The sequence below is a fragment of the Vicia villosa genome, linkage group LG4 (assembly GCF_029867415.1).
Source record: "Vicia villosa cultivar HV-30 ecotype Madison, WI linkage group LG4, Vvil1.0, whole genome shotgun sequence".
NCBI lineage: Eukaryota > Viridiplantae > Streptophyta > Magnoliopsida > Fabales > Fabaceae > Vicia > Vicia villosa.
The window spans coordinates 11278627-11339574 of record NC_081183.1 but is presented as its reverse complement, the minus strand read 5'-3'; the positions used below and the strand labels follow the sequence as shown (position 1 = coordinate 11339574).

The 60948-nt window shown below is 32.6% G+C and overlaps 4 protein-coding genes across 5 annotated transcripts; 2 read left to right on the top strand and 2 right to left on the bottom strand.

The window, feature by feature from the left end:
• Positions 1–9176: 9176 nt before the first annotated feature.
• Positions 9177–11339, bottom strand: LOC131598811 (14 kDa zinc-binding protein). The gene is made up of 5 exons (XM_058871371.1): positions 11162–11339; positions 10583–10640; positions 9846–9935; positions 9575–9692; positions 9177–9487 (listed from the first exon to the last, which is right to left on the bottom strand). The coding sequence occupies exons 1-5, from the start codon at positions 11293–11295 to the stop codon at positions 9420–9422; spliced, it is 468 nt and encodes a 155-aa protein (XP_058727354.1). The 5' UTR covers positions 11296–11339; the 3' UTR covers positions 9177–9419.
• Positions 11340–18916: 7577 nt separating this feature from the next.
• On the top strand, positions 18917–21599 carry LOC131594492 (ABSCISIC ACID-INSENSITIVE 5-like protein 2). Of its 2 annotated transcripts, none has more exons than XM_058866640.1 (5): positions 18917–19304; positions 19417–20196; positions 20308–20444; positions 20539–20610; positions 21073–21599. In XM_058866640.1, exons 2-5 carry the CDS (start codon positions 19533–19535, stop codon positions 21151–21153), a joined length of 954 nt encoding a protein of 317 aa, XP_058722623.1. In that variant the 5' UTR covers positions 18917–19304; positions 19417–19532; the 3' UTR covers positions 21154–21599. The 2 variants fall into 2 exon arrangements, with proteins under 2 accessions (XP_058722623.1, XP_058722624.1); XM_058866641.1 differs by having other exon boundaries at positions 18920–19304; positions 20320–20444.
• A 481-nt stretch (positions 21600–22080) lies between these two features.
• Positions 22081–25091, bottom strand: LOC131594491 (L-2-hydroxyglutarate dehydrogenase, mitochondrial). The gene is made up of 4 exons (XM_058866639.1): positions 24722–25091; positions 23362–23643; positions 22760–23193; positions 22081–22643 (listed from the first exon to the last, which is right to left on the bottom strand). Exons 1-4 carry the CDS (start codon positions 25037–25039, stop codon positions 22373–22375), a joined length of 1305 nt encoding a protein of 434 aa, XP_058722622.1. The 5' UTR covers positions 25040–25091; the 3' UTR covers positions 22081–22372.
• An 11566-nt stretch (positions 25092–36657) lies between these two features.
• Positions 36658–39422, top strand: LOC131598810 (3-ketoacyl-CoA synthase 2-like). The gene is made up of 2 exons (XM_058871370.1): positions 36658–37330; positions 38450–39422. Exons 1-2 carry the CDS (start codon positions 36692–36694, stop codon positions 39215–39217), a joined length of 1407 nt encoding a protein of 468 aa, XP_058727353.1. The 5' UTR covers positions 36658–36691; the 3' UTR covers positions 39218–39422.
• Positions 39423–60948: the final 21526 nt, after the last annotated feature.

Here is a 60948-nt window from a genome sequence, read left to right as displayed (position 1 = left end):
ATGCTTTTGATACAGAAGTTCTTATGCATTTCGTAGTGGCTCTGTCGCACATTTATCTTGCAAGTTGGCCGTATATGAAAGTCTTTTAGTATTGGCGCGAATATTTGAAGGGGAGACCTTCTCTGACCTTTTTCTTTTCACCTCTCTAGAGTTCATCGTGGTCCTGTGACTCGTACGTGAGATAGTTGCTTACTTTCTCTATTGCCTAACGTTCGGAGCTCCGGAACCTTTTCTAAAGCTGGCAACATTTTAAAGACCGATTCTTTCTGGTCACCCCTATCCACCCATAAGCTCATGCTACAATTTGTGCAGTTAGAGACAGATTAGAAGGTAAATGTGTTGATTTTTCCTCAAGTATTAGAATGGGAGTCACTTCCTAATGGGAAATAAGGTGTACGTTTACAAAGAGGAAGACATTTATCATGAATAATTATATCAAAAGAAGCGGCTCATGAGTTTTACCAAAGACTTGGGTTATCTCGGGGGCGGTATTCCCCAGCATGAAGCCGAGCAAAAATGCTTGAAACACCTCATTGATACCCGCTTGATTTATTCACTTTCCTTTTACTTGCTTTTGACGTGTTTACCTTGGTAATGAATGTATGAAGATTTAATGACGAATGAGGTAGTGCTTCTACTTTTGAGGTTGGGAATCTGGCTAAGAGGAACTATACCAGGCCCTTCCTCTACTTCAGAGCCTTCTGGGGACATTACCCTTGACATTTTTTGTGTATGTTTTATGCCGTGGGGAATTGATTGCTATAGTCGCACGTGCACGGCGTTTGCAACAACATCCCTAAGTCTTTGTGTTAGGACCTCAATCCCTTATGTCCTACCCTAGAATTACTGTTACCTTACACAACCGCAAATAAATGAACACTTAAGAACTTGCCATATTTCATTTATATTTGAGAAATAATCCTACATGCGATAAAAATAGTTATATACACATATCATATAATGTGAATAATAAAGATAACATAATCAGGTGGATTCCCCGCCCTTACTCTTTTTATTTTTAGTCAACTCGACCACTTTTTCGAAGAAATGTTAACAAATATCTTAAATACACTTTGTAAAGGCTTAAAAGAATAAATATTTATATAAAATTATTATATATTTAATATACTAAAAATTATTTAAAAAAAACTATATTTATAATATTTAATGAATATTTCTAATGCACTATAAGACCCTAAATTATATAGAGATTCATTGAATTTTTTATATAAATTATAAAGAGCTTTAATCATGAACTAGTTATTGGTGATTTTATGAATGGAAACATAGTACTCCCTCCGTCTCAAAATAAAAGTCGTTTAATGTTGTTACATACAGATTAAGAAAAGTAATAATTGAGTCAATAAATATAACATTTTTATAAAATTATCCTGTTGATATACAATGTCATATCTTGAAAAGAGTATAGATAAGGGATAATGTTAATAAAAATTAATCATTGTTGCATTCGAAAAGCAAAGAGACTGTTATTTTGAGATAGTTTTTTAGAGCTAAAAATACAATTATTTTTGAGATAGAGGGAGTAGTATTCTAATGATAAATTGTATTATATTTTTATAAGATAAGTAGTATTATTTTCTCAATTCACACATGCACAAAAACTTAGAAACGACCCCACACATACACAAATATATAGAAGCATAACATGTGTTAACTAATGCATTTGCTTTTAGTTTGAAATCCCTCAAAAAAAAAAAAATAGTTAGAAAAATGGAAAGAGGAATTCAAGAAAACATGATTCCAAAGAAAAGTGCTAAAGAATCTATTAGTGGATGCATGTCTCATGATCATGATTCCAACAGCAACAAGTCATGTTATGTTTCATCATCATCATCATCATCATCATCATCATTACATGCTACAACTTCAAAATCTACTTCTAAATCTCATTTTAACATTTTTGTTGGTCTTTACAAGAAAATCAAAACTTCATTGTCAAAACCTATCTCTCTTTTAAGAAAAAAATGTTTTTGTTTTGATAAAAATTCTTTGCAAGTCAAAGAAAACAACACTTCAACACCAAAACCTCAAGTTCAAACTCTCTCACAAAACCAAGTTACAAGAAAATCAGTGAGTGAGAAAACAACATCAAAAGGCAAGTTGAAAATAGATGATGATGATCATCATAATGATGTACATGAAAAAGAAGATGAAGATGTAGCTAGTGATGCAAGTTCTGATCTTTTTGAGATAGAGTCCACACAATCATGCCCTATAATACCTACCATGGTAGAGTGCCATGAGACTACCACTTCAAATGTTTTGTGTGATACTTAGATTTTGTTTTTCTTATTCAAATGTTATAAACTTGACTTATAATATCATTGTGCATATAATCATGTAATGCATACATATCATGTCAAAACAATTATAAATGTGATTTCTTTTATAAGTATCATATCAAGTGATGATGCATATGTGTGTGGTTATGAACAAAGTTTACAATGATTTTTATAACTTAATTTTTGAAGAACTCTTGGTATAAAGTAATAGTATAGCAATTGAGAATGAGATGATGTTCTTGCATAATAATTGATATAAATCATCTAACACACAAATAGATCAAATGACAACTTTGATAATTCTTAGCCCAAAATTCTAAAATTTGTTGTTAGATTAAAGTTATACTATCGTATTTCATACCGATAAATATTAATTTAAATGTTATATTGTTGTATTTCATACCTATAAAAAATTATATTTATTAACAAATGAGATTCATAAAAGCTAATATTTTATGAAGCTTTATATGTTAACTTTGACGTGTATTATTTACATATCAAATAATTAATGATTAATGTAAAATTTTGTAGACATAATTTATATGATAGTAATTTTCAATTTAACTTTGAATTTTATTATACACATATAATAAAGAATTATTAGAGGCGTCGTATTATTAAGTTTGACATTGTGGCATCAATTGATCTATACAACATAAATATTATTCTACGAGAGAACCAAAAATGTGAGATGGGTCGGTGATTGGAGTTCCGATGTGGTGTGTTGAGCTACCTGATACGGGTGCGTGGTGGTGTGTTGGCAAAGTTAACACTTCAACGACCAGGTCAGTAAAAAATGAGAAATGATAATGGATTTAAACAACCTATAAAATGATGTCTTTCCTCTTTACATGAAAAGAGATTATAATTGCTTCACATGGAATGCGACATATCATGTTAGGACCGTCTGATTTATCTGAATTGTGTGTGATGAGATAGGGGTTGAGACTGTTTATACTTGAGAATATGGAGATATATTGTTATTGCATGCAATCCTCAATATTGTTCGATTTTAGGCCTCTATTATTGGGCCTTCTGGATTGCCCAAAATAGTTTCCCCAAGCCATTTCATTTGTCGTGTAAGGGAAGGGTTTTGTCGTGTGTGCTATGGGTTAACTAGAACTTTCGGCCAAGTGAAGGGTGGTGATGGGTCATCAATAGCATTTGGAGCTTGCACATTTAATGCATTTCTTCTGTCATGTGTATTTCTACTTTCGTATTCTCCCTTGCGTGCCCGAGATGATAATCTTCTAATCCTAGGACACTCGAGTATTTCTGACGAATTCCAAGGAGACTTAGATTATTGGTAGTGCTTGTTTTTCTCCTAGTTGTAAGAGATCACATTTTTCTCGTGTTGGGGGTACCCATAAAAGTCTCTTTTATTATTTTTCCTACTCTTTTGTCGTTTGAAGTTCCCTTCGACGGTTACCCTTAGTTTCATTGTGCTAAAGGTAATGTTAATTACTTTGTCTTCTTCTTACTTAGTTGAGGTTTCTTATCATAGTTTGTCCCCTCTAGTGTGTCCTGTGTGGGATTCCTTATTATAGAAGTTGCACTTGTCATACTCTAGAAAGCAGAGGAGGATATCTCTGCTATCTGGGTGGACCCATAGATTTTGGAGATTATTTCTACTATCACTTACGAAGATGGTCTCGATCGTGTCTTTGGTGACGTGGGACCTTCCTTTGACTTGGGAGTGTTGACTCCAAATAAGAATAAGACAATATAAAATGAATATGATGATTGTGTCATTCCCTTTTATGAATGCTTATTTTCTATCTTAAATTTATGTCTTTTGTTCAATGATTTTGAGTTCGGTGTCTTGAACCAAAACTGATTTTGGCCTTGTGCTAACATGTCTCATTACATAGGACGTGAGGGCCTCAATATTTATACACTTGAAAATATATATAAAATATGTTGTTTAAACATTATTACATGTGATTATAGCAGCCAAGAGGATAATTAGCTCCTAAAAAAATGTGTGTCTAAGGTTTGATTCTAGCTAGATGAAATTTTTTCTAGGGTTAATACCTATTTTTATCCCTGCCATATGGGGTATATTTGAAAAATTCCCCTGCCAAAAAAAAAATTGCAATTATTACCTTAACAAATTTTAAAAGTTTCAACTTGGACCTTTAGCCAGCCACTTTTTTTAATTTATTATTATTGTTTTTAATTGCGTGACAGGCTTATGTGGCATTATTATTATTTTTTATTTAATTTAATTCCCCGTGACATTTTTATTATTTTATTGTTTAGTTCTTACAAGTTACAATGTAAAATATCAAAGTTTAAAAAACTGGTCCCATTGATTGTTGAACTCAGGAACCATAGTATCCATGTAAAACAACATAACTAATGGACTACGCTTCACATTTTGTTATAGAATTGACTTAGCTATATTATAATAATTAGTGTTAACGTTTCATTATTACTTTTTGTTTAATTACTATTTTCATTATTATTTAATATTAATATTATTAGTTAATAATTAAAAGTTAATGTTATTAATTAATATTACTAAATCATAAAATAATAATTAATATTTATTTTACTATTAAAGTTAATTAAATTATAAACTAAATTAAATTAATATAAATTAATATAAATTAATATTAATTAATAACGTTAATAGTAAATTAAATTAAATATAAATATTAATATAAATTGTTTAAATTAAATTAATTACCTTAAATATAACGTTAATAGTAAAATAATATTAAATAAATTAAATAAAAATAAATTAAATTAAATTAAACATAAACGTTAAATTAAATTAAACTAATATTAATTAGAAAATATAAACTAAATTAAATTAATATAAACAAATATTAATTAATAACGTTAATAGTAAAATAAATTAGATATAAACATTTATATAAAATCTTTAAATTAAATTTATTAAGTTAAATATAACGTTAAAGTAAAATAACATTAATTAAATTAAATTACATATAAACATTAATATAAACATTAAATTTAATTAAACTAATATTAATTAGAAAATATAAACTAAATTAAATTAATATAAACAAATACTAATTAATAATGTTAACAGTAAAATATAAACTAAAATAGTATTAATTATAAAATATAAATTAAATTAAACTAAATTAAATTAATATAAACTAATATTGGTTAAAATTAATTAATTTAGTTTATATTTTATAATTTAATTAAGTTAAATAGTAAAATAAGTATTAATTATTATTTATAATTTAACTAATATTATTTAATAACGGTAACATTAACTAATAAATATTAACTAATAACTAAAAATTATTAACTAATAATACTAATATTAATTAATATTGTAAACATTAAATATTAATCTTAATAACGTAAACAATAGTTATTATATATTTGCTAAGGGAACTATAGATAATAAAACAAACCACAGCGCAGTGCTAAGGTGTTTGATATTTTGGCTGGCTAAAGGTCCAAGTTGAAACTTTTAAAATTTGTTAAGGTAATAATTGCAACTTTTTTTTTGGCAGAGGGATTTTTCAAATACACCCCATATGGCAGGGGTGAAAATAGGTATTAACCCTTTTTTCTATCTAGATGACATGACATTTTTACAAATTATTAGTATTTCATTGATTAACCAAATTGTACTCATTTTGACTAATTGGACTAATTTTATCATTTCATTTATATTAGTCAAATATTTATTTCTTCTGAAACTAATTGATATAATTTCATTTTATTAATCATATTTTATTTCCTATTGAAACCAATTTATATAATTTTATGTTAATTATCAAATTTTACATACAAAATGATTTTCCTTAATCCTTATAATTTCATTTTATTTTTTAATTATAAATTTCAGATACTATTTATAGGCCATAATTAAATAATTAAAATTTTATTATATGATCAATTAATTATTAAATTTTTAGGATGAAATATAACATGTTATTATTTGTGACTTGATCTATTGTTTTTTATTTTTATTATAAAAACTATATTGTTTAAAATTATTTTGTAATAATATATTAAAAAATTCGCAAGATTAATATTATTTTTAATTAAGTCATTATAATTAAATAAAATTAAATTAGTAGGTTTAAAAGATTTTTGAACAATCTGATTTGTGTTATTATTTATAAGTTATTATTTATAAGATTTCATAATTTTTCTAATTAATTGAACTTCTATCATGCTACGATATCAATTATAATAAAATTTCAAAACCTTTAACATAATTTTTAAAATTTTGTGGTATCATAATTTTAACAATTTTAAAATATAAACTTTTGAATGTTTATATTCTCTTATCAGTATGAAATGACACGTGGTTATAGTTAATCTGGTTACAAAAATTAAATTTGTATAGGTCGTCAACTTTCTTTTAAAATATTTATAGATATTTTTTTGGAGATCTTCAATGGAAAATGTATTCTTTATATATTAGAGTTGGTTGATTTTGACAAAGTTTTGAATATTTTTAGTGATGTGATTTTAAATTTTTTACCTTAGCAGTTTTACTAGCAAGGAAACTTCGGGACATGAAAATAATGTTTGACATGGTCTTAAGATAGCTAACATTTTAAGAACAACAACTCAAACCAAATTTTTATTTGAAAATTTTATTAAAAATTTCTTTATAAATTTTTTTAAGTAAAATATATGACACTAAAAATTATTTTTTAAAACGGATGCTTGTCATAGAAATCGTTAAATCATTTTAAGAACAAATTGTCATCCATAGAGCTTGCACAATAATATAACTCAATATGAAATTTCTCTTATAAAAAGTAACTTCTTATAAAAAATCTAAAATATTTCATAAAAAGAAAATCTAAAAACTCAAACTCTAAAATCCTTTCCAAAGAAAATGATGAGAATATATTTTATTAGATTTACAAATTTGTTGCAGTTTTTTTGTTTTTAATTTTCTCAAAAATTATCATGAATTTTACCAATTATAATTTGAGAAAAAGGGATATGCACTGACAGTGTAAAATATTTTTACACTGTCAACCAATCACAACCATGCATTTAATTAAAACACAATTTTAATTTAAAAAAATTAATATGACATGGCAATTGTAAGAATTTTGATTGGATGTATGTGTAAAGTTTGTTTACACTGTCAGTGCACTACCTTTAAACTCTTATAATTTTTGGAAATTTGGACGTATTTCTCTGTAATATTAAGAATTATGATGTGATCAAAATTTTGATCTAAAATCTTTTAAAAAGTACACAATTTAGAGAGGCAAAAAATTATCAAAAATAGACAAATATATTTAAAATTAGGGACAAATAGATGTACATCCCACAAAAGACAAAAACTAGAGTTATATAAAACGCACACACTTAAATGTAGAATTAAAATTTTTTCATCCGTAAAAAATAAGGTTAAACCTGCGGATTTTGCATTTTTAAAAATTAAAAATTATAATATAAATTTACTAATATATGTGCATACAAAATCACACAAAAAAAACAGAGCAAACAACAAGCATATCAGAAAATATAAATATAAAACATTTATCAACTTCGAAAATTACACATAAAAAATAAACATGTAGGGTTCCCACCCCTGTCAAGAATATGACACTCATCATTTAATGAATAAATACATTCGAAAACATGTCACTATATAAATCACCAAATATATCAATTTTCTTTATAAATAGTATAGTAAATAACCTAACTATTACAAATGACTTAAAATAAAAATAAAAAACAGTTACAAATAGATAATTATAATAATAAAAAAGCTACTATATTGATAGAGATATGAAAGAAAGAAAGATAGGTAAATAGGTGACATAAAGTAATCACTAGATACATACTATATATAAGACTTTTTACAATAATAAAAATAAAATAAAAACTTATACATTATTCTTTCATAAACCAATAACTCACATTTCTCAAACTTAGCTAAACAAGTTCAATACAAACTCTTGACTCATGTAGAAAACTCACTCCCATATTCTTCTCCAACTCACTTTCATAGTTATGTGACAATCTTGCATTCAAACATGAATCATCTTCATTAGTGTCAAAGGAAGTAGAAGAAACAATAGAATCTTGGTTTTCAAATTTCTTTGTTCTTACTAGAAAAGATAGAAGAAGCACAAGAGAAGCCATAAGCATAAAGAATGAAATTATGGTTTAAGCTTAATTTGAATTTGAAAGTTTAATGTGTATAAATAAGGTTATGGCTATATATGTGTTGAGAAATTAATGATGCATAGAAAAAGACAAGTTGTTGCATTTAGTTTTTCTTGTGGGTTTCATTATTAGTAGAGAAATTTTGGCTATGGTGTTGCCAAAGTAGTTGAGGTTGTTGGGAAACTTAATAACTTATCCTAGTACTATTATTTTTAAGGTAATACTCCTATCTTCTATTTTTTTTTTTTTATTTGTCTTTTAGTAAACTAGTATAAATATTTGTGACATGCCAAGAATGTGTGAAAACTTTATAATTAATAAAATAATTTAAAATAAACTATCAAATTAGTTGTTAAATTTTTTTTCTTAAATTAAAAAGATTAATCACTAACCAGATGCATCTTTTATTTTATTTTTACTATTTCTAAAGGATTGCTCAACAAACACTTACCAAAGAAACAACATCAATTATTACTTCATTCTTTTTAGTAACTTGGTGTGCCTCCTTATTTATTAGGCAACATATTTGAACTATGAGTCATTCACTCACATGAATACACTTAAAGTCCCACCCACAATAGAGTTTGACTCTACTCAACCAAAAGCTTCAATTTTAGAAACTCATACTCACAATAAATATTGAATTTGACTTCACAAAATGCAAAAACTCACAGATTTTCCATGTAAGTTATTTCAAATAAGAAATTGTTTTAATAATCACTTTTTAATAATCCATAACAAATGAGCCATTTAATAACCAACCAACAGCAATCAGAGTCTCTAAAAACAACTTTGAAACTTACTTTAACCTAAATTCAACAACAGTTTAGACACATTCAATAGTAATAATCTTAGTAGCTTCAAATACCATGTATCAAATTATTAGTTACTTAAACCATTGTTGAAACACAGCACAACCACCAGAGTATTATTTGCCCTACGATTCCTGACGGCTGGCCGCAAATCGTTTCCTACATTTTAGCCCGGTGGCCAGTTCAACTGGCGACCTCCAATGACGTGCACATGAATGTGGTAAACCGATTGGCCTGTTAAAATCAAAATCAAGAATCAAAAACTCAAAAAGTGATGTTATTCATCGAAGTTCAAGTTCTTGTATGGATAGTAACACTTACATCCTTGTGGCCCGTCGTTAATTACAACCCGGTAGCCTTCGGCAAGACCCTCTTGCTTCGCAACCAGCTTTGCAGTGTAGAGAAGTCGGCCAAGAATGTCGAAGTGCCTCTCCTCAGCCTGAAGAAACATCGCACATAAAGTGAGCTTGAGAATATAACATTCACATATTCGATACAAATTCCAAAACCGTGTTCATTGAGTATAACTGATTCCAATGCAACTAACTACTCTAATATGTCTATGAACACCGTAAGAGCGGCTGAAATTTACCTTGGAGATACCAGTCAAGCCGTCTCTGACTTTAGGAATGACTAGAATGTGCACGGGAGCTTGAGGATTTATGTCCCTAAAGGCGAGCACCTTAAAAAAGAAGGGAAAGCCAATATAGAGCACATGACTAAAAAACACACAAGAGTAAAAATTATTCTGAAGCCATAAAATAAGCTAAGGTAAGGCTTCTTTAAAGTGAACTTGTTTTTAAAATGAACAAGAGTTTGAATAAATTTAAAGTGAAGCATAATTTCAATATATTACATTCTCAATGTGGCTACACACTTGAAAATCTTTTGAACAGTTTGCATGTTTCTGCGTAAAAAAATCTAGAATCTAGACAGTAAAGAAACAGGCATGTGTGTGCGTGTGTGGACAAGAACTTCCATTGAAACTGAAAAAACGGGAGATTAATAGCATCCATACATAACAATACAAACAATGGAATTTCAACATAATCTATATCTATGAAGCACAGATACATACACAGACACCGAACACGATACCGACATGTCGACACCAGTAATAATTTGAAGAAAAAAATGAATAAATTAAACGTGATCAGAAGTGCCAGTGTCCAACTCTGACACATACACTGACACACATTTTTTCAAAGGTGTCGGTGCTATAGAGATCTATATTTGTAATGTTTTTTTCACAATGGATAGTTAAATTAAGTTCTTCAAGAAAACACCAAACATAACATCCACTATTTGTAATCACACATCATTAAGTACCTTATCATCCTCATAAACAACCGTAGAAGGAATCTCTTTGTTGATGATCTTGTCAAATCTGTGCATCACAAAAATATAATAACATTCAGCATAATAATGATAGCCACTTCAAAAATCTCAAAAAAAAACTAAAATTTCTTCTTCTACATCCAACACAAGGAGGCAAAACCTAGGAATCTAGACAAAGGTATTCAATCTTGGCCACAGCATAGCAGTTTTAGCATTGCCGAAACCGCATTGCAACCGCATTTGACCGCATCAAAAACCCTAATCAAAATCCAATCAAATGTAGATCCAGGTAAAATCAAACAAACAACCATTTTTCAAAAGTGGGTCCTATCAATCAATCACACAATTTCAAAAAAAAAAATAAATAATTTCCCCAAAATTAAGATTAACTCAATTGTAAAAATAAAAAATGCTAAAAAATCTCAGTACCCAATAACCCTAATTGAATAAAAATATAACCTTTTTAGGGTTTCTGTATCTATAAACAAAAAACCCAAATAATCAAAACATGGAAAAATCGGAACTTTATGAGAAATTGAAATACCCTAAAAAGAGAAGATTGGAGCATACATGGTGGGAGAATCGGAATCAGGAGGAATGGTAGCAAGGGCAGCTTCTTTCTCAGAAGCCATTGAAGTTGAATGAGTGAAGTGTGATGTCAAAACAGCAATTCTTTCACCTGTGTTGTTGTTGTTATTCTTCATATAGATCAAAAACGTGCTTATTCAGATCAGCTGTAATGACTTAAATGTCCATGCTTCCAAATGCACCGTACGATTATAGATCGCATTAGTTTGGCTGTATTTTCATTTTCAATTAACTTGACACTGCATATTTATTTTTTAACATAATTAATTTGCCAAAGCATAAGAAATAGGATTTTTTTTTTTAATCTTGTATATGTTAACTTTGCTACAAATAGCGAATAGAATAGTAGGTTGTAGTATATAAGTAACGAGATGGATGACTCGAGTACATTGTCAAAGAGTAAGGGTCAGCGCGTCGTCTGGATGCAATAAAAAATAAGTAAGGGCTTTTACATTTTTCGTAAATTGATATAGGTTAAGGAGTTAGTTAATGAGAGTCAGATTCGTTTTGGATCAAGAAATATAGGCACACTTACTGAAAAATCTATAAGAATAGTGGTCATTATGGTTATGAGGAAGATCAATCGCATGTGCCTCTAAAAAATAAGTGGACAGATGAAAAAGCAGAAGAATTATACAACTCGAATTTAAAGTTTTGGTTCACAGAAAAAATTAGATCGAACCAAAGTCTTGAAGGTTGCGTGACAGTTCCGGTCTGGAGGATTGGAACGACATGGAAGAGGAGCTTGTTGCAGTGGATGAAGTGAAAAATGATGTTGGAACGACAGAAGTTGAATATATTCTTAATTGATCGATTGATAAATTGAAACATGTCTCGAAGCTACAACTGGCAAAGTGATTAAGATCAAAGCATGTACATCTTGGTATTGTAAGATGGTTCTTTTGTAGAGTGATAACTATAGCGGCAATATCTTGAAGCATTTGGAACTTTGATCAAACACCTTAGATGTTACCATTAGATACGATTGTAACACCCCAAATCTACCCGATAAATTATACGGAAAATCAGAGTATAAATTCCAAACAAGTTCATTTGAGGTATCACATATTCGTCATCTCAAAAACATTTACGACTTACTTGCCTTCATATAGATACATAGCACAAGAATTTAAAACGATAATCAAATCATTACAAAAAAATCACTTTGTTTAAATTCAATAATTAACTCGCAGCGGAATCAACAAACTTCATAACTATTCAAATCAAGTCGTAGCATCATTGCACGGTAACTTTAAGTTACAATTTAAACCAAAACCATATAAAAATTCAGCAAAAGAATTAATAAATAAAACAATCGTTTTATCCCCCCGAGTGCTACGTATCAGAGCAAGACACCAACTCGACTAACAGCAACTAAAGACTTCATAAAATCACTTCAAAACTTCCACCGCTATCTTGAGTACCTGTCCGTTTCCCATGGTAGGGAAACATCATTCAGAAAGGGTGAGATATCTACCAATATAAACAAACGCATGATAAACAATATATTAGAATTTAATCATACGAAATTATCACGTTACAGCTTTCAGACTACATTTATAATAACAATTAACCTGAACAGTTATATTAACAAAAATCAATAACAACAACATATTAATAGTTATAACAACTATTTCTCATCTTCCAGACAATACCTGTCACAACACGTCATTAGTATAACAATTTATAATTAAAACTCCATATTATCACAATTTAACAACAACTCAAGTCACATCACATCACAATTAAATCACACTCATGCCACATACAATGAGACTCTACAACTGCACATGCATGTGGTACCCAGGGCTTCAGCCCCCATCACCAATTGCCAGTTAAACAGAGGCATCAAGGCATAAGCCTTCGTCACTAATTTGCCAATCTAGGCCGTCGCCAAAAATGCATATGTATATGAATGCAACAAACACACACAACAAACAACATCATCGTCACAAGGCATAAGCCTATATCGTCGCTATACTAATAAATAGAGGTATACATCGTCACTGAAACATCCTTCAACTTCGCATAAAACAACAACAATTATCACCACAACAACTAATTTCATCGAATCAACACGACAGAATCACAACAAATAATCAGGAATAATTTCCTACAAATTTAACCCCCACATATCATTCATCATGAGTCCGGTTATAGAGTTAGAACCCCACCCCTTACCTTGTATTCGGAGTCCATTCTACAATTCTACCGATCGAAGCCATCTAGCCTTAGCTCCCAAACATTGCCTCTTTTAATCTGAATAAAAAGCTGAAAATTTTCCTTAATTTGCAGCTACAGTGCGATGATGATATCTCACAACTCAGACCTTATTTTGAAGATCCCAACGGTCAAAAGTTAGATATAGGTGTTGCGAACCTACCCACAAAATTTGGTGATGAACCAACGGTTAATGAATCGGGGATCTTCGATTTAGTGAGACTGCTGCAAGAAAAACGGGGATGAGTTTCTCTCCTCTTTTCTCTCTTCTCTACAACTTCCCATGACCAATTCCCCAAGACTTTTTCTCTTCTAATTAGCCTAATCCTTATCTTAACCTAATTTCATTAAACCTATTGGGCCTAACATTCACACTCCACCTTTTACTACCACCATCACTTAATTAGGTCCATATAATAAATCTAGTATTTCTTCAATACTATTTCTACAACTTAATCAATTAATTAATAGACTAATTAATCATAAAAACCCATGTCAACAATTCTCAACACTCCACAAATTCAATAATTAAATTCGAAATAATTTGAAAGTATTTAATTAAATAATTAATTAAATACCGGGTGTTACAACGATAACTTAAAATAGTTGCAATATGGTTAACATTGATCAAAATTGGTAACATAAACTGTTATGATGATCAGAGTGGTTAACATAAGCGGTTGTGGCAATGCAACTGTGTAAATTTGAGAAAATAGATGAATAATTTGTGAGAATTATAAGACGGTTCCTATAAACGGTGTCATTATTCCATACTGGAACAGGAAAATAATGGTAGGTTAAAGGTAACCACCATGGAAAGACTTTCGGTAGGGTGGTAAATTTCTACAGTGACTTGGAGGGAAAGTGTATTTGTAAGGTTAGCATTCCAACACTCAAAATATATGAGTGTAACTCAGAGTCACGCTTATATAGGGGAGACGGTTAGGACCGTTTCTGATTGGCCCAATGTGAGTTGTGAAGGACTGTTGAATGTAGATCAACGACAGAGATGAAGACGAAATTGTACTATTATGTGATGTCTCCGAGAAAAAGTACACATATTCATTGTATGGTGGGTACTTCAGTCAGATTAAGTTTCTAGATTTCAATGATATTTTTGGGCCTTTGACTAGTTCGGACCAAAATTTAAACAAATAACATTATAACAACAAAAGTTGTTCTTTAAATATTAAAAATTATAATCAAGCACTATAGACTGTAGTGGTGTAACTGGAAGAAAACATGGGATCGGGTGAAGGCATGCGCTTCACTCATCGTTCTTTCCAAGACGCCCTTTTATTGGTTCGAGCGCCCCTCTTTTAGATAAGACGCCTCTTCTCTGAATACGTCACCCTGATCCTTAGTTTCTTCTACCATAACGCGCAATCGTGTGTTGAACGTGTATTGGGTCAACAAATGTGACATACAGGGTTGTGGGATTTAACTACATTCCCTGGAAATATACACTATGAAGACATGGGTTCCCGTCCAGGGGATTCTAAATTCCTCAATATCGTGATAAATTATACTAACGACAACACAACGCGGAAATATATAGAAACAAGAGCTTCTCACACCATGTTAGCTAGCTCTCAACCTTACAACAACCGTAAAGCCTCTAACAACCCTTAATCATAATGGATTGTTACTCATTTATATAGCAAGTATAATTGACGCCCACGGTGGGGCCCTAGTAAAACAAAATTGGGCCACACTCATCATTTACCCATTTTTGCTTCCAATATCTTTTCACAAGAATGTTCGAGGGAAGTTCAAAGAAGACCGTTAACACCATCGTTGGAGGTTTCATCGGGGGGTGAATCTAGCTCCTCATGGAGAAAGTACGCCTGACAGGTTTTAACATCAATCATCGCACTCGTTAAAGCTCTCAAAATCTCGGGCGGGGGACAATATCTCATTATCACATTTTTAAGAGGAGACACATTTAGCGTAATTCCCCACAATAATAACCTTATGGTTATCACAATTCAGTATGCCTATGATGCATGTGGTCTTGGTGAGATATGCATCAAACAAGTGGCGTATGTGTGTTGATTTCACCAACCTCAATGATGCATGTCCTATAGATCCATATCATTTTTCCAACATAGATCGTCTGATTAACAGATCTTTGAGTTACAAAATATTGAGTTTCATGGATGCATATTCAGGGTATAACTAGATTAAGATCGACTCCATAGATGCATCTAAGATGACATTCTACCAGAGGCTCATGGAAACAGTGTTCTCCAAGCAAATAGGGCACAACTTAAATGTTTACATTAATGACATGATAGTAAAGACGTCAATAAGTGAAAGCCATGCAACAAACTTGAATCCTAGGAACACTTGGGTCCAGACCCGAGGATTATAAATACCTCCATTTCGTGATAAACTAACCTAACGACAACATAACACATAAATATACATATACAAGAGCTTCTCACCCCACGTGAGGTAGCTCTCAACCCTACGACAATCTTAAAGCCTCTGACATTCTTTAATCATTAAGGGTAGTCACGTATTTAAACATTTAACAAGTATAAACACCATAAACACATTCTATATGATTTCTCGATTAATATTTAACATGAACATTTGCTAAAGTTATCTATCATAAATGGGTCTACTTTTATCCATTAGATCATGTAAAACTATTGATGTTATCGTAGTTATTTTATAAATTTTTTTAATCTTCTTTAAAATTTTGAAATAATATAGTATGGGAAAATATTAAGTGTAAATAAACCCCCCAAAAAATATAGTTTTATTTGATCTAATGGTCAAGAGTGGACTAGTATATTATAGACAAATTTAATCTTGTTCATGTTAAAATCCATTATTGTCAAAATTCATCTTTTTTATTGTATATGAATGGTTTTACAATTGCAACACTTAGAGTTTATTTTGAAAATATATAATTAATTGGACATGTTTGGTTCCTTAAATAGAATTAATTTTCTTTTTTTAGAACTAATTTTATTTATAATTAGAATTTTGTAACCTTTAAATTTAAATATAATTTTTATATTAAAATTTAATGATCAACTCATTTTTACAATAATTTATCTAAATATAAATTATTTTATTTTAAAAATCAATTTCTTTCGTAACTAAGAGTAGGGGTGGTAAACGAGCATGTCAGTCCCGCAAAAGCCCGCAAAAAACAGAGCGGGGCGAGCATATTTGAGAGTGCGAGTCTAAATCTTGCCCCGCCCTGAAAAAAATGAGGGCGGGGTGGATAAAGTCCGCGGGCATTGAACCTTCTACGCCTTAAAATAGTAAAATTGTATGAAAAAACTCATGCCTGCAAAAAAACGGGGCGGGCACATTAAAGAGAGTGGGTCTAAAACCTTGTCCCGTAATGCAAAAAAGTTTGGGCAAAACCGGCTTTCCCCGCGGGTCAAGCCCGTTTTGCCACCCCTAACTGAGAGGGAGTTCGATATTCTGACTCGAAACAGTTCGGCGGCTGCTACTGCAATGCAACGTCTGAGACTATTTTTGCGCCACTTTCAGCCTGTTGTTTCGGGCAGCGACAACGTCGTGTTGTTGGCGGAAGCAGACAATGTGTATTCGATTAGAAGTTGTTATTCCCTTTCAAATGTTTTCCATGTTTCTTTTGGCCCGGAGAAGGAGTTTGTCGAAGCTTTTAATCTTATTTGGAAATTGGATGTGTCTTACAAGATTAAGGCTTTTGGTTGGAGATGTTTTATCAATAGAATACCCACAAGGGATCTTCTTCTTATTAGAGGTATTTCTTTTCCTTCTTCTACTGTTTGTGTGTTATGCAGAACGGAGAGGTAAACGTTGAATCATATATTATTCTCTTGTGGAACTTCCGCTTTAATTTGGAAGGAGGTGGCTAGTTGGATCAACATTATTGATTTTGAGTCCGATTGCATCATGAGTAGTTTTTTGAGATGGAATAGTTTTTGCAAATCCAAAAAGGTGAAATCTGGTAGAGAAGAGAGTATTTGGTTGGCTACTTGTTGGACTATTTGGAAGCTTAGGAATGAGATCATCTTCCGGAATGATTCTTGAAATATTTTCGATATTGTTTGGAGCATTAAGGCGCTTATTTGACGGCGGTCGTTCATAGAAAAAATTATTCATACCAATTGCAACTTTTATGAGTTTAGCAAATCTCATTTGTTCTATCTTTATTAGGTTGTATTTGAAGTGTAATATTTTTTCGGTTCGAGTTTTGTCTCGACCTTTTGTAATCTCGTTATAAGACTTTTGGTTTTTTCATTAATATATCTTGATTTTAAAAAAAAAAACACATGAACCATATAATGTTAAATTTTTGTGTTAAGAAATCCTTACTGTGGAACAAATATAATTGGATGCACTATACCTAGTGTATAATAGAAAAAGACTAGAGAGAGTAAGTGGTGTCTCTTTCGTGTGTACTATATTAGATAACATTATGTACTATATTAGATAACATTATTTTCCATGTTTTGTTACTATTTGCATCTTGATCTGTGTGAATTTTTGTTCTCATTCCCAAAGCTAAAACAAAAGGACCATTTTTGTTAAGATATTCAACGGCAAATAATACTAGTACTTGACATGCAAGCAGGTGTTACACTCAAAGTTTATTTTCTTTTCCAGTTTTTGTTTTTATCTTAGAATTGTCCATTCTTTCGATTTAACTCTTATCATTTTCTTATTCATCAATCAATGCTTCTAATTCATGTAATCTAGTCTATATAAAGGTCTCACAAATAATATATCACAATGATTAATTAGTTAAGTAAAAGATTTTAATGGTAAATTTAACGAATAATTTTTTATTTTTTTTTTAAGTTAGAAATTAGATAAAAAATGATTAACATGCTATTTTTTTTTAAGATTTAAATGATTAACATGCTATTTTTTAAGTTAGTAATTAGATAAAAAATGATTAACATCCCGGTGTTCTGAATTTTTTTATTATTGCGCTCTAGAAAGCCTTATGAGCAACTGTTCCATATCGGCCGTAGGTTTAGTAACGTGTATGTCCAATTATTCGTCCAAAGACATATCCAATAAAGGGTCGAGGGTCCAATACACCTGCGGCTATTAGACCCATACTCAATCCACTCCGCTGGCAGCGACTACCAATCGTTAGACGTGATCTAACAGACCTCACGTTCCATGCTAGAAAACGTGGGGGTGGTTCTAACCGTTTTCCATATATAATGTATCCACGACAATTTAGCACATATATTTTTATCCACAACTTACCTCATTACTTGGACTCGTGAATTAAAAATGTTAAAATATTAATTTTGCAGGTCTTTTTCATTCCACCGCATCGGAAATATTCTACATGGCTAAAATTGATTTCAAGAGCTTAAATCCATCATTTATGATTATTACATCTGCGAACTAAATTATTAATTTTTTATAAATTTTTTTTATTATTTTAAAAAAAAAAATCAACTTTTATCATCATGGGCCCAAACCACACATTTTTTTTTTTTTATGTTTTCTTTTGTATGACTCAACCCAAACACTTTAGTTTCCATTTTTAGGTTATTGTAAGCAATGTTCTCTCCTAAGGAATGTTCCACTTTCTCACAAGTGTTTTGTTTGTGCTAAGGTTTTTGCAGCATCCATGTCTGTTTTTTTTAATTCCTTAGTGCATAGTATGATGATGATAGCTTTAGAAAAATAACATGCATAATTAGTTTGTGACTCTCTCTTTCTCTCTCTAAAACACTATCATCCTATGTTTGTGGAGCATCTGTTCTGTAGCATTTGATTCCTTTTTAACCTGATCTTGCTCTTTTTTTCCCTTCTTCTTTTGGAACCAGTTATTAACCACACTTTAAACCCCTTTTCAAAATTGCATGCTTTGTGTTTGTGAAATTGTCTCTGTTACCAAACTTCAAAGAAAATTGATTTCATTTTCCAGGTATGTTCTCTTCTCTTCTCTCCCTTTTTCTTTTTCTTTCAATTTTGGTTTCAAGTTTATGCCTTTAGATTAATAAAGTTGCTTCTTAGAAACTTTATCTTTGGCTTTTCAGTTCATTTTGTTGCTAATAGAGATTGAAGTGGATTCTGAGTAAAGGGTTGAATTAGGTTTAGAAATGGAAGCTATATAGAGTTATATGTTTTTGAGGTGAGTGTTGGTGAAAAAAAAATGGTGTCTCAAAGTGGAACAGTTCAAGAGTCAAAGACTACTACACCTTTATCTAGGTCAGGATCTTTGTATAATCTAACCCTTGATGAAGTTCAAAACCATCTTGGTAATTTAGGGAAACCACTTGGAAGTATGAACCTTGATGAGCTTCTCAAGAGTGTGTGGAGTGTTGAAGCTGGCGAGGTTTCTGACTTCGGTACTGCTAACATGCAGCAGAATCAACTTAGCGAAATGAATCGACAGGGGAGTTTATCGTTATCGGGAGATATTAGTAAGAAAACTGTTGATGAAGTATGGAAAGATATGCAAGAAAAGAAGAGGGGTGTTGATAGGGATAGGGAAGCGCGTGAAAGACAGCAAACACTTGGTGAAATGACTTTGGAGGATTTCTTGATGAAAGCTGGTGTTGTTGGTGAATCTTTTCATAATAAGGAAGGTGGTGATTTGTTAAGGGTTGATTCGAATGAGGATTCTCGGCAAAATGTTTCACAGCATGGTCATCATTGGATGCAATTTCAGCTTCCTTCGACGCAGCAGCCTCCACAGCATCAGCATGAAAAGCATTTGATGCCTTCTTTTATGGCTGTTCATGCCATTCAACAACCTTTTCAAGTTGCAAGGAATCCGGTTTTGGATGCAGCAATGTCACCGTCTTCTCTAATGGGTACTGTTAGAAAATAAAATAATATCTCTTAGTATTTCGATATTATGCTAGAATGTTCGATGTTCTTGTATTTTTTTCCTCCTTTTTTCCAAAGCCTCACACCTTTATCAGGTGCTTTTTCAGATACACAAACGCTAGGTCGAAAAAGGGTTGCTTCTGGTATAGTGGTAGAGAAAACCGTGGAGAGGAGGCAAAAGAGGATGATTAAAAATCGGGAATCTGCTGCTCGGTCACGAGCTAGAAGACAGGTTATTCTCTTTCTTCTGTGTGCATGATGTTATATCTTTGAAGTCTATTTTATTTTTTGATACAACGAAATATCTGTGCCAATGGAATGGACAGGCTTATACACAAGAACTGGAACTTAAAGTTTCGCGTTTAGAAGAGGAAAATGAAAGGCTTAGAAGACAGAATGTATGTTTCTATGCCTTCTAGTTTATCATTGTATGCTGATATTTGTTAATACGGTATCTTCTCTTGGCATACCTTCTATTAAGGAAATCAATGGTTGAAATAGTTGGACGTTTTGAATTGAACCAACCTGGTAGTTTCTAGTTATTTGCACCATCGAGGTGATTTTGGAAACTCTTGTTTATGTGTATTCCCTTGGCAGTCACGTACTTTAATATTTATCGCTGTGCCTATTTTCTTCGAAAGTAATAGCGCTAGAAGATGATAAAGATGGTTCCATAAACAGGAATGGCCTCTGGTTTAGTAACGATTTCTTGGTCCATGTTATTTAATAGACAGATTGATCGGATTTCAATGAGCGAGGGTTGGAACTGTGGCATAGAAAGCTATACGATGCACGCATACATGTTATACATCTACTGAGACAATTCATATCTACTCACGGTAATATTTTTGTTGTTACAGGAGATAGAGAAGGAGGTGCCATGTGCGCCGCCACCCGAGCCGAAGAATCAGCTTCGCAGAACTAATTCAGCATCCTTCTGATGTCAATCTATCACAGCTCTCATGTGTATTATGCATTTGACTCTCAAACAAGTTTCTATGCCATTTGGAAGTGCATTTACCACTAAAGTTTTGTTGTACCTATATTTTTACCAAGTCTGAATTATGATATATATTTGAGTCTAATTCTGGACCTACTTGTGGATTAACTACCATTTTCTCTTTATATATGAGCTTTTTTGTAACTTATAGTCATTGCCAGAGTAGTCGATCTCAGATAGCGGCGCAGAGCAGATAGCTATTGTGGGATAACGCCGTAGTTGGCCGCAATTGATTATTTTGGTCATTGTTCCCTTGTATTTGCTTAGACTAGTTGAAGTTTTAACTATTTCATTTCAAGTAGAAAGTACTTGCTGTTAGTGTGAAGAAGTTTGTAGACGAGTGGAATTTGGTTACATATATCTGAATGATTATTGCTTGCTAGTAAATGATTAACTCTTAATTATTACATATAAGTGAATGTACTTTTTTGACCTTGTTTGTTTCATGAGAATATGATGTAAACAAATAATGATTTTTTTGTTCCATTGACGAAGAGGTAGTAACCACTAAAATTTACACACAATCGCGAATACCAGGAACTCACACACAACCGTGAATAACTTTGGTGATGTCCGATATTGTAATATTGATTTCTACTTGTTGAGTTGGGATTTTTCAAATTGCAATTTTCCAATTGACTGATGTGACTCTGATTGGAATAGTGAGAGCATAAAAGTTCTTTTGACTTGTGTGAATGGACTTTAGTGGAGCAGCATCTCAATATTTTTGTAGGCCAATTTGAACTAGAAGAGTATAATAATCTTATAATCTTTATTAGTTGTTAATCACATTGTTTGCAAGTGTTAGTTAACTTAAGTGTAATACACATAGGAAGGATTAACTTTGAGATAGAATTAGAATAAAATAATATATGTTATTGTATTGAAAATATAAAATGTTAGTACTTGTTTAAGAATATCTTTATTTGACTAGTTTAGTAGCAAATATTCTTATCTCAATGTGTTCAAGGGAGAGCACATCAATGTTAGTGGAGGAAACCACTACATGAAAAAATGTCCCCCATTTGGTGTATACAAAAGAAATGCTAAGTTAAAGAATGTAAAGTCAAAGACTCTAAATCCTTTCTCATGTACAATAACAATGTGTCTTTTGGTGATGTCAAGCATCTTCAAGTTCCACACTGCATAGCTTTGTGTCATCACAAAAATTTAGTAGAAACAAAATCTGCAATTGCCAAGCTTGATGTTAAACCAGGCGACTCAATTCCAAAAAGATTAATAAGTCCAGGTATTCCATGAATGTCCTCTCCCTGTAAAACAAAATCAATAGGTGACTGATAGGGTCCCGAAAGTTTAGGTCGGATCCCCGAGTATCCTGGTTCCAAAGATCCATCCTTTAGATTTGGATAGTATTTTCTTATCTCTGGATAAAACTTCTCGGCGCGGTTTGCATGTACTGAGTAGTCGAACCTATGATCAATGGTTACATAAGTTAGTGATCCAAACTGATGATTCAATGGTTACTTAAAAAATTGAGATACTAAAGAAATTCAAAAGCATGGAGATGAAAGGTTATTAGAAAGTACTTATTTTGAAAGCTTGAGATATCATCAACACCGTCGATCCATTCGACATCCGGACCAAACTTGACCTGACCGTTCAAGTCTAAAGTAACATGCACTCCAAGTCCACCGTCCTCCGGTATAGGATATATCAAATGTTTGAAAGGAGCTTTCGTATTCGACAACGTGAAGTAGCAACCACGCGCATAATAGGCAGGAGGAATAACTCGGTTTTGTAGACCGGTAAATCTTTTTGCAAGGGCAGGGGCACTAAGGCCTGCAGAGTTTACTACAAGTTTAGGAAAAAGTAATAATTCTGGTTGCAAAATTGATGTATCATTCCATTCTTTAAGATTCTTTGTTTCTGATATATGGAGACAAATCTCATTTCCTTCTATATGTCCGCCGATGACGGTTGAATTGTAGGTGAAGGTTGTTCCGTGATTTTCAGCTTCCCCCTGAACCAATGACGGTACAGTATTTAATACAAACTGTTGTCAAATAGCAGCTGCAGCGGCGCTATAGCATGGTAGCATAGTGGAATATGAACAAACTGTTATTTTACGAGATACGCGATATAAAACTGTTATCTTTACAACATGGTAAAAGAAGCTAGAAAAGCATACCACTAAAGAGAGCATTAAAGAATGAGAATCGACAATCCCTGAGAGAGGTGATAGTATCGCTTTCACGCATTGCAATTCTGGTTCCATTTTCATGGCATCAACACCGTCTATCACCTTCAAACCATCAACACCGTTCCGAATACCATGATTTAAAATTTCATTTAACTTTGGAATCTCGGAGGATCGAGTAGCCACTATAAGCTTACCAGTTTGTTCATGTGGAATATCATGCTTTGAGCAATACTCGTATAACATTTCTCTTCCTTTTACACAAAAAATCGCCTGCAAAAGAAGATTGAATTAAATTCTAAACAAAAAAGAGGGGAAAAACTAGTCATGTTTTGGTTAATTGCACGGAAAAAGACTAAGAAAAGAATACTCAAGAATGTTATAAGATGTAAAAAACTACTAGCTACTTTCATTTTGCAAGCTGAAAGAATATCTCAGGGTTTTAAATGGTTGTCCACACACAACCATAACTACAGCGGTAACATCAAGGATTATGATATACTAGTAGCGCCTGCATCGACATCACAACTGTTGGTGCATCAGTAACAATTTTAAACGATATCACCAATCGCAAAACATAACCGCCATGACCGCCTTTGAGGGTGTGCAAGACGGACTACCACACCAGACCTAACATTTAACACAGTTAAATAATGGCCAAATAGGCCCTCATAAAATATGACCATCCTACACAGCACCTCCGAAAACTTAAGACGACCTTGATAAATGCGTCTACAAGAGAAAGTTTAAACTTTGGAATGGTCCTAAACCTATGTAATTTACTCCAGCAGTTCATTTCTGACATCTTAAGCAAACATGGAATATAGCCATTCTTGCTACAATACAACTTAAATGGATCAAACTACACCAATTGCATAAATGTTCAATGGTGCATTCAACTCAACTTCCAATGCATATCCTCTTTAGCCTAATTAATTTAACAGTCTCTTACACTTTAGGTTGAGTCTAACTCACTAAGGTTAAAAAAAGTTCTTTACCGCAAAAATGACTGCAACAAAACGGTATCAGAAAGTGCGATACTTATACCGTTATTCACGTTTTTATGATAAAGAACAAACTGCAATTAATTCTCACCACTACGGCCGCAATCAGCGTCGTAGTTAGTGTCGTAACATCTATACCGATCGAAATCACAAAATCCTTTACGCAATCCTACTAACACACTCATTTGGGGTTCCAGCTTTTTGGCTAAAACTCACCAACCCAATTTGATTTTCTCATCAACTAACACAATATCAAAATTCAACAACAATCAAGAACAAAAAAAACAGAACTTTCTTGATGGGTTCACATAAAAATGAAAACTTTAACAACAAAAAGACACACCAACCTTCAAAGAATCACGAGGGTAATAAATTCCAGCATGAACAACTTCACTGTTTCGAGAACTAGTCCCAGTCCCAAAACTAGGTGCTGATTCAATGACAATCACCTCTCTACCCTTGAGTGCCATTGCCCTTGCAACTGCTATTCCAACCACACCAGCTCCTATCACGACACAATCTACTTTCTCCCTTGGAACAGAGTACGAGGTTGTTCTATCATTTTGAGAAGTGCTGTTAATGTTTCTAACACAATTGCCAAACAAGTGATTTCGTTTCATATGAACATCACATCGTACCAATGTTTGAATTGTTTTCTTCAGCATTGTAGTAACTCACTTGGATGCAGATTTTGTTGTTATTCTTTTCAATTTGTTTGTTGGTTGATATAGAAGAATGATCAAGGAAGTAATGGATCATGGACTTGGATTTTAAACTTATTCTTTTTTTTTTTGGGATTTTCTTTCTACACACCCTTAATCTTCTTAGGAGTCTTATGCGAAATTTCAGTTTTATTCCCTGAATTCGGAGATGCAAATTTGAACGCACTACATTTTATTTTTTATGAGTGTTTTCGGAGATCCATATCCAAAACACTTTTTTGTCAAGATCAGGGGAGTTTCAAAGATGCACCTCCAAAAAAATTCATTTTTTTAAGTTTTGGGACTTTTCGGAAATACATCTCCGAATTAGGGTATATACATCTGTTTGTACAAATTTCTGACAAACAATCTCTAGCCACTTATGGAAGTTTACTTGCAGAATCGGCTATAGAATCTTAGAATTAGTGTTAGGTTTGGAAAAGTTTTCGTGTTTGAATTTGGTATTGAGACTGGGTAAAAACCAAAGAAATGCAAATAAACGGAATATAGTAAAACAATTTGACAAAGTAAAATGAACACTTGAAAATAAAAACTGGAAAATAAACTATTTTGAATTGAAAGTTGGACGCATGCATACATTTTAGAAGTTGCTTGTTTCTCTCTGATTGCAGATACTTTGAGCTTTTCTTACAATGTTACAAATGCGACCTCTAAAACTGAAAATGACATCTACTTATATATACAAACAAAAAATAACTATTATTCCTGGTCGACAAATCTCAACCAGCTATGTAACTATCCATGCGAAACTTCTCTTGGCCACTTTCCCACATTTGTTACAACTCTTTGCCCAACCATCCTTCGACTAGCTAGGCTAGTTTTTGGAGTCGATTTCCATTCACTATGCTCTCTGGAAGTTGATTCTTATTCGACATCCTTCCCGTCGGCCAACCACTTCTATCTCTCAGCACTTCTGCTTACACACTCTTGAGCTTTTACTCAAACTATTCAAGCTTTTATGCTTTGGTCGAAATTTTTGGGCTAACAAATTGCCCTCTAAAAGGTCAGTTTTGATTTAGAATACGTTTGACTAAGAAACTTGAGCCTTTTTTTCTTTGATGAATTTTTTACTACTAATTTATTTGCTGATGTCATTTGACATGATTACTACTTTCTGCGCTGCAATTTTTGAGGCTCTCCCATCACTTTTCATGATCACTCCTACTCCCTAAATCGTGGGTTTTCAAGTTACTACCACTGACTCTCCCATTTCTTGGAAACGGAAGCGCCTTTTCACCTACACGTAGCCACCATGTGTTCAATTCTACAACACTCATTTCTTCTATAAATATCACCTTTTATAAATACCACACTCGGGCAACATTAACTATGAACTTATGATGCCTATATGATGCTTCCTCCGCTTCCATCCATAATATATTGGAAAATATGGACGTCTCTCTTCAGTCTATGATTTGTAGGGTTTGCACTCGGCTTTCACGAAAATTGTCTCCAGAGACCGGCACAATCCTAGTTCTGGACTTGGAACTATATTTCTCGCTGATATTCAGGATTTTGGAGAGAGTCGTAGACCTTAATAATGAAACCAAGACTAAGGTCGGTGACCAACCGAATTCGAAATAGAGAACCTCTGTGCTCGCTCCCAAACACCGTTGCTTTTGAGAATGGGAGAGACGTGAATAAAGAAACCAAACATAAAACACAGATTTACAGGGATAATTTGGATCATAAGGTTGAGTATGATTCAATTTGACGTCATGAGGACGTTACGAGTCAATATCAAAATTTGGATTTGAAACTCTGGAAATCATAGGAATTTAAAGTCGTTTCCTACAGACGGCGCCATTGTTCCATTTCGGAACCATAAATGGAAAAGATTACAGATACTACGGCAAAGCCAAAATTCCTGGTCAATTCACTGATGTGGCACCATGGATTGAAGGTCATGATCATAGTGTTTCTTGAACTAGTGACATTGATTTTGAATCAATATCGTTAATCGATGTCGATCTCGAATCGATCTTGAATGGTTAGAACTTCAACACCCAAGTTAGGTTATGGCTCAAGTAATCCTAGTGAAAATGGAGATTAGAGATTGTCTACTTGGAAATCTTTTATGAATGTATTTATACCCTGAGGAAAATAGAGCGGGTTCAAAAATGCGTCCAAAGTATTTAGGACAATATATTAATGTATGGTACCGACTATATATGTTTTCTTATCTTTTAAAAGCTTTTAAACAATTGATTTTAGGCCAACCAATGTATTGGTGCATAATGCCAATCGATTGGCTCATTAATTCTGACCCCAAAAATTTTTCTTTTTGGTGCCAACCTCTAGCCTATAAACAGAGGCCCCTTCCATAATATGTTTACATCTATAATTGTGAGCTCTTATATGTCACTCCTCACTCTCTCTAAAAATATTTTCTCACTTAGAAATTTGGTCGTAGTGCTATCGAGAAATGTCATTTCCAAGTGAGGCATTTATGTAGTTTTGGAAGTGTGGTATTGTAAATTCATCAAGAAACATTTTTTTTTACTTTGGTTGAATAATTCATCCAATTAAGGATTGTTTATTTGGATCCGAAGCTAAACTCTTTAAAAGCTTTGGTTTGAGGATTTAGTTACTAACTCATCGATTGTATTCGAAGGCTCAGCCTGTTCAAAAGCTTCATTGGTTCAAGATCATCCACTACAACTAATAACACTTTTTATGACGAAGCTTTTACCACGTACGATAAAAAACCGCGGATACATGTGATCGGAGCGCCTTGTTTTATTTAAAAATAATAATAAATCAGTTACCTCGGATTTAAATAAAATCGACATAAATATATGCTCATGGTTTGAGGTTTGATTCCCAAATCCTTTTGTTTAATGTTTTATATGGAACCAAAAAGACGCCTTTATTTTTTTAGATTTTACGACGGATATGTTACCTCGATTTTTTGTAAAACTGACATAAATATATGTTGTTGTTCTCCATTAATGTTGTTCTTGTTGTTCTCCATTACTGTTGTTGTTGTTGTTCGCCATTACTGTTTTTCTTGTTGTTGTTCTTATTCATTACGGTTGTTTTTGCATATTGTTGGTTTTGAGAAGCATTACTTTGAGTTATTTTAGGTTTTGGTGTTTTGGATGGTTAACATACAAACTGCCTCAAGAGTCAATGAATATGGAAAAGGCTTTGAGCTCTCTGAGATAATTTACTGTAAGTTATAATTTTTATAGATGAAGCATTTCCTTTATTTTTGTTTTAGTTTTATTCAGATTTAGTATAGGATGAAAGCTGATAGATTAGTGTGTATGAAACAATTAAATAAAACCCTAAATTACTTGTAACCCTAAGCTCACAAATAAGAAACCATAGAATAAAACTTTCATTAAGTAGTATTACAAAAAGTTCATTTTTAATTAATCATATCTAAATCCTCTGGCAGACAGAAAGTTTGACCAAGTATAATCTGTTTCATCATCATAATTGATGATGACTGGTCTTTTCACCTTTCTTCTTCTTGATCTTCTCTTCCTGAGAGCTCTACTGGGTCTTAAAGGTTCGGTAGCATGGTCTCTTTCAACAACTTGGACCTCTACATCCATATAAGCTTCTGTCCTCTCAGCATTGGATGAAGTACTCAGTTTCTGTTTTGGTTCTTTCATGACTTGGACATCTTCTTTGATTTCTTTGGATAAAGTTTCAACAGAAGTACTCATTTTGATTCTCCCTCTTCTATGATTTCTCTGGATGAAGTTATTTTGCTTTTATAGTGATTCTTCTGATTTTTCCTCTTCTCTGATCTTTGGAAGTCTTAAAGCCAAAAGATTTCACGCATGTTAAGTACTAGTAATTCCTTCTAACTATTGCTTCTTTAATTCTCCACATTTTCTTATCTTAGAAGTTGGAAAGATCTTCTGGTAGACTAGCTACCTTGAGCTATTGAATAATTACATCTCTCTGCCTTTACAAATGTCTTTTTCCCTTCTTTGATATTCCTTTTCCTCATTCTTACGCATAATTTGATGAAATTATGTGTATATTATAGGTTCCTAATGAATTGTGTCATTGATGTTATTCTTGTTCTTGTTAATTTTGTTTTTGTTGTTGTTCTCCATTATTGTTCGTGTTGTTGTGGTTCTTCATCCAATTCTAAAAATAATAAAAGTGATGATGTTGGGAATCGAACCCACGTGCAATTATCATTACCCCTCAGCGTTTTAATAACCGATGTGATAAAGGGTAGCTTTTCATGATGAACTACGTTACCTCGCTTTCTCATCCGACGCCAAATGCACTTTGCGTCCGACATTATATGTGTTTTTTGTAGTAGTGATCCCTGTATATAAATCTCAAGTTGGTTCATGGTTATTCTATGTAAAACCCCGGTTCGGTTTGAGATCAAACTAGTATTAAAATCTCAAGATGGTCCATGGTTATCCTGTATAAAATCGTGGATTGGTTCGTAAGCTTAGCACAGTTAAAAGCTTCTTAAGGTTGGAGATAAGCCTGGTATAAAATCTCATAGGTTCGTGATCAGCCCTTGAAAACCCCGATTTGATTCATGAGCTCATCTTAGATTAAAAGCTAACCTATGTTTGAGAAAAACCCGTATAAAATCTCGATTTAGCTTAGGGAAAATTCGCTTCAAGTTGTTGTTTGGAAGGAAGACTAACCATTTCAATTCGACGTTTGGAAGAAAGACTAATCGTTTCTCTCATTTGTTTGTTGTTTGGTTGGATGTTAGCCAGAAACTCATTTTTCTTGTAAAAATAGGTTCGAGAGTTCAATCTACTAAAAGCTCTTAAGTTTTATTGAAAATTATCAAGATCAAATCTTAGGGATAGGAGGATAAGTCTTCTTGAATGATTCTACATAATTCCTTGTGCATTCTCTTTTCTCTTAAATTTTACTTTCCGCAAGTTATATATATATGCTGCTTAATTATAAAATGTTTTTAAACTCTAAAAAATGATCCAATTTTTTTTCTTCAAATTACCGTTTTATTGAAACACGTATTCACCCCCTCTTGTGCGTTTAGTCATATGCCCAATAGACACCACTAGTACACCAACACTCTCATAACCATACAATATGACCAAATTTCTCTTGACCTCTCTCTATTAGAACAATCCTTCTTTAAGTGAACGATTTTATAACAAATAAAACATTTTGACCTTGACTTATCAAACCCCTAGGATTTGAACTTTAACATGGATCTCTTCTCATCTTGGTACCCTGTAATCTCACTCTTTTCTCTTAATACACTCAAGCCTTCACCACGATCGTCAATATTCAAATATTTCATCTTTGATAGCCCTTTGGATCTTCAAGCCATCTGGACTTCATCTAAGGTAATAATATTTTCTTTATCATAAAGAAGGGCATCCTTGAAATGCTCAAAGGATTCAGATAATGAGATTAAATTAGGATAGCCTTGTCTTCATTATTAATCTTCACCTCAATATATTACAAATTACTAATGATCTTATGAAATATGTCAATTGTTCCATAATGGATTTGTTATCCATCATACTGAAAGAATATAGTTGTCATTTCATACATAATCTGTGAGTCAATCACTTGATCATATACAAATCATGACCCACATCTTAGCCACAATATTCTCTCTTAATATTTACCATAGAACTTTGTTCTCGAGGCACAAGATAATGACACTCTTAACCTTGTCCATCATCTTGTTCTTCTATGTGTGTATTAGGTTTGCAAGCATCAATATATCACACCCTTTAACGGTTCTGCACACTTTTGTTGAGTTAAGATTGCTTGCATATTCACTTTTCACTAGAGGTGAAAAAATGAGCCTGGCCCGCTGAGCATGCCTGTTTTGCCAATAATTTTTACGGGGCGGGTCAGGATTTTAGACCCACATCTTATAATATACCCACCCACCTTTTTTTTACAGGCACTGACATTAATATAGAATTTTGCAATTTTTAGGCTTTAGAGGTGAATCTTCTGCGGGCCCGCCCTGCCCTTATTATTTTACCTGAGTGACCAATATTTTATGCTCGCACCCTCAACAATGCTCGTCGTGTCCGCACTGTTTTTTTTGTGCGAGATTATGTAGGACTAGCCTAAACATGACAGATATATCTGTTTACCACCCTTACTTTCCATAATCTGAAAGCATTATCCCTAGAAAACTTCTCGGCATCCCATACAAAACTCATGCACCTCACTTGTAAATGTAACCCTTTACTCCATGGTAAACGCAACTTATTATGAATAAATTGATATAATAAATGACCTAAAATAACAACAATTAAAATAAATGACCTAAAATAAAATTAATCAATCATAAATTGAGAAAAAAACACAAGAAGAATAAGAAAATAAATTACCTCTGTTAGGAGAGATGCAATGCAACACGTTTCCTTGTAACACCCGGCATATGAGAAGAGATACATGAATGTACTAAGTTCTCCCAAAGTGCACTATATTTGTCAAATGCGATATTTTTTTCTTTTCAAAATTTTAAATTGATATTTAAACCAATCACCCCATAACATATAAAATAAGTAGTGAAATCTAAATTTAAATTAAACTAATAAATATTATTAAAAAATGAAAAACAAAAAATAATAAATTAATATATTAAATTATAATAAAAAATATTAAAAGTATATATAAACCTTATTTTGATTTGATTCAATTAAATATATATTTTTAAATATAAAATCTACACTAATCTAATTGATTTTCTATTTTGATATAAAAACCCCTATTTCAATAAGATAAAAGTAATGAGTAGTGGAGGATCTTTTAATTTTGGGAACATGCAATAGTACTGATAGAATATGGGTTAGATGATGGGTCGTATTTTGCGGCCTTTGTGGGATCAGATCAGAGTAAGGGAATCATGTATATTTATTTTAGGTGAATTCTATGTGCTCCACATACCTAAGTGGTATAAATATCTAAGGTTCAACAATTTTGAAAAAAAAGGCAAGATTCAGTGTCTTATGAGTTATGATTTTCCGACATTATTTTACTTAGTGTGCATGTTACATTGTTGCATAATTTTCGTAGATTTTTTTCATAGATTTTGAGATAGCTACAACTCTTGCACATCCTTATATATTTGAACTTTTATTTTGGGAATATTTTTGACAGTGCCTAAATCTTTCATGCGAATGATTAGCAGCGATAATCAAATTATACATATAATAACATGAAAATAAAAAAAAATTATCGGTAAAACTCATAACAGAAACACAATGTCATATTTAGTCCCTATAAATATGCGACCCTATATTTTTAATTTCTATAAAAAAATTCTTTAATAAATGATCTTTCTAAAAATTTTATACATCCAATTTCAGTTTCTGCTATTTTCTAAAATTTTAAAAACTGATTAATTATCCTTTAATTTTTAAATTTTTAAATAATTTTTTTTATATATTTTTAGAATACTGTAAAATATTTATTTACCAAGTTTTAGAATTTTTTAAAACGAGAAAATTAAATACGAAAATTTCAAATTTAAAAAATAATAATAAAAGTAATGAAAATCTAAACTTAGAAATTAAATTTCGAGTTTTTTTTCAGGAACTATTTAAAACATTATGAACATGTCTGCAAAATAATAATTCTAAAATACACATTGGTTTGACAGCAGAAATTGAAATTACATGCATAAAAATTTTAGAATGACCATTCATTGAAGAAAAATTTTATAGAAACTAAAAATGCAAGGTCACATATTTATAGGGACTAAAAACGTATTTAACCCTATATTATTTATAGTCAATCTAAAACATGTATGAATGGTGTGTTTCTCCTATTATTTTTGAGTTTGTTTTAAACCACATACATATTTAGGAATTACAGAAAAACTCATATATGTGAATATATGCGAGGAAAAATCCGTCACAGACACGAATTGAACAGTTTAATGGATATCCACGTATAAAATATACAAATATTAATTACTTATTTCTTTACGGATAAGGATACATATTTAATAATACTCGCACCTGTGAATATCCGTATTCGCTAATAATTAACAAAAATACTTAAATATAAATTTATTTAATTTAAAATTATTATTATTATTATTATTATTATTATGTTAAATATAAAACTATAATAATAATAATAATAATAATAATAATAATAATAAAAATTATAACATTATAATTAGTATTTTGTTGAATTAGTATAATTATTTGATAAAAGAAAAAATGAAATGAATGTGAATTATTTTTTATTTATTATTATTATTATGTGTTAAATTTAAAATTATTTTTTTCATCTTTAAAAGAAAAAAACGTTAATTATAGTATTTTAAAAAAATATTTAAATAATAATATTTATGGATATTCGTAAATACCCGTAAATATCTCAAAATCTACGAGCATAAGTATCATATTTATTAAATGAGGCGAGTGGCGGGTGACTAGTACCCTGTTCAGTAGTCATTTTCATCCTTACACATACCTCTTCGATATAAAAACCAATCTACTTTGATCAATATCATTAAAACTCTTTGGTTGCTCTATGTAAATATGATCATTTAAAGGCATTTTTCGACTTGCTAGCAGAGTTAACACTTTTTTGATAGAAGTATGTCTAATGATTAGAGAAAAAATATCATTATACTCAATTTTTGTTGTTGTGAGAACTCCTTTACTACAAGTCAAATTTTGAAAGTTTCTCTTTTTTTAATGCTAGTTTTCTCTTGCACACTCACTTACAACCAATAACTTTTTTCCCCTTAGAAATATGAAGAAAATAACTCTTAATTAAGTTTGATTTTTCTTCAATGACTCCATCTTCTCAACCGCACACATTCAATTATCTTTATCCTAGTTAGATATAATCTCTCAAAAGGTTGATGAATTTATATAATTAGAAAGAAGTGCATAAACTGTCAAGTTTTCATACTCATATCTTTTTGGTGACTTGATCTAACTGCGCTCTCTATGAGTACAAGAGAACATTCATGTTCTCCATATGAATATTTAGAGCCATGATAGATTTTATTATCAAAGTCTAGTTTGACTTGTGGTTCAGGTATTACTCGCATGTTTCTCATTAGTATTGGATCAATATAGACCTGAATCATATCATTGCTGAATGTTTTCCATTCAGATAGTAACACATTTGTAGCAACTGATTGCTTCAACATGAAACACTCATCAATGACAACATCTCTATTAATGACCATCTTATTTTAAACTGGATCCTATAATAACTTGAACCCGTTCACACCTTTTACATAAGAGACTAAGACAAATTTCTTCATTATCAACCATCACCCCAAGCCTAATCAAAAAGGTGATTAAGATGTTAAAAGTATTGATAAGTTGTTGCAGATTGGATCATTCACTCATCTTTAGACTATATAGTTGCTACTTCTATAATCGTTTGTTCATCAGTGTCTTGGAGATATATCAACTCTCTATTTTATTCTAACCAACCTCTAGAGACGTTAAGTTCATGATATGATACATCACTTCGTCTAAAACATATAAATGTATAAATCTCGAGATATTTTCCCCCAACTCTAACCAATTGGTGTCCACCATATTTGCTAGTTACGCTTCACATAATGTCTTTTGTAAATCTTATTGAGACAACAAATCTTTAATCTTCTTTTTCTATGATCTAGAATTTTTCATTCTGTCAAACCTTGCAACATTGAATTTCACTCCAGACACAATCATCATCAAATACCAATTGTTAGAACATAAATTAGTAACAAAAGAGAAAATTAAAACACGAATCACAATAATAAACACGATATTTGTTTATGTAGTTTAGCTAAATGTGCCTAAACATGTGACTAAAAAACAACTAAAGTTTTATCTTAATAATTAAATGAATCCAAATTTCAATATTACAAATCAATACGATTCATTCTAAGGTCTTTGCGCTAGCACGCTTCATGTCCTTTTTTTATAACTATGAGTCATACTTTAAAAACAAGTCTAATCAAAATCTCATAACACCAAACCGATCACCAACAACTACAAATAAAACCTAAAGAACAAATAGAATTAACATCAAATCTCCAAAGATTTGCAATAAAACAAAAATGATAGAAAACCAGGAAGAGCAACTAGGAAAAGAAGAGCAGACTGAGCAAAATTCCAATGTCAAAGAACTTACAGAACAAGCATAAAAAAGGTCCCACTATCCACACTAGTAGAAGGACCCATATATTTTGCCCATAAAATGATCCGCACCTTGATATATGTTTCATTTTAAGTCTATTCTTCATTTAGTACTTTTTTTTTAGGTCATGTGAGTTATTTTTGCAATAAATATTTTGGGTGATGTACCTGCACCTTAGCAGAGATGGGGTACAAGAGAAAAAACATGTTATTAAATGTCAAAAACTATGAAGACCTATATGCTCAGTGAGAAATTAAAAATATTAATAATCTGGTCCTTATAATATTTAAAGAAAGTTTAAATTAGTATAATGTTTTTAATAGATTTTTTATTTTTGTTGAGGAGCAATTAATTTGGGTAGTTAGTATTCATTAAAATTGTGTAACATATACGTAAAGAGCATGTGCAGTTCTACTCAATATAAAGCACTTTATATGTGAAAACAATGTCATGCAGGAAAAAGCACAAGTATGGCTTATTTGTAGTATTATTAAAATCAACATTTAATATGAAATTGTTAGAGCAATTTTTTTTTTATTTCAAGTCCAAAGTTAGTTTAACGATCTTTTATATTTTTGTTTAATTTCAAGTCTAATATTTTAGTTTTTTTTTTAATGATCTTTTATATTTTTGTTTTGAATATTAGAAAAAAATTTAAAATTTAAAATTTTATAGTTTAGCAAGGATCCATCGTTATTTCTCTTGTAATTTTAATTGAATTGTAATTATTCTTTTTTTTCGGATCTTCTCGCCTCTTCGTGTAATCGAGTTGGATAACTCTTAGTTCTCCCTTATATAATATTTTACTTACAACAAAAAATAGTATGAGCTAAATTAAAGATTAGTTTTTGATTAAATAGGTATGTCGTCCTATAAATATTCTAAAATTCGATTTTAATCTCTACAAAAATTTCTTTTAATTAATGGTCTTCATAAAAAAATTTATCTCGGCCGCTCATTTGCTTTAACAAAAGCTGGTGCGACACACCATGTCACTCAAGATCAACATCATACTTGACTACAAAAACGTGTTAGATTGTAGGAGTTACAAGCCTTAGTTGCGTTGAAATTGAAAATGAGGTCCATGCTTTCAGATTTAGTGAGGTTTGTAATTTCTATAATCTAACATATTTTTTTAATCAAGCATGATGTTGATTTTAAGTGACCGTGGCGTGTAACATGAAGTGTCACGTCAGTTTTCGTTAGAGAAAGTAGACAACATGAATAAAAAAGGTGAACAATTTTTTTTAAAAGAACCATTATTCAAAAGAAAAGTTTATAATTAAAATCAAATTTGAAATATTTATATAGACAAAAATACATTTAACCTTTAATTTTTTAAACCTAAATATTCAAAAGAAAAAAACAATTGGATTTAAAAAAGTAATAAATAATGTTAAACCCTAAATTAAATATCTCCTTGTTCATATTACATTTTTCTATAAATAGGAAAGCTCCTATACACAAGAACCATGAGCATATATCCAAAACATCATGAGTATCTTTTCAATCTCATTCCTTTTCTTATCTCAATCCAAGAGTTCTTTCTTCTCTATCATTGAAGAGTTTCTAAATATCCAAACACTATTAAAGTCTTGCAACATTTTCTCACTCCTACTATGGTTTTTATTAATAACATCTATCTTAACCTTTTACCTAAAGAAATGCTCAAAAAATATATATCTAGTAGATTTTGCATGTTACAAACCTCTTCCTAAAACCACTTGTAGTAAGGATTTGTTTATAGAAAAATCAAAATGTGGAGGGCATTTCAAAGATGAGAGCATAGATTTTCAAAGGAAAATCATGAGTAGATCTGGATTTGGTGATAAAACTTATGTGCCAGAATCTTTGTTGATAATTCCTCCAAATATTTGTCTTATGGAAGCAAGAAAAGAGACTGAGGCAGTGATTTTTGGTGCTATTGATGAGCTTTTGTTGAAGACAAAAATGAAGGTTGAAGATATTGATATTCTTATAACAAATTGTTGTATTTTCAATCCTTCACCTTCATTAAGTGCTATGGTTGTTAACCATTATAAACTAAAGGATCGAATTTTGTGCTATAATTTAAGTGGTATGGGTTGTAGTGCTGGACTCATAGCTATTGACCTTGCCAAACAGCTCCTACAGGTTAGACAAATAATTTTTATTTTATTTTATTTTTATTTTATTTTTATTTTATTAGCATTATTTTTTGGGGGTCATAGTGTTATATTTCATCCTTATAGCCAGCTGAAATAATTTAATATTTGTGATTTTACTGAATAATATTGGAAAAAAGTACTGTTTTTATGTTGCAAACAAATTAAAATTTATTGTTATAATTTTAAATAAATTGAAGACGGGTCATTTGAAGCAAAATATCCATTATTCTGTATTATAAATATTGGATCTTAGGAAATGAAGTACAAAAATAAAAAAATACTAGTAATGTTAAATTATAATTGATAATATTTTATAAAATATATTTTTGAAAGAGAATTAATATTTATAATTAAATAGAAATAATTAATATGAAGAAAAGTTAATGTTAGTCTTATTATATGAATAATTTTTTTAAAATGTATTTTATTTAAAGATAGAGATAATATATAGTTTAGTAGGGCGGTTTCACATGCCTCTGTAAAATAATTATACATAAAAAAATATTTGTATAGGTAAAAATCACCTCTTTTATAAATTTAAAATTTTATTTAATCATAGACCTTATAAGACTTAATCATACTCTCACACACACTTGAATCTTACATCAATTAATAAAAATAATTATATATTAAAAAAAATTTACTAAAATATTTTTATCATATATTTTAGAATATTCACTGATAATAGACTATACATAAAACACAAACTAATAATAGTACATCATTAAAACACATGATAGTGTGATACTGTGATGCCTTTATTTCGTATAGGTAAACATTGTCAATTGCTTTAAATGTAAATCCAAACTATAACTCATCAAACATTAAACATACAAACTACTCTATCTTAACCAATCAATGCTCCATAAATAATTTCTCATTATCAACACTACTACTACTAGTACTAGTATTTTCCTATCATAATGTAAGATTGAACATGATTATTAGGGTTTGAGTCCCGATACTTACGATTATGTGTGTGAGTTTGTAGTACTGGTTTTTACCGCTTTGTTTATCGATAACAAAATATATATAATTTTATAATTTTATAATTTTCAACTTTATTTTAATATATTTATTTTTTATTTCATATTCATATTCATAGGTTCATCCAAACTCATATGCTTTGGTAGTGAGCACAGAAAACATCAACAGCGGATGGTACTTAGGAAACAACAGATCAATGCTTGTATCGAATTGTCTATTTCGGGTAGGTGGTGCCGCGATCTTACTCTCGAACATTTCATCGGATTCTCACCGATCGAAGTATCACCTTAAACACACCGTTCGCACACACAAAGGTTCACAAGACTCATGTTACAATTCAATCCTTCAAAGAGAAGATGAGACAAACAACATCACAGGAATATCACTTTCAAAAGAGCTAATGGGTGCAGCAGGTTTTGCACTCAAAGCAAACATCATAACACTTGGAAAATCTGTGTTACCTTTGTTAGAGCAACTAAAATATGCTTTATCATTTGTTGCTAAAAAGTGCTTTAACAAGAATATGAAGGTTTATACGCCCGATTTTAAGCTGTGTTTTGAGCACTTTTGTATTCATACTGGTGGAAAAGCTGTTCAAGATGAGATACAGAAAGTTCTTGGATTAAGTGATTGGCAAATTGAGCCTTCAAGGATGACACTTTATAGATATGGAAATACTTCAAGTAGTTCTGTTTGGTATGTTTTGGCTTATTGTGAAGCTAAGGGGAGAATAAGAAAAGGTGATAGGGTTTGGCAAATTGCATTTGGTTCTGGATTTAAGTGTAATACTGCGGTTTGGCGTGCATTAAGGAATGTTGATCCGGTTAAGGAGATTAATCCTTGGAATGATGAGGTTCATGATTTTCCTTGTGATGTTTCAATTTGAAGTGGGGGTTTTGTATTAAATGAGAAAGTAATTAATGAATAATGTGTTTGTAGTATGTATTCTAAGTTAAACTTTTGGTTGATTTTTTAGTAATCTTATAGAGTCCTATGATGTTTTGATTAGGTTAGGAGATAGTGAGATCTTAAGTATGTAATGAGAGGTTTGATTACAAACTTGTGTTTATGAAGAAAATATATTGTGTCCATGGATCATCAACTTGCAAATGTTATCGTATTGAATTAATTTTCTTATAAGCAAGTTGAATAAAAAGAAACACAAGAAGTTCTAAGCCTAAAGAACAAAAGGCTAAAGGACCACAAGAACCCAACAACTAAATCGCAATTTGGAAATGTAATAGAAAGGGTTAGAGCTTCAATCCTCCGACTCTAAGTTACCCTTCTCCTTAAAAGAAATAGTCAACTGGTCCTAGGATATGGTTTTTGACTAAACCTAAGATGTCCTCCACATCCCTTTATTCACCTTTGAAGACAACATCATTCATAGATTGAAATAAAGCTCGATCAGAGTAAGTTTTCAATTTTTAGAAAAATGTGGAGTCTTGAACTATCAGAGTCTATCTGAATAATATTTATTCAATAGACGACTTGATGCTTTGTAGAAGCATATTTTTTATTATAAACACTTTTTTCTTCAATAGTTTAGAGTGCATTTTGATTGCCCAGAGTTCAGAGTTGCTTGTTCTGAATCTAGAACTCCACTTGTCCAGAGTCCACAATTTACATACTTAGAGTCAAGAATCTATAAGTAAAATCTGCAACTTTAAACAAACAGTTAGAGCACAAAATTATTATTCATACAAATGTACTTGTTATCATCAAAACTTCAAGGATTAGTTGACGAATTAAACTTATTCTAACATAAAGAAGCAAAAATTTCAATTATGTCGAACCAAACTTGGGTAAAGGATCAAGGCCCATTAGATGCAAGTGAGTGTTTAGAAAGAAGTATTATATTTATGATACACTAAACACCTATAAGGCTATATTAGTAGCAAAAGACTTTATACTAAAGGAAGGTGTTGATTATTTCGACACATATGCACCATTAGCAAGATTGAAATTAATTAGAGTATCATCCGCCTTAGCCTTTTGAATGATCTTATAGTTCATCAAATGAATGTTAAAACAACATTTAAAAAAAAAATTCATAGTGTAACGCCCCGAATTTAATTAAATTGGTTAATTAAATTATCGAAGGATTTAAAGATTGGATATGGTCGAATTTGGATGTTATTTTAAGAAGCGTATTTGAATTTATTAAGTTAAAAGTCAGATTTTAGTCGAATGGTAGAAGAATAATATTAGGAATAATATTATTTACAAGTCGGAATTTATTATATTATTGGAATATTTAATAAAAGTGATATTTTGATTTAATTGGATTTATTCATCTTATTGAGCCTAAATTGGTTTGTGGAGAATAATAAAGAAGACTTGTTATATGTTAAGCTCAATTGGAATATTAAATAGGGTTTTAGAGATTGAGAAGAGGAGTGTTCTCATTTGGGGGAAAACAAGAGTAGAAGAGAAGGAGGCTATGTCTTGAAGGGGAGAGTAGAAGCTTGGAGATGCAATTGGAGATCCATTGAGTTGCTTCAATTGATAAGGTAAGGGTGGGGTTCTCTTCCTACAATGGGGCTCATGAACAATTGTATGTGGGGAAATTGGGTGTGTAGATTTATTGCATTTGCTTGTGTTAATTGTTGCTGGAAATTAGATATTTAGGTTTTGTGGTTGTTGTGTTAAATTGTCCGAAATCTGGAATTCTGTGTTTTGTCTTTGCCGTTTGTTACTGTTCATGTAAATTGGAAATGCTAAATTGTGTTATCAAACGTGAGTATGAAATTGAATTCATGTGAGTAATGGAAATGAAATTAGTAAAACAAATTTAGTAAGGGAACAGACGGCCGACAAGCACGGTGGTGACCGACAAAAATGAAAAGGTCCAATGACGGGCGGCAAGCTACTTTCACTTTTGTAACTTGTCTCTATTCTATTCCATTAAGTTACTTCACCATTTATTTTTTTTATTATTTATTTTGATACAATTCTCACGTGTGTTCCATATGTTACCGTCTTGGCAGACGTGATCCTTTCACATAAGTACCTAACTACATGATTTTCCTTTTATTTAGTGGAAGGTATATATATGAAGTAGTAAATGTCTAATAGGATTAATATGGGTTATAGTAGCAAGCATTAGTAATATATAATGAACCAGTAGATAATGTAATTGTATGTAATTATGAAACAGTAGGAATTATGGAACCAATGTATTTTAAACTGTTCCGTTTGATCGAAATAGTCGAATTAAACGGTATAATTAGTTGTCCGAAATTTGATGAAAATTGACATGGTAGCTAAGTTTAATTAGTACATTAACGTGGTGGTGTTATTTTGTGGAAACTGTGATATTAATCGGTCGATTAAATTAGTGGTTGAATTACTTTTCAATAAGCCTATTTAATTGGAATAAACTTGCATTTAGATAAATCATTCGGTTTATCGGTAAATAATGGTATCTTAAGAATTTGACCGTAATCATGCTTTGGAATTTAGTAAATAACATAGAAATTTTGGTATGACGGTAAATAGTGAATTTAACTGAATGAATCGGATAATCGGTGAAGTAATTGAATTATGTTCGATTAACCGGTATCGAATTGTGATCATACCTTAAGAATTGTTGTGGATATCTTGGTGATTATTTTGCTAATGATATCGACCGTTGGTTTGGTGAATTGTCGGAATTATTCTGTTGTCATATGAAGTTGTTGTATTATGTGTGAAGTGTTAATATCTTTTATGAATTGATGATTGTGATATGGGCGTGTGCCTTGTGACGAATATTTTGTGAAGTAAATGATAAATGATGATTGTTGTGATGATTTAGTTAATATGTGAAGTTATATGTTTGCCGTGATATGCCGAAACATGATGATGATGTCGTGATGAGTTTATTTCTATGTGAAGATGAATGATTAATTGTGACGTTGAATTACCTCTAATAATTGGTAATTATAAGTAACGTGGGCGTATGCCTAGTGAAGATGTGTGATTGTGATGAGTATGTCTTGTTTGTCGAGTCACATTTCATATGCATACTCTGTGACGGCCTGGATTGGAAAATTAGTGACGGCCTGGATTGACAAATTGGTGACGAAGGCTTATGCCTTATGCACTGAATTGGCAATTGGTGATGGGGGCTGAAGCTCCGATTGGTACCACATGTGTAACGACCGTTTTTCTTTAATTCCTTATTTATGTGAATTAATTGTGATCTATGTGTTAATTATATGCTTGGTTGATTTTATGTTGTTTTATTTGGGAATTGTTAGTAAATAATATAAGTTAATAAATTAGGAGAGTTATTGGGCCTAATTCGGTATTAGTAAGTGAGGGGTGTTAGTTAGAGCCCATTGGTAATTTAAGATAGTAAGGGTTTAACTAAAACAAGGGTTTTAGAGGAAATAGAAGTTAGAAGTCATTTTGGGGTTTTTGGTGAAAGAAGAAAAGAGTAGAGTGAAGAGAAAGAGGAGAATCTCAAGGTTGAAGATAGAGTTGGCTTCAATTCAAAACCTAAGGTAAGGGTGGGATTCTTTCATGCTAAAGGGATGTATGATGATGTTTTGGGTGGGGTTTTGATTATATGTTGTTATCCATGATTGTGTAGAAATTGAATAGAGATTGTTAGAGTTTACAATTGACTTCTATGAAATTGTGAATCTAAGCATGATTGAAGATGTTATGATGTTAGAAGACCCATAATAGGTGTTATAATTGTGTCTATAACATGTATTATACTGATATTCGTGATGCTTGGTGTTTTCCAACTTGATTGGGTTGAGTTTAGGGGTTTTTGAATGGGTTTCGTATGCTGTTTCTGTGTTTTGGGGGTTTCTGAAATCGCCAGTTCGCGCCGCGAACCCTTGTGCGCGCCGCGAACCTCTTGGCAGAAACTTGGGAAAAACTGGATCTGCTCAGTTCGCGCCGCGACCCCTTGTGCGCGCCGCGAACTGCTTGGCAGAAAGTTGGGGATTTTTGGTTTTGCTCAGTTCGCGCCGCGAACCTTGTTGGCACCGCGAACCCTGTTTTACAGAATTTTTCCTATACTTTGAAATGACGTAACTTTTGAACCGTAACTCCTTTTTAAGTGCCGTTTGAACCTATGCGAAGCTATAATTGAGACCTTTCTAATGAATATGATTTAGGAATGCTTATAAACCTTTTTGAATCCTTCTTTAAATGTATTTGTGTGATGTTATGACTTGTGTGGTGAAGTGGTGTGTTGTTGTATGATGATGCAACGTAGCGACGTGATTGAGAAGTGGTGAATTACTATAAAAGTAATGATATTTAGTCGGTATTTGTGATGTATTTGTGAATGTCGTGTTTGTATGGATGTTGCATTTAGTGAGTCACATCCATTGCATAAAGAGACGGTGGCCTTAATGGTAAAAAGTGACGGTGGCCTTATTGGCAATTAGCGACAGTGTGCCCAATGGCAAATCTTGAGACGTGGGAGTTTTACTCCAAATGGTACCACGTGCATTTGCATGAGTCGAGTCACATATGAATTGCATTCGAGTCTTGTTTGATTATGATGTGGTGACTTGATGATGAGATGCTTGTTGCGATTGTGTGGAATCTTACTTGCGAATTGTATATGTAGTCATAGTTGAATTGATGATATTGTTATCGTTCCTTAAGTTGATTATGTGTTGTGAAATCATTGTATTGAGTATGGGGATGAGAAGTGGTGACCAATGTATGATCTTTTCTCTTGCTTAGAATATTATCATACGTTTCTTTATAATGAATGATATCTCACCCCTTATGTTTGAATGTTACCCTCCGTTGGTAACGTGCAGGTAACGACGTGGAGTAGCCGTGTACCTTATAGCTCGAGTCGGTGTGTCAATGCTCTGATACGTAACACTCGGGGGGGAATGTTTGCGATACTTGCTTATGTCTTGTTTTATGTTGATTATCTTTTCTTGAACCTTGATGTTGTGTATTGTGGAGACGTTTTTGGACATCTTGTGCCATGTTGGCAAGGACATATGTTGATTTAGATATTATGTTGTTATTTGAATTCCGCTGCAATATGATGATGTTTGTTTGGATTTAAATGTTCAATGAATTATGAGTTTCCTCCGATATAAGTGTTATGTATCCATGTACCTTGAGCATGAATTGTAGTTTTGTTTAAGTCGAATATGTGATGCCTCAAATTTGTTGCTTGTTTCGATGTTTTATACTCTGATTTCTCTTATTATTTGAGGGGTAGATTTGGGGTGTTACAACATGCATATACATGAGTCATGTCTCATGTGTCATATGTGATTTATAGTTGTGACGTTTTGTGACTATATCGTGATTGTATTTTGTGACTTGTTAAATGATGGAAGTATGTGAAAATGTGAATTGATGATTTTATGAATAGTATGATGATATCAATACTTGTGAATGCAATTAACTGAACATGTCTTGTGTGACTTATATTCGATATTTGGTGAATAGATGTGTGACTTATATGTGATGTTTTATGACTAGATGTGTGACTTATATGTAATGTTTCGTGACTAAATGTATGACTTATATGCGGTGATGTTTTGGGGACTATAATTGTGACTTATACTTGTGATGTAGCGTGAATTAGCTTGCAAGGTAAATGACTTATATATATATATATATATATATATATATATATATATATATATATATATATATATATATATATATATATATATATAATTGATGTGAATATGAAGTGCTGTGACTTGTGGTGAGATGAAAAGTATGTGAGATTTGTGAGTTAGAGAAAGCATGAAGTGTATAGCAATGTTAATACTTGCGATGTAATATCTATATATGCCTGAATCCTAATATACAATTTATCATGCGCTCACTTATACGATTTGATATCTCACCCTTTTCTCTTGTTCGCCGTTGCCTTTATATTGGTAACGTGCAGGTGTTCGAGTATGAAGATTTAGTTTCCGTTAATCGAGTCGCCTGTCGCTCTGATACGTAGCACTCGGGGGGACCATTTTATGATATACCTATGATGTTTATGATGTTGTTGTTTATTGTTTTATCTTAGTTGACTCAAAGATTGAGAACTATGATTCCACCATGTTTTCATAAAAGAAATTATTCTGTTTGAAAGTATTATATGTTAAGCAATTGTTTGAATGAATTAAAGAAGTGCTATGTATCCGCTAAATGCGATGAAGTGATTTATTGTTAAATGAATATGTGACGCCTCATTTGTTTGTCGAGAAATTTTGAAACTCTGATTCTTGAATATTTGCCGGGTAGAAATGGGGTGTTACACATAGCATGTTTGAATTGGCTTTTGGAAGACCCTGAATCAATTCTAGAGGTATAGAACTGATTCTGAGTGATTTTGAAGTGTTTGTTTTATTAAAAATAAAATTGATTCTGCCTCTAGAATTGATTTTACTTGAAGCTAAAATTTGTAGCTTCTACCTCCAGAATGGATTGAGGATAATTTTTACACTGAAATTTATACTTCAAATCACTTTTACATAAATGTATCTCAAACATAAATCAATTCTGCTAAACTCAATTATGTTAAAATCAATTCTACCAAACTCAATTATGTTCACCGCCAATCCAAACACAGCCTCAATCGAGCCTCATTCACTTGCTATTTGTTCCCACTACTTCACAGCTGACAAATATCTTCACTAAGTAAATTCTCCTATTTTTTATTCTATTCTTTTCAAATAAGACCTATGTAACATACATAGTCTAATTTAAAGGGAGCTACCGACATTGTTAATCATTTTAGCTAGTTAGAATTACCTTTACGGTTAGTTGGTTTGTCAACTTTCTATTAGAAGTTGTAACTAACATTGTTAAAACCTACTATTGTATATATTGGCTCAATTCCTCTTATTAGATTTATGAAAGAAAAATTATATTTTTATATTAGATTTTTATACCACACCGTAGACGTAAATAGTATTTTTTATTTTTATAATTTTTTTTACTAAAACTATTTTCGTCAATGAAATGTTAAAATTTAGTACATACAGTTCAAAGTTTAGTTAATATATATTTTAACATGAAAAATTAATATATATATATATATATATATATATATATATATAAAACTTTGATTAATCGTATTTATAAAATTGATTAATACTGTTAATAATTTGGTTAATAAGTCCTCAAATATAAAAAAACTTAAATAGTAAAATAAAATTGGTTAATGAAGTGTAAATGTTGGTTAATGAAGTGTAAATGTTGGTTAATACTTTCAATAATTTAGCGTCAAAGATAGTTAATTGTATGTATTTGATTGGTTAATGAAATAGTGAAAGTGGTTAATGAATTATAAGTAAAATAATTGTGTAATAACTTATATTTTTGTGATTAATACAATTGTGAAGTTGGTTAATGACAACACAATCTTATATTTGTGTTATAAAATAAATTTTAATTTTTTTTTTAAAAATACTATTATTTAATTAAAGTACTGTTCACCGTATAAATACGGTAAACGGTATATAGTGTAGATATTGGTGTATACGGTATAAGTATTGGTGTAAAAAAGCATACTTATGAAATATAGCTATGCTATACTTACAACTTTTTTCTACACCACGTATTTTACACCGTACTAAGAGAGAAAAATATTCTGACACAAAAATCAAGACAGGATAATATATTAAAAAAATAAAACTTATATGCCGAATGTACAAATCTACGGTGTTGGTGTTGGTGTTGGTGTTGAATCTAGATGTAAGCATATCATTTTCCTATGAAATAAAGTACTTTTCTTCTTCTTTTGCTTGCATGTTCAATACCATACACTAATATCAGTTGAAAGAAAAATGTTATTCTTAGACTCATTCTTACTCTTACATTGTGTTTTAGTGTTCACCAATATAGTGAACAGTGAAATATTATAATAATATATATATTTTTTAAAATATTTTTTTTTATCAATGAACTTTATAACTACTAATAAACTGGACATTCTATTAACCAATTTCATAACTTTATTAACTAACTTCATAAATATTATTAACCAGCTTCATAACAACTAAATATTTGGGTAATCTATTAACCAACTTCATAATTTCATTAGCCAGTTTTTTATATTTCATTAACAAACTTTATTTTACTACTATAAATTATTTTTAATATTTGTGTGTTTATTAAACTACTTCATCATTTTATTAACTAAATTTTTACTTTGCATTAACCAATTTTATTTTGTTATTAAAAGTCATTGTTCATAAATATTGTTCATGGACACTGTTCACTGACATTATTCTCATACTGTTCATAAAATATCTATTTTTTAATAAAAAAATATTGTTTACCATATAAATACGGTGAATAGTATTTAGTATAAGTATTTGAGTATAGATATGAGTGTAAGCACCGTATCAACCAACATATTTGATTTGACACATGCACATATGCACTTATTGATTAATAATAACTTTAGTATTCTCCCCATAACTAGGTGTGTTGGTTTGAACTTGAGTTTATATGAATTTAGATTCAACGCAATATATGTGAAACGTATTTATTGATGTTGGTAGACTATCCTAAAATGAACATCATCGTATTTTCATTTTTAAAGGATCTAGATCGTGGTTCTATTTATTGATATTTGTTGTATTTATTGATCTTGGTCGTCTATCCGCAATGTATGGGTTTGGATTCAACGCTATGTATATTTAAATATTCCCTCCGTTTTTTATTATAAGTCATTTTGGAAAAAAAATTGTATTTAAATATAAGTCGCTTTACAATTCCAATGAATAATTAATACTACTTTTCTTATTATATCTTTAAATATTTATTATTCTCTCTCATTTCAATTATATAAATTTATCTTCCATATGTCATTAATGAAGGATAATTTTGTAAAAACCTTCATAATTTTTCATTTTCATACAACAATTATTATTTTTCTTAAACTGTGTGAAAAGTCTAAAACGACTTATAATAAAAAACAGAGGGAGTATGATTTGACAAAAGTGTAATGAGTGAACGATTGTTTTTTAATTAGGGCGGCAATATATAAGATGAAAATTTCTTTGCCAACCTCCCAACTCTCTAGCCCACCTCTGGTGAAAAACCCAAACTACCCCTGACTTCGGAAATGTATTTCTGAAATGTAAGAAAAAGGTGTTTTCGGAGATGCATCTCCGAAAGCGCCTTTTTTTTTGAAAAATTTAACTTATTTCGGAAATGCATTTCCGAAAACACCATTTCGGAAGTTCATTTCCGAAATACTGCGCGTTTTGCAGATTAAGCAAAACAGCCCCCTCCCCCAAATCATTTACCCTAATCTTCTTCAAACTCAACCCCAAAGAGATTTTTGTGCAAACCAGTTCCAAGGCAACATCAAAGGCTCCAACAAGCTTCCTATACTACATTAAAAAGCACTCCAACCTCTTCAATCGGTAAGCATTTTGAGTTTTAGATCTATGCTTAAAATTGATATTAGGGTGTTTACAAATAGGAAAATATGTATTAGGTTAGGTTTGTACTGGTATTTAGGATGTTTAGAATGTGTAGACATAGGTTTAAAGTTTGATTTTGGGGTCTGCCATTGTAGGTTGCAGAAAAGCTCTGCGCAGGGGTGTTTCGGAAGTTCATTTCCGAAAACACCTTCATCCCAGTTTCGGAAATGAACTTCCGAACTGTATCAGAAGTGCATTTTTTTTCCATTTGTCTCGCGTATTAATCGATTTCGATTGTTTACAGGAACATGTCAGGCAACCAGCCAGCACGCATCAGACAGGGCAGGGAGTCCCAGACTGCGTCGGCTAGACGCGAGCGGGCGGCGGCGCAGCTGGCGTCGACACGCGGGCGGGGCCGGGGACGCCGTGTGCACGTTCCACAGGACTTGGTGGATAGTTCATCTGCTTCAGGCTCTAGGAGTAGGCTGGCTCGGGTATCTTCTTCCCGCCAGCGAGAGGAGGAGGATGAGGATGAGGAGGAGGTGATACCGGATGTTGACCCTCCAGTCGGGGAGGAGGAGGAGCAGGAGGTGGATAGCTATCCGGGAGGGCCTTTTGACACTTCCCTGCTGATTCACTACCAGGATCACGTCGCTCGGCGGATCTGGGAGGGAGAGGTATTTTTTTTAACTTAGCCGTTTATTTGTCACCATTTTTTATAATTTTACCGTTTATTTCTCGCTTATTTGTTTTTTTTTGTAACAGGAGAGAGAGCCATTGAAAATGGTGAACCACTCCAGGAAGATTTTCGGTCTGTTTAAACCATCAGCTCAGTGGTTTAACGACCATGTGCGAGGTTCAGGGCTTAGCGGGCTCTGCATGACCGGGTACACCACCATCAGCACCGGCATGCAGGGGGCATTTGTGGAGCGCTGGCACAAGGAGACGTCTTCTTTCCACTTGTCGGTGGGGGAGTTGACGATCACCTTGCATGACGTCCAGTGTCTTCTCCACCTGCCCATCAGGGGGTGGCTGTTGGACCACTCCAGGATCCAGAGGGTCGAGGCCATTGAGTGGATGATGCACTATTTGGGCATGCCACACGAGGTTGCTCACCTGGAGTGCGTCTCGACTTCTGGGTGTCATGTCCGGTTCAACACACTGAGCCTCTATTTTGAGTTCCACCTGGACGCGGCGGCCGAGGCCGAGCAGGAGGGTAACGACCTATTCAGGGAGTACCACCGCGGCTGCGCTCTCCGGTGCTGGTACATGCATGTGGTAGGCGCTGCATGCTTTGTGGACAAGAGTGCCAGGTACGTCGACGTGGCCTACCTCCGCTATTTCATGGACCTGGATACCGTTCACCAGTGGAACTGGGGGTCAGCTACTCTGGCATATCTCTACCAGAAGCTGAATGAGGCCTCCAACTGGAGGACGAGGCAGTTGGTCGGATCCTGCACACTGCTTACGGTACGTTTTATTTTAATACATTATCGTATTTATTTATTTATATATGTTTCGTATTTAATTTTAATACATTATCTTGTTTCTGTTTCAGAGCTGGATCATCTCCTACTTCTCCCGCATCCACGGCTACCACCTCGATCCTGCGTACGTGGACGTCTTGCCTAGGGCCGCCAAATACGATCTCCAGAGGGGGAACGATGCGGTGGGACCATACCGTGGATACCTGGACCGCACTCTGCACGACGACGTCACCTGGAGGCCGTTCATCGACTACGCTCAGATTGTCCCCTTTGACGGCATTGCACTTTATTCTGGCTGGTTGGCTTGCGGGACCGGCATCATGGTTCGATATCTCCATGAGGGGTGCATGCGTCAGTTCGGATTCGTGCAGCGGATACCCAAGTCACCCTTTGAGGATGCTCCCGACACTATGACCCGAGTGCAGCTCACTGCCATATGGGAGCATTGGGAGGATCATGTGGTACCGCTGGAGTACCGTCTCACTCGGGTCACCCAGGACTGGCACAGTGAGGAGGGATACGTCACATGGTTCTACCGGGTGTCACATCCTCTTCTGAGACCCGACATTCCCGGCGCTCCTAGGCCAGCACACGAGGAGATCCTGGAGAACCAGCAGGCCGAGGATGATCGCGCCATTAATCTCATGCCGATCTGCCAGCGGATATCGATGCTTGGGCGGGACGCGTTGGGTCGAGGTATCGTGGAGCGGGGCGGTCCAGAGGCAGTCGCCGTGATGGAGATGATCGTCACTGATGCGGACCGTGCGGCGACATACAGGCGGCAGAGGAGGTCTCAGGGCGAGAGGTTTAGGCACACCCAGTAGTGGTCGGGTATATATATTTTTTGTTATCGGATTGTATCTTTAGCACACTATTTTTATTTTTTTCGGTTTGTATATATTATTTTCATCGGATTAGTATTTTTTTTTGTTTATTTATCATATTAGTATTTTCAGTTTATCTATTGCTTATTTTATTTGGCGTTTACGTTTAATTAAAATGCGAGACTGTTTTAGAAAAAACATAAAAAAAACACAGTTTCTGCATAATTCGGAAATGAACTTCCGAAACCCCCCAAAATCTGAACAAAGGTGTTTTCGGAAGTTCATCTCCGCAGACACCCCCCATGAGGTGTTTTCGGAGATGCACTTCCGAATTAAGGAAATTTTTTTAAAAAAAAAGCGCTTCGGAAGTTCATTTCCGAAGCAGGGGTATTTTGGGATTTTCGCTGGGGTCACCCCCATAGGGAGGTGGCCAAAGAAAAATTCATATAAGATATATCTAATAATTTTTCCTATGCACATGACAAAATTAATGGTTTTGGATAGAAAACTACTATTATAATATATAATTTATATATATATATATATATATATATATATATATATATATATATATATATATATATATATATATATATATATGATGCATGTAAAAAATAATATTGTTGGATATAACACTAGTATTATCTCTCATCTATAAAATTTTATACAACCATCATAAATAACTTATATGCGAATGAAATATATCAAGATTAATCAATTTAGTAAAAATTCATAAAACATTTATTATTCATATATTTTATTGATATATTAAATAATTTTGGATTAATTTTATATTTTATAAACATGATTTAAATATTATAACTGACTATTGAACGATAAATTTTATAATACATATGTATTTAAAAAACCTTACATGGGTTGTAGTTTTGTTAGTTTTATGCATGACTACGGATGATTCTTAGTTATCAGATTGGGTTTGCATTTTGTCTATAACTTATCAGATCATGAGATTGGGCGACCTTATTTAAGAGGAATGACTCAATGAATTCAAACTCATACATGGCCCTTAGCTTAAGCTAATCACGAGATCGAGCTAGCTCTCCACCTATGGGAATTATTGTGGTTCTCTTGACTCTTTTTCATAGAGCTCTATCCTTGGAGTGCAGAGGTCGGTATGTGTTTTGACTTATAAGGAAACAAGGCATATAGAGGTTGATATAGACATAATAGTACGTAGTCCCCCTCCCCATGTACAAGACCTATACGGGTGAAATGTTTTGACTTATAAGGAAACTAGGAATATAGAGGTCGGCAAGCATACTAGTACATAGTCCCCCAAACATGAGGCTTGTAAGGGGCGAAATGCTTTGGATTATAAAGAAATCAGGCTTACGAAGGTCTATATAGGCATATTGGTACATGGTCCCCAAAGCACGATACATGTAGGGATAAACTATTTTACCTTTTTCTTCTAATCAGTTTCAACCATTATTGTGTTATTATGTTGGGTTATTGTGAATGTTATATATTCTACTTTAAACTAGCGTAATGATTACGACCTTGCGACCTATACAACTATGGTTTCAGTCTTTAGTATCAATAGCCTATAATGAAATTTTACTCTTTTGACCATATTTTTTAGAGCCTCAATTTATAAAGCTTTATATTCTCTGCTTTCTTTTCACTACATTGATTTTCCTCCTTCAATCTCAGTGAAGAAAAAAACACTTTTTTAAATCTTTTTTTCCTCTTTCGCTCTGGAGTTTTTCTTTTTATCATCTTTTTCCTTTTTATTTATCCAGACATGATATTTATTAGGGATTGTGATTCTTTAGGGGAAAGTGGTTCAACCAAAAATGAATTCAGAGATGTGTGAGTTACGAATTTAATGTGTGAACAATTTAAAATAGGGCGATAGAAAGGTAGACTTGAGGGATATGAGAGTTTATCTAGTTATATTGAAGATGCTTCTTAATATGTGGTAAATGTATGTATCTTCTTGCTTGTTTTCTATATCATTTCTTGTGTGTATTTAATGTTAAAGTTCATTTTTATGTGTTTTTGTTTTGTTTTCATGTTCTCAGTCAATAAGAAGTTCATACAGCGAATCAGGACGATAAAGAGTCAAAGACCGCACAAAGGACCATTTTTAATACAAGTCATAGACAAATACGACCAGCCCGCGTCCCATGACACAGATCGTGTTCTCCCCAAAAACTCATCACCATATGAAGCACCAGAGGCTGACATGGTCATCCCGTGTCACCTGACACTGACCGTGTCAGTAGTCTGGACAGTTACGAAGTTTGAGCTTTGGATCCCTTTTATGATTTTGTAACTCTTGTAACTCCTATTTTGAGATACAATATTGTTAAGGACTTATTAAGCACACAATTAATGCATGTAATTAGTGTCCAAAACCTTGATGTAAAATCCTTTTAAAACTTAGTTTCGAAAAGATCATGACTATAGAAGAACTCATACATATTACCTTTGGTGAACTAACACCTAATAGGTAGAAGTAGAGGTTGTTAACCTCAACAAATTCATGTACCACCTTAGTGATGTCTCCTCAAGAGTTCCTTCTAAGAGCTTACATTTTAGAGAATTTTCCACACCTATTATAGTCATTTGGATATTGAGGGCAATAATGTGTTATTGAGGATCACTTTTATTATTAAAAGGTGTTAATGGAGGTAGTTTTAAACCTTCATGGACATACACATCTAAGACTTTAACTGAAAGAGATTGAGGATCAAGAAACTCCTCATATTCCTTAAGAACGGTTGGTTGATGTTGTGTTTGCTGCAAGTTTTGCACATCACCCTACAAAACTTCATTTTTGCGCAACAATTTTTTCAAGGCGGCCAACATTTTTGTTACAAAACACTGATCATCGTTGTTATTGCTTGTGGTATTTCTCACCATTGAGAAAAAATAATTTTGTAATGGATTTTTTTGAAGATGAGGAAAATTTTATCGAACTCTACGGTGAGTGCCAATGCACTGGAAAAATGTACATTGTTTATAGCTTTATTGATCGTATATCCAACAAAGTCTCCGTTTTTTGTATTGCTTATGATTCGATCATTTTTCCCTGCCTTCTATACCTTTTCATACCCTAGTTTCCTCTTTCTCCCTATGATTATTACTATATTTATGTTGGTTAATAATACTTTTACCTCATCTAGGTGTAACGCGCATAACGACCGTTAACTGATGTTCTCTTGTCTAAGCTTAACGGTGACAACATTACTAATATTGTTTCCTTATGCCATCGGAATTTTCAAATCTGTGGGTGATACCAGAAATTTGGCGAAAACAAGTAAGTTTTCGATAGATTTTATGAAATTTCCGGTAGTTTGTATCGGAAATTGTGAAATTTCCGGTATTTTCTATCGGAAATTTTAAAATATCTGGTATTTTATACCGGAAATTTCACAATTTCCGGTATCTTTATAAAATTATAAAAATACCAAATATTTTGAAATTTCCGGTACAATTTCTGATATTTCTATTTTTTTTAAATGTTATTTTTCTTATATTTTTAATTTTTTTTCTGCGCGGACTAGAGGTAGAGATGGTAATGTTGCGGGTCGGACCATTGATAGAGCCGATGCTCGGGCTCAGGCGGCTGCTGATAAGATTGGTACCGATCAGTGTTACGTGCTGGACGCGTTCCTCCGACTAATTCTAATTGGAAACAGAGGACTGGGCAGGCGAGGAGAGAGTTCCGCGCACCTCATGACTGCGAATGGTTTATTGATACCATGCTTGCATTCCGCCCTTAACTTATTCGACTACGAAATTAGGCGAACTTATTAACCGGTATGATTCTTAGACGCCGAATTGGTATCTAACACCTAACTTAATTTGATCACAAAATCGTGTGAGTTCGCCACCTCTTCCAAAAGGAGAGCTCTTTTGATTCTCTCGACTCTTTTTCTTTGAATCCTCTATAAAATCTATACTTAGAGTCTTATTTCTAAATTATAAGATTATGAATGATCAAAAATAGTATATGTAATTGCAAATATATCCAAATGAAATAAAATATATTATCAAAATTTAATTGTAACAAAATTTTAGAATAGGCCACTTTACATTCCTTAGTAGATATCCATTGTAAGTTGATTGATCTTTAATACATATAGCCAACAACTTTATGTTTCTTAAATGCAAAGAACGTGGGTGTTATTTCTGTACAGCAATCAACACCTGCATAGTAGTAACTCATTAATTATGCCCCATTAGAGACTCAACCAAATTCACTATAATATTCGCTTTTTTCATATTAGTAAAGTTTCAGAAGAATTACCCAAGAGCACTTGGGTGAGATGGCAAGGATCTCTTCCAGCTTAACCAGAGGTCCTGGGTTCGATCCCGGCCCTGGGCATGCAGCAGTGTTAAATCTCTTGAGGGAGAGCTTTACCGCCTATATGGTCCTACCCGGCTCGAGGGATTAGTCTCTGCAGTTGCGCGCAGAGGATACCCCGGTTTATACCAAAAAAAAAGTTTCAGAAGAATTTATAGATGAATAGATAAAGGATAATAATTATCTATTCCCTTCATTTCAATAAAAAAAGTATTTAATATTTATAAAACAAAACAGTTAAAATAAATTTATTTTTGTTTTTAATATGAGATTAATTATATTTTTCAATTAAACTAATATGACTTAGATCGTGGTAGACCAAAAACTTGTTAAAACTTGAATAAACTTCTATAAAAGTCATCCATAAAATTTTAAAGTACTAGGCGTGCAAAGTGGGTTAAATAAGGTTTCTTTAATTTGTTATCTTTATTAAAAAAAAAAGTTTTGTTCTACAATAAAAAATAGAGTGAGATGCGGAAGTCGAGTAATGCTTCTGGTGCAGCGGAGTGAGAGTGTACCTATAATGTTAATATTTTAACGCTCAAGTTAGTATGTGAATGAGTAAAGAGTGTTCAAATTGTGTTTGAAATTTGTTATTTGAAGTGGAGTCATTCCTTATATATGTGAGAGGAGTAATGACCTTGCTATCTTTCAGGCACGAAATGCGAAGGACAGTTAGATGCGTCTCAGGTTTAGATCTTCTGCAGTGAGGTATAGAATAGTCTCCTGGTCAAGAGAAGCTTTTGGAAACTCGTCAGTGCATTCGGTTGGTAAGTTTCAGTATGGGGTAATTTATCTCATGGTGGTCATCTCGAGAGAGATATGTTCGTCCTAGAAGTAGAAGAGTTGCCCCCAAAACTTGTCGGGTGTCTCGGATACCAAGAATACTTTAGTGGATGCAACCAGATTTATGGAAGACTTGTCTCGGCCGCTTTCTTAAAATAGAAATGTTTTGAGTATATCGCAGAAGCAATAAGGGACAAGCGCATTTAATATTTTCTTGTCACTGAACCATTGTCACTTTTAAGCGCTAACATGTCACCCTAGGCATGCGGGTTAGAAATCGATTACCCTACCTAGGATACTCAAGTGTTTTCTTACTTTGTACAAATTAATGGGACAAGATGTCGGTTACCCTCGGATTTTTCCCTCATTATTTGATCTGAACCGTTAATCTTCGTTTTCCCCTTTTTCTTACAAGAGTTTAGGTGTTATTCTTCAATTTCTCCTTTCCCGTTGTTACCACATACTCGTTTATTCTCTTCGTATCGCTATGCTCCGTTTAGTGAACCTTGTTCTTCGCTTGACTAATTAGCTTGATGGCGACAATCGCAGCGGTTGGGTCGAACCAGAGTATTTAGCCGATAAATCTGCTTTTGTTCAAGGGAAATAAAGGTCGTATAGTTATTTAGAATTAGGGGCTCCCTTCAATTGGGGCATTTTATCGGCTCCAGGCGAGAAAATAATATTTCTCAAGTTTGAAAGGCGCTCTATCCCTTTTTACTCCTGCATTTTTTTAGAATAGGGCGTTCTTCTTTTGCTAACCTCTTTCGAGTATGAGGTTTTTGAACATCTATCTATTCCCCCTTTGCGACTCCATCCTGGTGCTTGGGGTTTCGTTTGAGTATTCCAATACTAATATGAATACCAGGGAAGGCGAGTTTCAATTTATTGAGATCTCTTTTTAAACCTTTTTGAAGTATGTCCCATTTTGAAGGGTGTTGTTGGTTACATGCTTATTTCTCATTATCATGCCAAAAACCTAGTCTTCAAGGTCTATATCAAAAGATGGAAGTTGTTTAAATCCAATTACTTCTTGGTTAAGCATATTTTTCTCTTTCCTGTGAAGAATTTTGGGTTGTTTCTACTACCGCCGTCGATCAAACTGAGTGCACGGACCAGCAACGATGATTATGTTCTTTGGATCATTTCTCTAAAGGCGCCAAAAATTAGTGGGTCCCTTCTGAAGCCCTTAATGAAGTTAATAAGGATATGAACTTCCAAACTTCCAAATTTTTTTCGAATCCATCATATCATCATTTTCCTAAGTACACTTAAAAATAAAATTAATTAATTTAATGTTCCAAAGCACTATGAATATTGATTTCAAATATGAATATTAACTTTACAAAGCAATTATGCAACTAGTAAATAAAATAGTACACCTTCCATCACTTGCTAGTGGTGCATTACATTAAGTAAATATGTATCATTGAAATTTGAATATAATTTGCATGTATTTCAATCTATACACGAATGTCAAGAACAAAAACATCATAGGTTAAATATGATTAATAGGAAACTTTGTGGCAAATAGCAAGCAAGGTATCAACAGAAACGAAGTTTCTGCATAATAAAGAGTATCAGGAACAATACCCTCTTGGAATTCAATCTGAATATAAAGATTCATGACACTTTACTTGTCACCAGAATCTTCTATATGAACCACTTTGCATCACAAACATTGAAAAAAACCTTAAAATACACAAAAACATCATTTTACATTGGAAACAATAACTCGTAGATAAAGAAACACTCGGCACCTCCTTGACAATAACATCACCAAGTTTAACATTATCTTGAATGAAAAAACCAGATATTCTTCCAAATCCATGTTGTTCAATGCGATGAAATTTATTTAACTTGTGGAAGAAAATACAACTCATCTAAGTTAGACAGAATTAAGAGGATCTTAACAGAAAAGGAAGTATTAAATTATTTTACCAATCAAGTAGTCCATGCCAACTTTCAACAATCTCTAAAAACGTAACCACTTTCATTATGCAAATTCAACTTAAATTGGTGTTTTATGGTCTTATAAAAAACAACAGAAGAATGAAGAAACTATAAAAATTAAGATTAATGCAACAGTTGGCAGTAGCATAGCATTGCAAGCCTAACTTGACTATTTTTAAATCATGAGATAAAGTAAAAGAATGATATAGAATTAGATACCGATATACCAAATATACCAAAGCTAGTGATTTATGTAATGATTTAAATGCTACATAGAACAACATGAGCTCTTTGACATTATAAGGAAACCAAATTTATTTAGAATGTATCACACACAAGTATAGCCTTTATCCAAGTAAAAATACTCTTCACAACGGGAAAAGTCGATACTTCAAGATCTCATCCACTCATCTGCAACAAAAAAAAAGTAACATATTTTATAATCAAATCAACCCTTATTCAGTTTTGAAAGAATTCAAATGACAATGATGATGACGATTAAAGAAAAGAGAGACATACCGTGAGAGCCATTAACTCCTTATGTAATATGCAATTACATGGGAAAAGAATGAACAAATAAAACCAAACAAAACAAACATTGAAGTTAGTCAACATCAAAAGCGCTTATCATATAAGTGCTAATGTATAAACTAATACATATATGTAACAGAGAAAACTTTAATTTCTGTTCTTCTGCTTTATTGCTCCCTCAACTAATTCAAGTAGCATAGCTACCTCAAATGAATCATCGTCGTTCAAGATTCCACGGGCTCCTGTTAATGAAGATCCTAGTAGTGGCTATATTTTGTCCTCTCATCTGCGGGCATTAGAATACCGTTGTTAACATACCCTTTACATATCAGAATTCAAAACCAAAAGACGAATTAGAAAATAAACAAAAACATGTTTATTGGAATCATTAATTACAACTGCATCAGGCAATTTATCAAACAGATGGAAGACATCAAAATATTTTTTTTAATATCATTCATATATCTTACCTCAAACAATCAAAAAATAATTCACTTAACATAAATATAACTCACATATCTTTCTTTCAACTAGTGAAATCCTAAGAGTATCTTAAAATTTTAGTTTTTTTAAAATTCAAATTTATCAATCAAAATCAACAACAATAATATTCAATAAATATTAATTAAACATTAGATGTAGGGTGTTGATTGATGATACCTTCATTGGTCCAAGCAAACCATTTAAACCTCCAAGAGCAAAACTTATCATAACAGCCATCCAAAACCTTCATTTGAAATCAACTCTTTAATGGCTTTGAAGTTGTCGTGATTATAAATTGCAATAGTTTGGAACTTGTTAAAATGAATTTCATTTATAGAAAATACAATCATAAATGGAAAATTTAAATGAAATCAATCCTCGATCATGCAAAATGACCATCCAACATGACCACACAAGCTATGTAGAAGTTCAGGATATAACGCGACAATTAGCGAGAACCAAATGCATTGAAGGGAATCAATCAAATCACACAAAATGACATGAAAATACAGAAACTTAGATGAAAAAGTAAAAGAATCGTTACCACAGGTCCATGAATAGGATCAGAAGCGATGAATTCCTCAACATCAGAGTCAGACCAGGAGGTAAGTGGTTTATCACGCTAACCGAAATTTGAATAATTGCTCATAAGTGATCCTCTCGCCCCCAAAACTCTATGTAGCCTTCCCAAAAAGACTGAAGTGACGAATCTTGAGTGTTACCTGCCATCACCACCGATCTTCCCCTTCAATTGTTTCACTTTGTAGTGAAAAATCAAATTCAATTCAGTAAAAAAGATTGATGATTGAATCTAATGTAAAAATCTACAAACTAAACAAAAACGATGGATTTTACTCCATAGAAATCATCAGGGCCGTCTTTGAGGGCGTGCAAGACGGGCTACCTCACAGGGCCTCCAATTAAACTCTAAGTAAATAGGGCCTCATAAATATTTGCCACTATTAAAATAGGGTTAAATAAGGCCTCTAATTATTTTTTCATAGTTGAATCATGACTAATCTACACAGGGCCTCCAAAAAATTGAGACGGCCCTGGAAATCATCGACAACTTTGCAGGAGTGATCTCATTAATATAGTTTACTCCTACGTAAGCCATGGCAATACCTAACACAAAAAGAAGGATGACAAACCGTGAATAACAACTATCAAAATAAAATCCAAACCTGTTTGAAATCTGAGACGATTTTGACCTATTTATACACTGATATTCCTATGAATTTTTCACAAATAAAAAAAACTACACATCTAAATCATTATATTACCTGGGAAACAGAAACCATTGATGAGAAGATTTGCAAATTGAATGATAGAGTAAAGCCCTGAACCTCTGGTCAACAGTCAAGAATCTGCGGAAATTGGAACATGAAGGTTGATAAGTGAGGGGAAAGGTGTGTAGTGGAGGTAACAGAAACATACATATTGTGGAGTTGTTGGAATTAGGGTGGATGATTCAGCGACAGACATTGATTCCAGTGCTTCTGCAGCTGCCGCTTCTTCTGCCATTTCCAATTCTTCTGCGGTTGCCGCTTCTTCTTCCATTTGGGAAGATCAGACGGTGGAGATGGAGTAGGATTAGCATTAGGTTTGGATTGGGATCGGTGGAAAGAGATTGAGAATCAAAGTGAACGAATAAGATGAAGAAAAATAGTGAACGAAGAAGATGAAGAAAAATAGTTTTGGATTGTTGTGTTGTTGTGTTTGAGGAAAATGAGTTCAAACAAAAATGAAAAGTTTGAGGATACTGAAACATTGCGTTGGGGTTGGAAAATAGAATTGATGAGAAACCGATGTTGGAATGTGAAGCGGTGTGTGCCAGTTGAAACTTCCCACTA

Coding starts and splice junctions, on each gene's coding strand:
- LOC131598811 (XM_058871371.1), bottom strand. CDS start 11,295: ATGAAGAATAACAACAACAACACAGGTGAAAGAATTGCTGTTTTGACA. Junction 9,936..10,582: donor TTGTTTATGAGGATGATAAG/GTACTTAATGAT, acceptor TTCTTTTTTAAG/GTGCTCGCCTTTAGGGACAT. Junction 9,488..9,574: donor TAACGACGGGCCACAAGGAT/GTAAGTGTTACT, acceptor TGATTTTAACAG/GCCAATCGGTTTACCACATT.
- LOC131594492 (XM_058866640.1), top strand. CDS start 19,533: ATGGTGTCTCAAAGTGGAACAGTTCAAGAGTCAAAGACTACTACACCT. Junction 20,445..20,538: donor GGTCACGAGCTAGAAGACAG/GTTATTCTCTTT, acceptor TGGAATGGACAG/GCTTATACACAAGAACTGGA. Junction 20,611..21,072: donor AAAGGCTTAGAAGACAGAAT/GTATGTTTCTAT, acceptor TTGTTGTTACAG/GAGATAGAGAAGGAGGTGCC.
- LOC131594491 (XM_058866639.1), bottom strand. CDS start 25,039: ATGCTGAAGAAAACAATTCAAACATTGGTACGATGTGATGTTCATATG. Junction 23,194..23,361: donor CTTTAATGCTCTCTTTAGTG/GTATGCTTTTCT, acceptor TCATTGGTTCAG/GGGGAAGCTGAAAATCACGG. Junction 22,644..22,759: donor ATCTCAAGCTTTCAAAATAA/GTACTTTCTAAT, acceptor CATTGATCATAG/GTTCGACTACTCAGTACATG.
- LOC131598810 (XM_058871370.1), top strand. CDS start 36,692: ATGAGTATCTTTTCAATCTCATTCCTTTTCTTATCTCAATCCAAGAGT. Junction 37,331..38,449: donor TTGCCAAACAGCTCCTACAG/GTTAGACAAATA, acceptor TCATATTCATAG/GTTCATCCAAACTCATATGC.